We start from the raw sequence: 72,089 nt of genomic DNA, 5'->3' as shown, positions 1-72,089 counted from the left end.
GAGAACGGAGAAATGTTTTATTTCAGATTTAAACTAAATCATACTATTTAAAAATAAATAAATAAATAAACTTAGCTACTACTTTTATGTAAAACTTAAATTGAGCAAATTTCAAATTAAAAAAAAAAAAAGTATGTCCTAGCAGGGTTTGAACCTTCGACCTTGTCCGTGGGAAAAAGAAATCGGTTGGTGGTAGTGGTTTGCATAGGTGGAGTCAAGTTATCCCTGCCTTTCATGTTTAATTAATAAATTAACAGTGCGGGGCTTGGGGGGGCAGGGATGTCATGCAGCACCTCATGACACTCCGGACGCTATGCGCACCAAATCGCCCCCAGGGAACCTGAGGAGATCCTACCATACCCGATTCCCGGCCTCCACGCACGCTGGATTACAGGTGTTCGCCACAACACCCAGCCACCAAACAACTTTGAAATTCTTCTACTTACGGAGATTGGATTTAGTGTAAGAAGTGATGATTGGTAGGCTTGCATATCGCTATAAATGAAAGACTGGTCGCATAATGGGCAGATAAAAATGCTAGAAACTTTGGTGATCAAAGCTGTAAGGTAGATAATTGTGTACAATATTTATATATATACAATGAAAGTCCAATTTTATTGCTGCGACAAATGTGCGCAGATTAACAATATGTCGGCCAACATATGACTACAAATTCATTATTTTCTTGAAAGATAAACTTGGAGATGAAGATCTAAGTCCAACATAATAATTATAAGTGCACTTTTAACAAGTGTAGTTAAGTTCTAAAAAAGATTAGAAATCTCAAAGCTTAGTGTTCTTTTATTAAATATTATGGCATATTTTTGGATTTGGAGGGCCAGAATAGTTTCCTTATATTTCGTGGTTTCTTGCTATATTTTCCGTATTTTTCATGGTTTAGGTTAGGTTAGGTCAGTTTAAGTTAGGTTAGGTTAGGTAAGAATTTTTGAGTTTCTTGGGGCAGAATGCATTGCTTAAAATTCGTACTTTCTTCTTATATTTTCTGTTCTTGATGATTTAGGCTAGGTTAGGTTAGTACTCAGTAATTATCCTTACGTAATATCAACTCATTGCTCCTGTAAACATGATGATTTTACCTGATTTTGGCCTCGCAGTTCCTAAAACTATCCCAATATGTTTCGTTCCCTTTACGAAAGAAAATATAATGGCATTTTTGGTTTAATGTCTCACAATTACGCCCTGTAGGCTAAGGGAAGGGAGACGATATTTAATGCAAGTGAATGGTGATGGAAACATTGTTGGAATAAGAATGTGGGAGGAAACTGTAGTACCCGAAGAAAACCCACGGACACGGTGTTCTCCACTATGAACTTACTTTGCCGGGGATCGAACTAGGGACCCTCCCATTGCAGAAGATATGCACAGTTTAATATGCCTAAACATTATAGGTGGGTGCGATGTTTAACTGCTACTACAGTTGTGCATATTTTTAGACAAAATGTATACCAATGCATTGTAATCTGGTACCCAACTGTCGTGTTTTATTTAAAGCGGTAGGGTTCAAAATGGCTATATATGATAAATGTAGAAATAAAACCTTTGTAAAAATAGTTACTTAACATCTTAAAAGCTCGTGTTCTACGAGAAACTTTACATTTATACTAGATATGCTTGCACCAGAGGATTTGTTTCATGACCCATCCTGATGTGTAGTAGTCCGACGTAGCGAAGGCAAGCGAGTAACTCAAGCAGTTAGGGCGCCGAAGGCAGTTGGTGAAGCATTATTAGAAGTCTTGCTTGTTGCTCCCTAAAATAAAGTTGCACATCTTTAAATTGGTGCAGGTTGACAATGGATCATCCTAAAATTGGTTATTTTACAGTTAAAATTAGTGGATACAAATGAAAGAGGACTATCTAGGATATATAATTCCACTGGCGAAGCACTCTGCAAAGGTGAGAGTGTTTCTACACAATGTATGGAACGTGTAATTTATGGTCACAAGTATACAGTTACCATGACAAGTGCTATAACCCATACCAGGATTCCTACTGGTCAGGGAAAACTCAGGAAAAATAGTGCAGGTCAGGCAAACTCAGGGAAAAAGGCCGGAAATCAGAGAAAGCCAAGGAGAGTTTATAAAATATATTTTTCTAACATTAATTATACTTCAATTTCAGCTTAGCCAACCACTAGTGATCACAGTATGGAACGTTGCTCGGATTTTTATGGATGGTAAGTGGAATGTACCTATTAGCAATTGATTACTATTTGTCTCTATAGTATAAATGTCCTCATATGTAAATATTCACCGTTATTTATTCCTTATTTATATACGAACGTCATCCGACACCTGTCATGAAATTCAGGGGAATAGATTTCTCCAGATCAGTAGGAACCCTGTATACAAGTGCGCTGTAGGTATAAAGTGTTTTTTACAGTATCCTCATTTATGCTCCCACCATTCGTCGCTGATGCGCTTGCTCCCTACGGATCTCCCCCTCCCGCGGGCTTCCTTGTGGTTCTATCGCTAAAATTTCCTATGTTGGCGGCAGTGAAACCACACCAATGATGTTACTCTTTGACCGCTTCAGTGGTTCGTAAGTTCTGTTCCATTAACCTCCAAGCTAATGCTAGGAGCTTTGTGTTCCGTGTTTTTTTTTTTTTTTTTTCGTTTAAGTTCATTGCAATTTTTATTCATGAATAAATGCACCTCTTTCTCCAATATTGTGCTTAATAAATTGTTCCTTTTACAGAATTGGGCCTCAAGAACCGGAGATCTGCACATGTTCAACAGGTGTATCTGCTTTAAGCTTATCAAAAGGTAGCAACCCTAGATCTGAACCATTGTAGTGCGTTTAGTACTTTCCCATCAGGAATCGAACCGGGGTTCTTGTGCTCTTAGAGCACGCGTCTAGGCCATAAGACGAGGAAGGGATTTTTTTTTTCAAATATAGATATGAAATGTGTGAGAACCTAATTTGTAAAACATTAGGTTTCCTCCTGTTTTCACGTAGTCGTAAAAGAAGAAAGGACTGTCATTGCTGTTCTTCAGCTTCTAGAACACGAAAAATATGTTATGGAAAAAATCTAGGTAGCAGCTTTAGCAGCAATCTTGGCAGGACAACTACACGAAATGAAGAGCAAAAGGTATTGTTGGTATTGTGGTTTATGAATTATCATCGCTAAAAAAAAATATGTCTCTATAAATGTTGAAAAACAAAAAATAAATTTAATTAATAGATTGTGTAAAAATAGAAAGAGGCATATCACGATAGTAGTTGATACGCGAATCTAGTATTTTCATACAGACTACCTTTTTGTATTCGCAGCCACTAAGTCGGAAGCCGACTCGACGAACAAAGGAACAGGGAATATTCCTAGCGTACAGGCTGGTGCGGAAGTGGGCGTACCTTCCCCCCTTTAGTTTCAACAGTATAGTGTTAGTTATGGTAGAATGTTTGTACACAATTACCTTGAAGTCATAAACATCGGTATGATCCCCATCCATGTCGTAACACAGCTGAATTCTGCGCCAAGTAATTCCTGTGTTGTGAGATATCGAGTGTTTTTTTTACTTGTTTTATGAAACCCCAGAGAGCATTGTCTGGTGTCGTCAGATCGGGACTTGTTGGAGACCAGGCAAAGGGAGCTGCTGAAGTTGCGCAGTCTCTTCCAATCCATCGGCAGGAAACGTCTGATTCAGGTAATTGCATACGTGAATCTCGAAGTGAGCTGGTGCTGGATCCTGCTGTATCAAAACAGTGTCTTTGATACCATTTACCGGCAATGTTACCAGACAATGCCAAGCAATGTTTCCAAACAAATGTGGGTAAAACCTAAAACCATCAGAAAACACCAATTAGGAGTTCCACTTCCGGACCACCCTGTAGAACTAGATTCATCATAGTTGAAAATGGATTTTCAATATACCTATGAATACCTGATATTGGACTTACTAATGCACAGAAGATGGAATAGACAAAAAAAAAAAAAAAAAAAAACTTTTTCTAGATTTACTGATTAGGCATAGATCTGATAATACGAAATTAGTTAGAATCTCGTAACTAATCAATTTCTAAATTAAAGTAGTTAAAGACTTCGAAATATGATGCGCAAAGTATGGAAAGTCTTTCAGAACCAACTTTTCTATTGATCTGTCTATCGACAGGTATAGCAGTAAAACCTATCAGAGACAATGATTTACAAAAAGTAGATATAATGTGTCAAGAGCAAGTTCCATCTCAGTTTTTATTCCTGTATGCAGTCGCATTAGTTTAAGTGATAAATTTAACCACTTCCGGTTTCAATGTTGGATCCCTATAGAACAAAAACGGTATGAGATAATAAGCCAATGCATTTTGAACTGCAAGAATAGCTTCCATCAAGGCCGGTTCTCCCATATGTGCAAAGGAAAAAAATCTGTCATAACTATATTATTTAAAATAAATATTTCTTGTTGGAAACAGACCTCATGATGGTGGTTGTTAAATTTACTAAGCTGACCTTCTATTTGAATACTACATTCATAAATTATGTTTAGGTCGCATTAGTTTAAGGTTACACGGGCAGTGCTAAAGTAATGTTGCTAAGAAACAAATACCAGCATGAATTCCTTTATTGTTGTTAAATACAAGAACTCAATTCTCAATCTGTAACAAACACCTGTTCCATTTAGTTATCACAGTTTTGATTTGAAAACTAGTCTTATCTTTGTCACAAACAAGTTTCTTATCATTGAAGGTAGAAAGAAGTAATTTTTAATAAATTTTTAACAGATGTAGAAGCAAACTCAAGAAATAGACATTAAAAAAGCTAGTTGCACTGGTATTGCAAACTGATATATTAAGATTGAAGCTCGATATTCTATAAAAAAGATTATCGTCTTTCCTCCGCTGGTGTGTTTGCTTTATCTTTCACTAACGTAATTGATTTTTATTCAAAGAAAAAAAAACAGACACAGCGACATTGTATTTGTAGTGTTTAGGCCTTTCTGAGTGCGATTTTCTTTCGCTCCCTTCGTTGTTCATAAGAGGGTAGGATACTTAAAATCGTGTTATTTAGATTTGTTCTTTCTGGAGGAGACGGCAGAAATGAAAATGAAATGAAATCTTAGGGTTTTATCCCACGATTATGCCGGATAAGCTAAAGTAGAAGGTGTTGATGAGTAATGAATGAAATGGTGGAATGAAGAAAGTGGGAGGAAACGGAAGAACCCCGAGAAAACCCACGCACACGGTGTTTATCCACCACAAAGTTCACTTGGCGGAGGCTGGGATCGAACCCGGGACCCCAAGCACCAGAGGAAAACGCTCTACCACTGAGCCACCGCGGCCCCGAGGAGACGGTAGAGTGTAGGGGGGAAGAATGATGGCATTGCACGGGGCGGTAAATTGTCTAGGTTCGGCCCTAGCTTGCACTTCCCCGTTTATTCCTGTATTGAAACAATTAAGATCGTATCTTTGTGATTCTGGTGAAACTGATTTATCTTCTCTATTATCAAAAACCATTATACTGATTCTGCAATACTTCTATAAAAATTTGAAAAATCCATAGTGGTCGACTTAAAGTTCACCCTTCAGATCACGGATATTAAGATGACAATAGCGTCATTTTAAAGCCATCTAGTGAGGGATTTTGGGAACCCGACTAATGTTTCCTCAGACACACACACATACACAAAAAAGGAAAAAAGGCTGGTAGATCTACAACTTCCGTTATTCTCATAGTTTGGAATTTCATCGTAATTTTACAATGTGAAGCAAAATTCATTTCTTTAAGCAAATATTTGTGGTAATATTAATACTTCAGGAAATATAAATTGACGTACTTAATTCCTATCTTTCTTGTGAAGATAGATTATCTACAAAGCGCATCTCACCCGATTGTTCACACATTTTGTTGGTTTCCTTTCAGCTTTTCACGTTTCCGTTCCTCTTCTTTTATTATCTTCCATGTGTGTCTTGGTCTACTTGCACTTCAATTTTCCTGATTACTCCAGTCCAATATTTGCTCCACTAAGTGTGTTTTTTTTCTTAGTGAGTTAATTATGTTTACTCCTCGTACACCTCTCTGGACCTTTATGCTACTTCAACACTATTTGGTACTACACAGGAAACTTGTTACTACAGCACTACTGCATGATAAGAATTGTGTTTCTCATGAAAATTTGCGATTTTGAAGAATAAATAAATAATGTACTATTATTTAACAAAACTGTAAATCAATTAAATAATGTTCTTGTCAGACTAGGGTTCTAATATATCTGTCCGGTGGGAAAATCGACATCACGATTCTCGGACGATGCCTTGAAAGCAGGTTGGCTGCTGATGGAAGATTGCAGGGCTCAGAGCGAGTCACTTGTTTAAACTAAAAGTTATTTTTTCTCAAGTCGGTCACTAAAAGTTACTTTTTTTCAAGTTTGTCACAAAAGTTACTTTTTTCGGAGGTAAAGTCATTTTTTCGTGTGATTTATGTTTTGAATTGGCAGTTTTCTAAGAAAAATATAAAAATAATTGGAAAAAGACAGAAACTTGTTACTTATTATTATTATTATTATTATTATTATTATTATTATTATTATTATTATTATTATTATTATTATTATTATTATTATTTAAGGGGTGGAGAAGTTGCAGCATCGAAGTGCCAAGTGTGTTGACCTTCGAAGGGACTATGTTGAATAGCCTCACGCTTTCATGCCTGCAGCTCAAATCCGCCTGGGTCGGGTCGAGAACTTCTCAGCCCACCCTCGTATTTATCTTCTGCTTTCAGCTTCGTAACACTATCAATCGAATCTGCATTGCAACATGATACCAGCCTCTACGCATCATAGCTATTTCTTTGTTTTTAATTATTTCTCTTGCTACTTTTTCTCTTTCTATCTGATGATTCTTTTAGCGAAAGCACTAGTAGTGTACAGTGTACTATTCAGTGTATCACAATGTATTGGCTAATTTCTGGTAGGTACTTGATATGTATTGTATGCACAATGGTCGAAGAAATGCATACACTTTAGTGTATGAAATGCAATTTAACTAATCCCCTCTTCCTTTCTCTCTACAAAGAGAGATGGTGAGAAAGAGAGAGTATAGATGTGATCCAGCCTAATATGGCTTTGTTTATGTAAGAGAGGTTGAAAAAATGAAAATTTACTGTTCGGTGAAAGGTAAGTTCGGGAGAAGAAATTAAGAATTATTATTTCCTCTGCTATTAGTGTAAACTTGATTCAATTGGTATTGAGTTTAGCGTTCTGTTCAGCCGCGAGGCTATATGAGACCGTATAGCTGGCTCATATTCCTATGGACCTACAGCTTAATGTAGGATTTTAACATCAGCTCCCGCCGCGAATCGAATCCGGGGATGGACAAAAATATGGAAACACCTGAAAAATTGCACATTACCGTTATTTATAGCGGGTAGCATCACCTTTGGAACGCACTACGGCCTACGGTCGAAGGGCATGGAGAAATATAGGTCGCTTATGGTTGTCAAAGGAATGTTGTACCATTCTTCCACCAAAGAAGCTGCAACTTATTGTAAAGACGACGATGGCGGGAAGCGGGCTCGCAACTTGGTCTCCAAAATTGATTACAAGGGCTCAATAATATTGAGATCTGGCGATTGTGGAGGCCGTGGCAGATGTGACACTTCATCTTGGTCTCATCACAGCATTACCATCTGGAAACAAAGTTTTTTACTATGTGATACAGTTGGCACTCAGAATGGTTACGTAGTCCTTTTCAGTGATATGTCCATGCAGGGTAAAGATGAGTCCGGCAAAATACCAGGTTATATCTGCACAAATCATCACTGAACCACCGCCATGCATCACTCTTGGAACAGACAGTATGTATCGTACTCTTGTGCTGGCGTTTTCCACACGTAAACTCGGCTAGCAGTTAGAAACAACTTAAAGAAGATTCATCCGACCAGATGAGAGTCTTCCGCTCCTCCATTGTCCAGTTTTTATGGGCTTTGCACCACTGTCTCCGTATAGCAGCATAGTCAACAGTCAGGAGTGGTTTGGGAATTGTAGATCTGCCATAAATACCCTGCTTGTGAGATCTCTTCTGACTGTTTTGACGCTAACAGGGTTTGTAAGCACTCTATTCAACACAGCTGTGACTTTTGGCGCTGTGGTGATCTTCTACTTGTCACAATCCTATTCAATTTGTGACTGTCTCTGTCACGCAACATACCCTTGCGTCCACATTGGTGCTTTGCTGATGCTTGCTTTTAAGGAGCACATACAGGCAGTCATGATCCTCTAGACTGTGCCTCTTGATACACCAAATATTCCCGCTACTTTCGTTACGGATGCTTCCAGCATACACACACCCACAATTTGCCCATTTTGAAACCCTTTCAGATCAGACATGATTCACGATAACCTACACGAAATGATCACTGAACTGTAACTAGCCCTCCTGTTTGATTGACCAGGTTGTATACCTCAAAGGATGTGCTGTGACCACAGCAATATCTATCATTCAGACGCAAATCGTGTTTGAAGTGGCTACCTTTTTTATACCAATTGTTTCATTTTTTTTTTTTTTTTTTTTTTTTTTTTTTTTTTTTTTTTTTTGTCTATCCCCTGTAAGTTTGTATTGGCTAATGTTTACAGTTAACCACAATTACGAAGGAACACAGTACTCTGCTTTTAACCAAGTAATATAAAATCTGATAATATAGATACCCCTACACTGTAAATTTGTAGAATAATACAGTTAATTTATCATAAAAATAGGATTTTGAAACTGATCGGCTGCCCCAGGTTTTCCAACATCATTTTAAGAGACGTACGTAAAATGAGGGATAAATGTAATTGATTTCTGACATTTAAAGCTATTTTTTCCACGTGAAGCATTGTAAAAATAACATTAAAATACAAATAAACACAAGATGCAACTACGATCGAGGTAAGGTAAATGACCACAATAAAGTCCACCTAAAGATTTTTGTCTATATCTCGAACAATAAAGTAGACAACAATCCAATTTTAACTTAATGTGAAACATTGTCATGTTGTGTACATACTATTAAAATTTGAAGAGTCTGGCTCAATGCTATGCTGATCAGATCATATGAATAAAAAAGATGTCAAAGGGCCTTATTAAATTGCGGTGAGCACAATAAAGCCCAACATCTGTCTGAGAATATTACTCTATTAAAGTCGCATATGAAATTGATATGTATTCAAATCAATGACATTACCGTTTGTGAGGCATTAATTTAACCATAGTGTTACGTAATACAGAGTGTGATGAAAAAAAGCACGGCAAAACTTCTGGAGCGGATTCCTTATGGGTAGACAAGTAAGAAAGTTCATATGACCACATGTCGGAAAATGCATCGTTACAGAGTTGCGACCATTGAGCTGTGTGACGGTGTGAATTAGTCACATTCAAGATGCTCCTCAATGCGACTCAATTTAAACCTCAATAGCTCAGTTCCTAATTAAGCTAGGAAGATAAATTTTAGTATTAATGTCTTTTTGAAGGATGAACTACGTGTAAACCACGTACAGATATATCATATATCTCGTCGAGTGAGCCTGTACCCATATCACTTGCAGCGACTGCAGTCTTTCTCAATAGCCGACTATCTGTCCCGAGTACGCTTTCGCCAGTGATACCTCAAGCAGTGTCCCGTTAATATCATTTTCCCGTCTGCAGTAGTGTTTACAGCTGAGGTTCAGTTCACAAGAGAAGGCATCTTCAATTATCATAATGTACATATTTGAGCAGACGATAATTCTCATGTGATCAGTCCTAGCAGACATCAACAACAATTACTCTACGTGTGTAGTGTAATATTGTCGGTGACACTTTATTAGGCTCACACATACTCCCTCAGAGGCTGATGGGTAACACCTATCGAGATTTCCTGGAAACCCACATTCCGGATGCATTGGATAACTTGTCCTTGGCTCTGTATCCACCGGTGAAAATGCATATCAGTGGATCGTTTCGTCTTTTAGGAAGACATTGATACCAAAATTATCTTCCTAGCTTAATTCGGTGCTGAGCTATTGAGGTTTAAATTAAGTCACGTTGAGGGGCGTCCAGAATGTGACTATTTCACACGGTCAGGCGGCTCAATGTTCGTAACTCTGTAAATGGATTTCCCGATATATATCAACATATGAACCTTTTCACTTGTGTACCCATAAGGAATCCACCCCTGAAATTTTACCGTACCTTTTTGTTACACCCTGTATATGTTAATTTCATTTTTGTTACTTGTTTTATTGTTCAGAGTTATTCTCTTCCCCATATGTATTGCAATGGAATTGAATGATCAGTTAATTGGTCTACTTTTATAAAAGAATGTAAGACAATGAAAGCATATTGTTCTCGAGAAATTCACACTGGACATTATTGTGGTCACTTACCTTACAAGAACGTTACATTTCGAACCACAGTGGTGTTGCACAGTTCACGCATTTTTTCTTAGGACTGTGACGAAGTTGAACATCACTGGGTATAGTGAGCAAGAAAGTGTTTTGTAGGCTAATTAAGACAGTGTATGCTTGCTTGCACCCGTGCGAATGAGATCAATCGAACAATGAAAACCAAATTCAAAAAATTCTAACTCATAGAGATATAAGGAAACGCTTTTTTTTTTTTTTTTTTTAATTATGGTGCAATATTGAAAGATTTGAAAGCCGACGTGGATTCCTCAGGAGAAGAAAGTAAAAAAAAAAAAAAAAAAATGGATCATCAGTAAGAATACTTAAAGCAGAAAGTTGCAAAAGCGAGTAAACCTTGAAGTGTGAGTGTTCTGACTGACTTTTTTTTTTTTTTTTTCGCGCAGAGGAAGTTTGCTAAATAGCGAATACTATGCTTGTGAAGTGGACGTAGGTGCATGTATACTACAATGACTACGCGAGTAACTACAATAACAAACACATGCCCCACCACCTGGTGAAATAGTAAGACTACAACACATGGGTAGTGTGGTGACAACAGCTGTTAAACAAATGCATTAAGAAGGTAGGTATTGTTTACAAACTACTATATTTGACATTTCAGTGCATTAACTACATAATTACCGAGAACGTGGTCTTGACTAAAAAATGCTAAACATGTTTATTTCTTGGAAGTTCTAGAGACAAATGGAGAGCGATTTCCGGCTTCTGTTTAAAGAAATTTCATCAAATCTGGAGGTGATGGACCATTCTAAGAACATGATTTTAAACAGGGCTCAAATATTCTGGCAGCAATTACCAAAATGGCATTTCTTTACTGACTGATGCCGTAGATGATAGGCAACCAAAATTGTTCATACGTTAATTTGGTTGCATATACATTGCATAAGGGAAGATTTTATGTATTGTAACAACAGGTAAGTACGAATTATTGGATAAACGGAATCGAAATTTCAGTGTTTAACTGAGACAAGCATTCATTTCGCCCATTAGTGCTTATTCAAAACACACAAATTTGACCTGAACCTGAATAATCTATTCTTGTAATTCATTTCTGTACTTATAGTTGAGTTGCTCTGGGAACACAATCATATGCCACATATTCCAGCTTTGGAGTCACTGGAAAAGGAAGTTAAACATTCTCAGACAATGAAACGAAAAGATACATACCAAACAATTTTCCCCATCTGCAGGTATATTTCCGAAATTGAATTACTTTCATGTTGTTAACAAGCACGAACCCAATGCATTCCACTTAATAAATGAATTTCATCGGAAGTGGCTCTTATCATTATGTTCACTCGTGCCTCTCATTTTGACCATTTTAGTTTAGAAATCATGAGGACTATTTTGTTTTAGAAATCACTTAATCCACTGGAGTTGACGATACAGGGACAAGATAAAACTATTTATTGAACGTCGCCACCATTCCAACATCGATACATAGACTCTCTTGTTGAATCATTTTGGAATAGCTAGCTTTGAAACATACCGAATTTAATCGAAGTGCTTGCAAAATGGAACTAAATTTTTCCAGGATCTGATCTTGAAATTTCAGGGAACTTAGCAGACAGTTGAGAAATCGTGAAGCCATACTTTTCCACCCCTGACCGCTGTTGCCGTGTCTATGTAAGTTAGTAAGTCTCTCTCTTTAAAATATCTGCGATAGTCGCTTCATCACTTAAAAAGTTTCCACTATACTGCTTATTAACTCAAAAATGAATCACTACTACACTATGCCTTCCACCTGAAGCATTCAAATTACTTAATGTAGTTCACACTTGGCGAGCGCTTCGATAGCATTCGATATGTTTTCCATACTGATTGAATGGAAGGTTCTGTCTATAGGATGAGGAAGGGGTGGTATATATAAACCAGCATTGTCTTATTTCCATTACGGCACTTCACGTGGCTCTCCGCCAGTGGCTTAAAGGAGGTTTAAAAATATATCCCCTTTTTTAAACATAATAAGAGAATAGGGAGTTATTACTATTTGTATTGTAAATTATATACTTTAGAGCAGAGGTCCCCAATCTTGTTTACTTGGCGCTCATTTGTAAACGCGGAATGCTTCACGCCTCCAATAATAATAATAATAATAATAATAATAATAATAATAATAATAATAATAATAACCATATACTCATCAACTTAGCATTATTCACTTCAAGATTTTGTATACCACTGCAGAGCAATATGATTACTTTGTAACTGACCATTACAAAAATGAAAAGGTAAATTTCAAATGGCATTTACAACTGGTGCTTTCATAATTTCACAGTTTATTTCTGTCAGTATCTCCTTTATTTCTGTCCCTGCTCTTCACGGCCCCATTTCGCCATTAATGTCTCCCACCAGGATAGGAACCATTGTTTTAGATTTACATATACGTAATAAAATATAATATAAAGAAATATTTAGAATTATTTGGGACGTGGGCTTAAATTGCCCATTTACGCCTGTGCAAAATGAAAGAAATACATCCGTTCGAAAATTACGAAAATTCATTCATTTCACCTAATTTTCAGTGGAACTCAGTTCTATTTCCAAGTTGGTTGTAGCAAATGTGCATTGAGAACTTTGCCTTAAGTATCTAGTATGATCTATCATCAATTAACATTGCTTAAACCATGCCTTATACTAGCAAAACAATAATTGAGGCGTTCTCCGGAAAAAGGGCCTATAGGCAAAAAGATGGTTTGAAGAAAAACGCAAGTGAAAGTTTGTATTACTTCTCCGGAATATATTTTTGAAGTGAAACATGAATTGCAAAAGGTACTGATATACTTAGCACCCGCAGAAATTATGTAACAAATATGTTTTCAGATACATATATTATTTCAACAGATAAGGAGATAATTAATACCCCTTTCCAATAGGGCCTTTTTCCAAATAACACAAGATGCCGTGCATAAAAATCAAATAAACTGAAAAAGGATAGTACAAGGCAAAATACGATGTATTCAAATGTATTATGATTGCAAGAAAATATATCTGTGCGGGTCAATAGTCCCTTAAGGGCGTATAGTGAAAATGATGGGTCTGAGAGAAACGCAATTAAATGTTGTGCCAGTTGTATTTAACAGTACTTTGGAGCAAGACAAAACTTCAACATCTTTTCATGTAGTGAATATTGTAACAGAATACAAAGTCTTGTGGTAGTGACAAAGTGCCCTGTTTCCATAGAACACAAAAAAATATATTGAAAAATATTAATACTACGCAATATGCGATGTGGAAAAAACTAAAAGAATATAATGAAAAATAAAGCACTGGTTACAAAACACATTGACGTGTAGTTTGCCTGAATTCCCTGAATAATACATTCAAGCAGTCCCTCTCTGTTGGTAACAGGAAAACGAGAAGGTATACAATATCTGATTTGAAAATCTTTCTATCCATAGCTATATCTCTTTGCGACTATACAGTTTTCCACTTTGACGTTTTTGTTTCTGTACCTCACGTTTGATACTTTCTTTTTGGAATTCATTTCGCGTCTATTTATTTCTTCACCACTATCCACTACCAGTAGCATAAAACTCGTATAGCAACACAGATACAGTTCCAGCAATGCTTCCAACACGCTCAGGGTCCAAATATTAATGCAGTAATGATGATACAGATACAGGCATAACTTTGCACTGTGCTACCAGATCAAAACGATCTTTTAAGCACTTGTTGAGCAGACAGTAATTGTTCATTTAAGCTGATCTCTAGAAAAAGAGCCTATGAGCCCATAGACCCTTTTTCTGGAGAATGCCTCAATTATCCCATTTCCTTCAGAAATATTGCAATAAGCTAATATTATTTATAAATGACAGCCTACTGATTTTAAAATACAGAATTTCTTATATTCAGTGATATTTCTGAAAAGCGTTTATTTCCAACGTGTGACGCGTCAATACGCGGAGAGTAAGTGAAACAAATGAAGAACATTTCCAAAAATCTCGCAGTAGATCAATCTATTGCTTTTCCGTTATGTCTAGAAATATCTAAAGCACTAAATAACAGTTGCCAGTGGCATATGCAGAATTTCATCATTGGGATATATAGAAGTACTCAATGTCACATCTTTAGACGACAAGCGTGATTTTTTTTTTTACATACTTGTATATCTCAATATAGTACTTTTTGTCATAATATCTTGGTCAGGGATCGTTTAAAACCTGTAACCTCTGCGTACACCACAGCAAGTTACTGATATTTGCTCTGGGAATTTCTTACCTGGTAATTGTTTTGTTATAGAGCAGTGGTTGCCGAACTTCTGAAGCTTCTGAGCGGTTATTGGTACAGCGTTCACCTCTGGTGCTTGGGGTCCCGGGTTCAAACCCTGCTCCTGCCAAGTTAACTTTGTGGTGGACAAACACCGTGTGCGTGGGTTTTCTTGGGTTTCCCCCGTTTTCTCCCACTTTCTTCATTCCACCATTTCATTCATCTCTCATCATCACCGTCTCCTTTAGCCTAACCAGCATAACCCTGGGACGGAAAACTCAAAAATTTAATTTAATTTTTTTTAATATGTAGCACATATTTTACTTATGTTTATAACTATTTTGTCTTCTTCCAAATGTGTGGACCGAAGGTTACGCCTAGCATAAAAAAATATTTCTGTGGACTATGGATCAATGGTACAGCGCTAACATCTGGTTCGATAACACATCATGTGATTTTGTGGTAGATGTGTTTACATTTTTTGCGTTCCACAAAAGAAGAGCCAATTGAAACAGTAGTCAAGATTAAAGACTATATTTCACCTTCTTAATGAATAAACAAACATCTTTGAATACAGTACAACAGAATGCTTGAAACTTGATTCGCAAGTTAACTGTCATTACTAATTGAAGTGAACACTCAAAACAGTAACAGTTTCAATCATATTTTCCATTGTACAAGATTTGCGTTTTGGATCAAAAGATAAAATATATTTCAATCAAAGCTTTCTTGTAGGCCTTATATCTGGAGAACTAAATATAGTGTACCCAAGGCCAAACTATCAGGTAACTCAGTATGATGTGCTAATTCCGTATAAAATACGAAAACACGATTTAGGTGCCGTCTAAAAATTTTGTGGCCCCTGATCCAATTAGCCGAAAAGATCCAATATTTTTCAATCAAAAAACATTCTTGTAGGCCTCATATCTGGAGAACTAAATACAGCGTACCCAAGCCCAAACTATCAGGTAACTCAGTATGATGTGCTAATTCCGTATAAAATACGTAAACACATTTAAAGGCCGTCCAAAAATTTTGTGGCCCCTGATCCAATTACCCCAAAAGATCCAATATTTCTCAACCAAAAAGTTTTCTTGTGGGCCTTATATCTGGAGAACTACATATAGTGCAGCCAAACGCGAACTATCACTAAACTCAGTATGATGTGCTTATTTCGTAGAAAAAAAGCTCGATTTAGGGGCTGGTCAAATATTTTGTAGCCTCTGATCCAAAAACTAATTATTGGCCAAAATCGCAATCTTTTGATCCATTTTGATTTTTCTAATTTCTTGTTACAGAGTTAAAGTTGATTTAAACTACTCGCTGATCAAAATAATACGTTTATTGTAAAATTATTAACGTGTAATAATTTCGCAAACTATCCACTTGGCTTCATCAGACACTATAAATACACAGGTAGTGAAAGATTTGATATAAGAAACAGTGAAAAAAATGTCTGATTCTTGATTGATTACCATCCTTTACAAACCGAAAATATAAAACAGAATCAAAATCGATAATTACTTTTTCCAACCTGTTGACACCATATACATTCATAGCTTATAACTAAGCCTAATCTAGTTGACAAAATAACCTTTAGAACTAACTGAAACTATTACTATTATTATTATTATTATTATTATTAAGTATTCTGCTTTTCGGCAGGTCCTGAGACTAAAGAATTTTCATTTTATTTTTCAATTTTAGATTTACACTTGGAAATGTTTCTTTCACGTTTTTTGATCTTCCGCTTCCTCCTTTAACTCCCAATATTTTCTTGTGTTTCTCAAATCATCGATCAGTTGTGTTCTTCTTCTTCCTATTCCTCCCATTCCTTCCATCTTTCCTTCTATGGAAGTATGAAGAAGACAATTTCTTCGCAAGATGTGTCCAATCCAATTGACCTTCCAACGAGGGATGCTGGCTAGATGTGTCCTCTTCTCTCCTATCTGTTTGAAAACATCTTCGTTTATTGGTCTGTCTGTCCATTTTATCTTCTCCACCTTCCTCCAACACCACATTTCGAAGGTCTCTAAATATTTCTTCTCCATCTTCCGCAATGTCCAAGTCTCTGAAGAATACAGTCCAATGGTCCAGATATAGCACTTGACCAACTTTTTCCTAAGTACAATATTAAGCCTGCTAGTTAAGAGTAGCTGAAATATGAATACTAATAAATAACTAATCCTATATTTTCAAAACTAAATCTGTACAATCAAGTTATTTAATCTTTAAGACGCCTTAATAACTTATACCATTGTGTGTGTGTGTGTGTGTGTGTGTCTATTAGAGTAACGTGTAATCGCAATTTCTCTTAGTTCTGGGTGGTGGTAGCGCTCGGCCAAGTCCTTGGTAAGTACAAAAAATAATCTTGGAAATAACAGTGTTTCCACCAAGTAACACTATCACTTGACTTTCCATCCGGCCTGTTGCATCTTCAGCCACCCTGGAATAGCTTTCAGTTCGTCGTTTGATAAATATGTTCAAAAAACAAGTAATCAATTAATTCTTACAGCCTATATTGGTGCAAGCAGAAAAAAAATCTCAGCCTAGTGTTCCTTTTACAAAAGGGCTATTTATATTTATTCTGCTCCATTGTTATCGTTGAGGGCCGCGGTAGCTCAGTAATAGAGCGTTTACTTGTGGTGCGTAGAGTCTGTTTTTCAATCACATCTCGCGAAAAGCGGATTTTGTGGTGGACAAACACCGTATGCGTGAGTTTCCTCATTGTTGTCCCGTTTCCCCTCGCTTTATTTAGTCCACTGTGGTATTCATTTCTCATCATCATCGTCTCCTTTAGCCTAGCCGACATAACCATGAGACGTAAAACTGAAAGATTTCATTTCATTTCATTTTCTACTGTTATTGTGAAGGTTTCTTCATTACTCACAAGACAATGAGCTATTGCGTGCTGAAAGAGGAATGGATTTAGCCATCAATCAGCTTTCCAATGGAAGTAACTTTTCATTCGTTGTACTTATGTGGTTGCTCCGGTATCTTCTCTCCCATTCCCGAATGTTTCATATAGTTTTGGTGTCTGGAGGCAGGCATACCTTATATTCACTTCATTGAATTACTTGTTCATTTTGTAATTCATTTTAAAATTTCTGAAGCTGCGAAAAGCACATTAAACTGTCAATTGTTCAATGCATTTCAAACGTTTTTATTTCTAGATAGTTGCTTACGGAAAATAGTATAGGTTTCATAATAATAGCATTATGTACTAAAAGCGATGAACGTATATTGAAGTAAAGTTAGTTTCCCCCTACAAAAATGTCTTGCCCTAATGTTCTCCTTATAAACCTACCCTACATTCCAACAGGATATCCAACTGGACGCTTCATAACTATTTTCTCTAATTCTACCCCCCCCCCCCCATCGGATGAAATATTTGGCGAAAGAGCTTGCAATGTGTTCTTTTTTACTATGTAGTTATGTTTTTATTCTTTTCTGAACTTCCGGATTCCATTGTTTCAACCAATACTTATAAACCTCTTCACTTGGCAACATTGAAACAACGCTATTTTTATGCTGTTAATTCTCAACCGATTACTGCATGTTTTACAATTAATTAATTACTCTACAGAATATGATCTTAATTTCTTGGAAACCCATTCACAATATTTTTTTTTACTATTATTATGTTTCGGAAGATCTACAAACCAAAAAGAAGAAAGACCAAAAATTTCAACAATAAAGGGGGTGGGGCACAGTGACTCAGTAGTACAATGCTTTCTCTGCTGCGTGGGGTCCCTGATTCAATCCCCGTTCAAGTAAGTTTATAGTTGACAACATTGTGTCTGCAGCTTTTCCCGGATATTCCTGTTTCCTCCCACATTTTTATTCCACTAATTCCCTCTTCCATCATCACTCACTTGCCTTAATCATCCTCTTCCTTAGCCTAAAGGATATAATCGTGGGACGTTAAATAAAAATATTTCATTTTTATCTTCAAAAGTACAGGAGGGGGGCAACGTTCTTCTTTTGTCTATTGTCGCCGAGTGTATGAATAGATAGACGTCATTAAGCATTCCTATTCATACCCACATTACAAGGTATTTGGTAGTACAACCCAGACAGACTTATTCACATAGTGACGAGTAGAAAACGATGATCACAATCATGTTGCAAAATACAATAAATAAATAAACAGACAACAAACTAACAAATAAATAATTATAAAAATAACATAACAACATAAGAACTTATTTCATTACGCTCTTGGATTTCAAAACCTATTAGGAGGGGGAATGTAACTCTGTAAATCTACAAGTAAGGGCGACTTTTAGTGCTTTGCTGTATAGATAGGTGAGATAGTTCTTGAATGTTGAGAGTATTTCCTTGAACTAATAGTCTTTGGCATCTGTGACATAGGTGAAAGAAGGAAAGGAATAAAGTATATAAGAAGGGGGGACCCAAAAAAACCGGAATGAAGCAGCGCTGCCGTTCCTAATCGTTTTCGCCTACTCATACAGGATCAAATCGTTCGTCTGAATTTGAGCTAGGACTTAAAAAATCAGATTGAAACGATCCAAACGTTTTAACCAACATGATGACATTTTCCGAGAATTAAACAAAATCTAAAAGGAAAATGTTTTGATGGTGTAGCTGCTATAAAAAGAACTTTGCAGAGCGCACTGGACAATATAAAAGTTGAACATTCCAGAGGTGCTTCAAACAGTGGGAAAGAAGATGGGAGAAATGAATCGCATTTAATGGAGAGTGCTTTAAAGGAGACTGAAAGAATTTTGTAAAAAAAAAAAAAAAAATGATAAAAAAAAGGTCCGGTTTCCTTTCGGTCCCCCTTGTTTGCAATTTAAACCTAACTAAAATTTGTTGAAATTACAACAATTATATTATGTCTATGAGAAATTAAGATGGACATTCACTACATGAAATGTTTTTGTCCTACATGAAAAAAAAAATCCACTACCTATTATTTGAAAAGTACAAACTAATACATAACTAAATGTTATGCCAATTAAAATTAACATTTAACACACTTCTTTCCTTCCTTGAATAACTATCGTTTTCTGATGTTCTTCGAATTTTAGGTTACAAGCCGAACAGAAACTATATTCGTCGGATTGTAACTTAGGTACACTCATGTCCAAAATGATTGTCGCATATCTATAACTGTCTTCTTGTAAGAATATAATTTGATAATGACTTTCAGAGTATTTTTAATACTGATACTATGTGTATAATCGAGAAATGTATATTTGTGGTAACTTTCATAGGAAAAAATTATAAATACGAAAATTAGAATGAGTAAAACAAAATGTTCATAAATGTACTAGAAAGTTTTAGTTTCGTTTTATTTTTCTAATTTACTGTTCTTTTGACATGAAATTTGGCACATACATGTCTTTGCCAATTATATACATACTAACGTTATAAGAAATTCCGGACGAATTCGTTATAAAAGTGTATTACCACAACAACATATTTATAGACATGCGCCAACAATTTTGGACATGAGTGTACATGCCAGCAATAACTTAACTTTGTTCTCGTGAATTCTTACACACATTATCAGTCTGATCAACGTTCATACCCCAAGCTATCTGCACAAAATATGTACAAAAGAATCACATTCGTATTACTAATACGAGTATCACAAAAGTTCTAAGCCTACTTATGAAGGGAGTTGTAGAGAGTTTATTTATGGTGGTGTTTTCACCATAGTCCCCTGTCAACACATTTTGCTGCACATCGATGTTCAAGTACCTTAATACCGCTCGTAAGAAATGGTTTGTCGAATGCGTGTAAAATTTCATTTACGGCATGCATGATATCACCATCAGTGTCAAAATGAGTATCTTCGAACTTCTTTTTGAGCTTAGGAAAGATATGAAAGTCATAAGGTGCCAAATAAGGTGAACAAAGTGGGTGGGGAAAGAATGGGTAGCCACAATCGTGAATTGCTGCCATTGCGAAGACTGGCTTATGGGTGGGAACATTGTCTTGATGGAGAACCGTATCTGCTGCTAGTTTCCCAGATCGCTTCTGCAGAATATTATGCAGCTGTCCTAGAAAACCTACATAGTACTCCCCAGTCAGTGTTTGCCTCCTTGGAAAATAATCAACCATCACTATCCCTTCTGAATCCCAGAAAACTGTAGCTAACACTTTTCCTCCTGAGGCACTGACTTGGCTTTTTTCGGAGGGGAGGGGATGAAGGGTGTTTCCACTTCTTGAAACTTTTTTGGAATCTAGTAATGGTGGGCCCAGGTTTCATCTACTGTTATGAATCGAGTGCGAAACACATCTGGATTTGTCCGGACGAGATGAAAATTGTCCCTTGAAATATTTTATCTACTAAGCTTTTGATCAGGTGTCAGCGGTTTTGGCACCCATCTCGCATAAACCTTGCTGATTCCCAGATGCTGGGTGATAATTCGTCAACTCTTGCAGTAAATAAATCTACTGTTTCAGAAATCTCTCTGATGGTCATTCTCGACCATTCATTATGATTTCATGTACTTTGTCAATGTTCTCTGAGTTCGTACTTTCACCGGCTTCCTGATCGAGTGTCACCTTCAATGGAGGTCTTCTTTTCTCTTAAATTCGGCTGCCTACTTCTTCACTGTGACATATGAAAGGGCACTATCATCTAAAGAAACAACCCTGTTGGCATGGATCTCCTGCAGATTTATACCTTTCTGTGAGATATCCAATCACGTTTTTCGCCTTCAATTTCTCCATTTAAAGCTACACTTTGCTCATTCTTCTGTCTTTCTAGACCTGTAACAACAAAATAAAAGTCAATAATTATACCAAATTTGGTATAACATCATAATAAGGTTCAATAAATACGGCCTAAAAATATTAGACGTTTAGTTCGAATTTTTCTTGGTTAGGCTTAGCATTTATGTAACAGCCCTCGTATTCTAGAATAGAATGAAACACTGCTTAACATGTAAATTTGATTTAAAATATATTAGTATTTTAGAATCTGTGTTATAAACATAAAATCGCTTATAAGTTAGACTATCCTTTCGAGGTTTAAGATATAACAGCTAGTGTTCATGCACTTTTTTTAATCTTCGACTGTGCCTTGCCTAGGAAGGTACATAGGCGGCAGCACTTGTTTACCTAAATGCATAAACTGCTCTTCAAGTCTCGCTAAGCAAGAGGTAACTAGGATGGGCGTAGGTAACACACTCCACAGATAGTACATGGGAAGGGGGTTAAAGAGTTATCCTGAAGCTTCTTAAAACTTCCCTAAACAATTTAAGTTGACTAATTTAACATGTACCCATTGGAACATCAAACTTAATGGCTCCTTTTTACTTCCCTGCCACAACTTTGCTTCGACCCACCACGACGAACTATGTCTATACATCATACTGTTACTCACCTCAAGTTAACTACAATAGTCGTTCATCAGGGGTCATAATAACCATTCTTCCCTTAAGAAGGGCGTGGGAAAGGGACGAGTGAAAATAATAATAAAAAAACTACAATGTAAATGTCGAGTTCATAATTCTCGGTGTCGCTGGGATGGATAGTGACACTCCAGATGCCATAGAAGCCCAAGGTCAGTTCTCGTTAGCACCTCTAGGGGGTAGTGGAAAGGCGGCGGCAGGTAAAAAATAATCGGAAACAAATTATATATTGTGTCGCTGAGATAAATAATGATACTTCCGATGCCATTTGAGTCTAAGCTTAGCTTCAGTAAGGTAAGACTTCATAGCGCCCCTAGGAAGGGCGTGGGAAGGGAAAAAAGGCGTCAAAATAATTTTAAAAATGACTGATATTATTATCGAATACATAGTTTTCGCGGCTGCTGAGATGAATAGTGACTACCCGTTTCTGTTTAAATTCAAGTTCAGTCCCATCTACATAACAGCATTACCATGAGATCATAACTTCAAGGTTTGACAAAGGATGAAAAATAAAATGTTTAAAATGACTAGAGTGGGGTCCTATTCATACTTTTCAGGGTCACTATGCTGATTGGTCATACTTCCCATGACATTTAAGCCCAATTTAAGTCACAATGGGCATTTCAACTGGCCCGGGAATTGACAGGGCGCAAAGCCAAAGGCGCATATCAGATTTAGACTACAAGTATATCAGATAATGTAAAAGTATTATGCCTATTGTGCATTAGTGAAAATGAAAAAATGAAATCTTTGAGTATTACATCCCACTCTTATGCCAGCTAGGCTAAAGGGGACGGTGATGATGAGAAATGAATGAAATAGTGGAATGAAGAAAGTGGGAGGAAACGGGAGAACCCTGAAGAAAAATACGCACACAGTATTTGTCCATTAAAAAGCCCACTTGGCACGAGCTGGGATCGACCCAAGGATCCCATGTACCAGAGATTAACGCTCTACTACCTTTTAAATTCCTGTCTTATTTTCTACTTCAACCATTTTTCAGAACTACTAGTCACGAGAGGGACACGAACACAAGAACATCGAGGACAGTTAAAATTCAACCCTTGCTACTACAGAGGGATTCGAACTCCGAATGGACTTCACCTCACGATCATCAGCCTAACACCTCAGACAGCTCAGCTACACCCACCGGCCTTTTGAAAAGTGACTTTCATCACAAATTCACTCAGTAGCACGCTCGGCTACGAGGGCCGACAATGAAATGAAATCTTTTGGTTTAACTTCCCACGATTATGCCCTTTAGGGTAAGAGAGATGGATGATTCAGCCAAGTGAAAGGTGACGGAACAAGAATGTGGAAGGTAACGGGAGTACCCTGAGGAAACCCACAGAGATGATGATGTCTGCAATATTACCACTGAGCCATCGCGGCCCATTATTTTACATTCGTGTGCAAAGTCCACAGCGAGTGAGGCCTAACTTCGTCTGACAACTGACAACTGAAGTTTAGAGCTGTGTAAAAACTCGTGCCATTTCTGAAGCAATGGTCAGCAGGGCTAAAAAGTAGATAACCTACTACAACCATGTGTAAAAGGAATCGTGGTCAACAAAGAAGAAGATCCACAGTCTGTGGCAAAGCTCACGTTGATACTCTGGGATATTTTGGTGTGTTTGGTGGAACTGGAAGAGTATTGTGCATCACGAGCTTCTCCCGACGGACAGAAAAATAGACTCGGGCCTGTACTGTCTACAGTTAGCGCGAGTGTACCCAGCAATTCGAAAGTAATGGCTGGAACTGATCAACAGAATGGGCGTCGTATACCAATCTGACAACACACATATTTGACCTGTTGGGAATTGCGGGAACTTGTCTGAGTTATTTTTATGCATCCACCGTATAGCATGAACATAGCACAATCAGACTATCATTTATTTCGGTTTCTGTAGAACTTTCTGAATGGTGTTAAGCAGCATGTCAAAAGCACTTGTATACATTCTTTTTAAAATAAAAAAAAACAGAAGCTGCATAGCGACGGGATTATGGCGTTATTTGATAAATGGAAGACCATCGAGTAAAATGGAACATATGTGTCTTTATAATGATATTTTAAAATCATAATAAATGTATTCCCAACACTCATTTCCAAAGGCTCAATACTTTTAGACAACCTGATAAATGGATACGTGTGTCTCTGCATGTCCCAACATCACTGGAATACCAGGATCAATTTCAACCAAATTTGGCACATATATGAGTTGTTCACATACAATCGTATAATTTACAATCTAAAAAATAATACTGTGGGAGTAAGCACTCGAATGAGTAGGAGATGGGAAGAGGGTGACATGTAAAAATAATCGAGAACAGCCAGTGTTAGTGTGGGATTCATTTTTTTATGTTGCAAAGATGAACAGTGACACCTCCGATACCGTTTAAATCGAAGTTCAGCCCCGTTGACATGGATCTGAAAAGAGATAAGAAGTGAAATGTCCGAAATGACCGAGATTAGTAGTCGGGAAAATGGCTGACCCATGAGAAATTACTTCGGAACTTGGTTACTACCTGCCTCAGCCTTTTTTTTTTTTTTATGTCACTTTGATTAAAGAGATTATTCCAAGGGGTAGAATGTTTCAAAATTTATGCCAAAATCATATTCTAAGGATGCAGGACTTGGGGATTTTTATCATTACACGTTCATTGGGCGCACGGGGGCTCAGTGGTAGAGAGGTTACCTTTGTTGTTGCGGTGCATCGTTCAATCCTCGGCCAAGTAACTCTGTGGTGGACAACATCGTGTCGGTAGGTTTATCGAGATACTCCTCTTTCTTCCTACATTCTCATTCCATTAATTCTTAAATCATCATTCACTTGTCTTAAACATCCGTCTTCCTTAGCCTAAATGACATAATCATTGGACGCTAAAACGAAATACTTCATTTCATTTTTTACACGTTCATTGAAAAGCATATCTTAAGCAAAAAAGGATTAAAATATTTTCTATAAATATATTCCCAACGTGCGAAGAACGAGTGTTTCAGTTCATATACAGGGTGTTTCAAAACATCACCGACAACGTTTGGGAGGTGATTCCTGACACCAAGGTAAGACAAAAAGTATTGATCAACTTGGATGCACAAATGCTTCGCTTCAGAGTTATGGGCTGCCGAAATCATGAAAAATTGAACTTTAAAGGTCCATAGGTCTAAAACTATGGGACCTACCGTAGTCGGATCAAGACTTCATTTAGAAACTAGTATGTGTCCTATCCAAAAATCCATGTTTCAAAACCCCACGGTACTTCCACAACAGTTTTTATAGAGTGAGTTTGGCTAAGGGTAAATAATTTGAAGTACTCACCAACTACCTCTATAAAAATGTTGAGGAAGTACCACAGGATTCTGAAACATGGATATTTGGATAGGGCACATAGTAGTTCCTAAGTGGAGTCTTGACCCGGCTCCGGTAGGTCCCCTGGTTTCGAAGCTATGGATATTTAAAGTTCAATTTTTCATGATTTCGGCAACCTATAATTCTGAAAAGAATCATTTGTGCACCCAAGTTGTTCGATACTTTTTGTCTTATCTTTGTGTCAGTAATTATCTCCCAAACATTGTCGGTGTTACTTTGAAACACCCTGTATATTGTGTTTTCGTAAAATCGTCTTCTAGTGCCATAAATTATTTTAGCATTTTTTCATTTATATTAGGTATACATAGATATTTCACATATATTAGGCGATTTCTTTCATACATCAGTGGGAATATTGGGAGCCCGAGGGTGTGGGGGCAGGAGGAAACCAACAGTCAGGGCGCTACAAGTACAGTCGATAATTTTACTTGTTCTGGCTTAGAATATCACTCTGGAGTATATGTAACTTATTGAAGTCTCTATACAGGGCTTCTTTTAAGGAGAGTTGTAAAGCAGTAACCTTTACATGTTTATTTTTCTACCTTAATGCTTTAATTAGAGGTACCTGGCCAGCATATATGATCAATATGAATCAATATTTCACAATGATAGATGAAACTTTGGCTCCCTTATTGTTCAGCTGCACTACCTTAATATATATTTACAAAATAATCCCTCTTCACACCCTATACATTGTGCGCTTTCCAAGGTGTTTTAAAATATGTTCACTCTAAATAATGCTCTTTGCTGTACCATAAAGCTTTTGTTATATGCCTGCCTTCATTTCAACATACTACAAAATTCCTATTTTAAACTTGACCTCATTCATGGCTAAGCGGTTAGCGAACGCGCCTTTGGTGGGAGAGACCCGGGTTTGATTCCCGACGGGAGCTCATGTGGTTCGGATTCCACGTTAATCAGTAGGCCCCTTCTCATATGACCTCGCTACTGAAAGGGACATTAAACTCAAAATTAACTCAACTCCTACTTTAAACTTGCATTGGTGATTAATAGCGCCAGCAGCAGTGCCTTCGGCGCCTTAACTCTCAATGAAATTTAACGTTGCGTAAGCGCACCTAATAAAAATTGGAAAGTCATAATTAATTGTTACCTTTTAGGTTATGAGTAGCTGAATTTGTGGATGAAAAGATATTTGGAGTCTCATCACTTTTATGCTCCACCATTCTTAATCTGCACATAGGACACGCGAAATGACAAACAATTTTAGATGCGCTGATGGCATACACGCTCTGAAGCCGTTAGCAGAGAGAAAAACATAAAAGGGATAATTTTAAAGAGAATCCCCCTTGAGCAAAATAGTATGCAAAAATAAACAATATACACTTCGTTCACATCTACGAATTTAGTTATTACACTTGAAGGTGTATGAGAACTGCTAATACTCATTGTGGCAAGTACACGGGGAAGGGGAAGTATAATATCTTGAAGAACTGAATTTTGAAGAACGATTTTGAGGGTGTTATGAAATTCCAGTCAGTTTCATATCCTGCCAACAAATTTATTAAGTCAGAAGGAAAAATATATTTTGTAGGTTTCAAACATTTTCCAGAATTATGCCGCCTGTTACCAGTCAAGAAACGGAAATTCATAATATTACGTTTGCTACTACACTCTGTAAAGAAAAAATAGTGACACCTCAATTATCAAGCTAACTTACACAGAAAACCATAGTTGTAGCCCGTTAGAAGAGGAATAGGGGGAAATGAAGAGTGGGATAGTTCATTTGCGTTATCTATGACACCTGTGGTGTACGACATCACTTGCCAATTGTTTGTGTATCAGTAATATTTTTGCTAGATGGCACTGACTGCGTCTCGTAAATTATTGTAGTGAGAATTTTGCATTGCATTTGTGATGTATAGACTACGGTGAATAGCATTTTATGATTGTTCTTTGCTTTCTCTTTGTTTGAACAGTGTCAAGTGGCAAAATTGTTGTTGTGCAGCGTTGTTTGTGTGTGATATTGTTGCTACATGTGGGCTGTAAACAAATAAGATGAGTAAGAAATGTGACTTGTTGCCATGTGAACAAGACATAATTATTGCTTTTCGCAGCTAGGGTAAATCTCTAAGGGAATAGATTGAATACTGAAAATCCATGATTCTACGGCAGGAAGAGTAATCCACAAGTGTAAACAGCATAACAAATCGTCCCTTCATCAACAGGGTGCATGTAAAAAGAAAGCATCACCCAGAGCAGATTGCTAAATGAAATCAATATCACCGCAGATTAAAGGAGTGGTTTCCCCAAAAATCGCTTCTTTAGTTTGACATGATCTTGGAACTGCAGTTACTCGTACACCTGTATTGTCTTGACAGTATCAAGAGGATATTACAAAGAAGAAACCGCGTAGAAAGTCCAAACTGACAAAACACAGAGGACTTCAACATGTAGTTTTGTGAGTTGATATGCAATTTGGACTTATGACAACTGGAAGCACGTCGTTTTCTTCGTTGAAAAGAAGTTTAGAATAGAGGGAAACGATGGTGGTGTGAAGTTATGGATACGAACAAACAAGGAACTTAACAAGAGATGCAAATATTCAGTTACTGAGTCATGGTATGGGCTTGGTTTATCGCTAAAGACGTCAGAACAATGGATATATGTGAAGGATCGTTTCACGCACGAAAATATCTTCAAACTTCTTACAACAGCTAAAGACGACTTTTCTGAAGAAAATTTGGACTACTTCCTTTTCCAGAACGATAATGCTTCATGTCACAGAGCGAAAATCGTTAATACGTGGTTCAAGAATATGACTATTTAGAGACTCATGTGGCCTAAAAACTAACCTGACATGAATACAGTTCAAAATTTGTTGATCAATATGAGTAGAAGATTCAATAGACAACTATCTCAAACAGAATGGAATTCAAGGAACAGATAATCCGGGTGTTATTCCGTGAAATCGAGGTTGCATTTTGCAATAGCCTTGTTACGAAAGGGCTCCAATGTTACGCTGCACTGTAGAAAGCCCATGGTGCACATACAAAATACTAGTTTGGTGTATGGTACTTTCCCATGTTTGCACATAATATGTCTTGCCCTTAAGAAATTCCATTTCTTGTTTTCTGCTGTTGTTGTTGATCTTTTTCAGTTTTATGAATTACTCTTCCTACAAACGATTTTGCTCAAAACACACATAGCTACTTATATATGCATATAAAGTCATTAAATTCATGTCAAAAGCCTGAAACTCTGGCGCATGTATTAAGAATGAACTGCTCATTAAGAATATGCATTGTAATATTATCAGGAATTCATGTAAAAATCACATTGATTAAAGTATTTTGCGAAAACCATATCCGAGCAAGTGTCGCTATTTTTTCTTTACAGAGTGTATAACACTTAAGACAAGAAAAAAGTTATCTAATTGTGTAATATTAAGAAAATATATGCGTTACTGCCCAGGATTGGTATTATCAGAAATCCAAGTCCCCGTACCAAATTGTGCTATAAATAGCAATATCTGTAACTCAAGTGTGTTGACAATCAGAGAAACACAATGGCTGCATATTAACTCCAATGAATTTCAGTTCTGTGGTGGCCAAAATTATTACATTAGAAATACTCCACTTTACAAGTATCAAAACATATATTATGCATTTTGTTACTAAGCAATAATGTATGCAAAAAAATATAATTTCCAGAATAGCTCAGGCAAAAAAGCAATTGGAAGAAAAGCAGAAACTTCTAAACGGAAACATCGTCATACATTTTTCTAAAGTTTAACGTCCCATATTTATGCCCTTTTGGCTATTGTCCCTTTGAAATTATGGCTTTTTTTAGGTAAATGATAGACTTTCAGTCAAGCAGCTACAACATCATCCCTATTTATCCTAGGATCATTGTTTGTACCTCATTTTCTTCAGAATAGAACAGCCTTTTAAAGGTTATAATTCACGTTTCCCTTTTATGTTCCTGAGGCGGGAAATTTTAAAGGAAATCGAGATTTTTCATTATTATTATTTATTTATTTATTTATTTTTTTTTTTTTTTTGTCAAATTTTGTGCCCTCTGGACACCCTCCTTATTTTAACGCACAGATTTCAAAATCAACGGAAAAATACTAAGGGGTGTACTAAATGTATGTAAAAAAATTCAAGCTTCTTTCTTGAATAGTAATAGCGAGGAAAAATATTTACCAATGAGCTAAGAACATCCTCACAATGTGCCAAATGACCCTGATATAATAAAAAAATATCATGAGTCATCCCGATTTATCTTAGGATCATGGTTGGTATATAATTATCTTTAGAATAGAATAGAATTTCAAGTGGGTACCATCCACATGTCTCCATCTTGTATCTGGGGCGGTAAATCGCGAAAAAAATAGTGCTCCTGTTAAAAATATCTTTTTTTAAATATTTTTCTCCTCTGAACCTCCATGTTTTAACGCAGAGATATGAAACAAATCTGAAAAATACTAACGTGTTCACTGAATGTGTGTGCAAAATTTCAATCTTCCAAGTGAAAAAGTAAGCCCGCCAAAAATAATATCCCTACAATAGCCCAGATTCCCGTATAAACCAGATCTCAGGAAAACAATTTCTGAGATATCCCTATTTATCCTAGGATTATGGTTCGTACTTGGTTCTCTTCAGAATAGAACAAACTTTCAAACGGTATTACTCGTATGTCTCCATTATGGATCTGAGAGATTTTTGTTAAAATATCCTTTTCTTTAACTTTTTGCCCCTCTGAAACCCCCTGCTTTAACGCAGAGATCTGGAAAAATTCTGAAAAGTACTAAGGGGCTCACTGAATATGTGTGAAAAATATCAATCTTCTAGATGCAAAAGTAAGCCCGCCAAAAAATAATTGGCCTTATGGACAGTCGTTTTGACTTATGATTAGCATCATACTAAAGGACTGACTACTGTATGAAACATATGTTAGTCGAACTCTGTAGTATGACACCAATCACGCGTTACAACGACTCTGCACAATTCCCAATAGAAATAGGCATAACGAAATCATATTTTTTATGTTATGACGTCATCACACCTTATGTCGCGACATAGAAAGGCGTGAAAGTATATGTAATGTGTTACAAAATGCATCCAGGCTTGAAAAAAAAAAAAGAAAAAACGAAGTAAAAAGCTTCATTGGTATTTTTTTAATCGAATAATGAAAATTCTACCCTATCATCCTAAAATACAATTTAACAGACCTACACTGAGAAAAAATGTATGTGGAGTACATAAAATTGTATGTTACATTTGTAAATCCTGTAGTTTTTGGACAACGTACAACAAACGTATAACTGAAAACGCATGTTTTATAATACTTTCTGTATAAGTGTTCCATCTATACGTACTGTCCGTATGAAACAATATAGGCGGTCAGGATCTCACATGCAAATGGACGTATTTAAACATATAGATGACGAAGGTAACATAAGTATATGCATGTCATATACGGAAAACTGTTAGATGTCAGACATCCTGCAAGGGCATGATGTAACATCTAAGGGCAGTGCCTATGTAGCATACGGTTAACGTATGCTCCGTACTGATTTCTATAGTAAGCAAGAGGATTTCGTATATTTGTACAGTATACCGTTGTCCGGAGAACGGATTTTTCTCAGCATAGATTTACGGGGGCTAGGGGTCGGCCAACCCTTAATTTTAATGACCCCCTAAAATTTTCAAGGTAGGATTGCAAATGAACTATAATAAGATGATGAACTATAATGTGTTTGAATTGCCCCCCCCCCCTAACTTCTACCGCCGCCCCACATTTTTGGGCTGGCTACGGGCCTGCAATTTAGAAGGGCTAATGGAAAGGAATTATTATGAAATTAAAATTTTTGTGTTTTCTCAGCGGGAATTGAACTCGAGACCACATTCGATATAGATTTGAAGAAAATGCTGACGACAGCGTAAGTATGGAGTGTGGCGTTATATGAATGTGAGGCATAGACTCTAGGAGAAGAGGAAAAACGGAGAATGAAAATCCCTGAAATGTGGTACTAGAGAAGAATATTGAAAATTAAGATTGGTGGATAGGGCCTCAAATGAACAAGTATTGGAAATGGTAGGAGAAAAAAAAGGCCATATTGAAAAATATTTCCAAAACAAGAAAAAGTTTAATTGGACATATTATGAGACATTGAAGAGTAGCTATAGAAGGAGTAGCAAACCAAGTCGAAGGACACGGACTATATCTTACAAGATGTAGGAGAAGAAAGTACAGGGAAGTGAAAAGAGTGACTCATAATAAAGAAATGGGGCCGCGGTGGCTCAGTGGTAGAGCGTTTATCTCTGGTGCTTCGGGTCCCTGGTTCGATCCCAGCTCGCTCCAAGTGAACTTTGTGGTCAACAAACACCGTATGCGTGGATTTTCTCGGAGTTGCCCCGTTTCCTCCCACTTTTTTCATTCCACCGTTTAATTTATTTCTCATCATCACCGTCTCCTTTAGCCTATTCGGCATTAGCGTGGGACGTAAAACTAAAAGATTGCAGAGCTATGTGAAACCAATCGAAAGTTTGCAGCCACAGCCAAGGGAGTATAGGAAAGCCACGGCCTTCTAAAATTTTTGTTGCAATAGGATTGCGATTAGGGAAGCTAGGAGGCCAACCGTTGGGACTACTACAAGCACAGACATTTTCTGATAAGTTCTTTGTCTTCCCAGCGGTATGGCATGGAGCTAGATTTTGCTGCCACACATACGGTATTCCAGCAGCTACTCTATGCCCAAGATGTTCGCCAACTACACATATCTAGTCTTAGTCTATGAATTATCTGTTCTTGGGGATAGTTTTTTTTCAGACGGTTTTATCAGAAACTGTTCAAGCTATTTTGTTCACGTTTCATAAATACAAATTTCACTAATTGTCCTATAATGTGGCGTAAGCCGTTTCTTCCGAAGGTATCTACGACGGGTAGTTGATTATTGGTGTTAGTTTCTTGAGACGATTTTCTCGGAAATTGCTAAGGCGTTTGTTTCATATATTATAAATAACTACAATAACACACTGACGATAGAATACGGAGATTTCGGTTTTTACCTACGCAAGGAGTTGTCAACATTTTCCACTGCCGTACCACAAAAGCATAATACCACCATAAGTAATACGCACCACCAACTACGGGTTCCTTACTACAAGTACTAGGCGTGTCATAGTTTGAGAAACCCTTTTAACTGAGCATTTAAAGTACACTGTGGATAAAAACTGAAATCTTCGTGACCCGTTATCTACTGAAGTATGAAAATCTCCGTATTGAGTCGTCAATGTGATAATATGCACATGTTATTTCGAGTGAAAATCGACAAAGCGTAGTTTAGTTGTTCGAAGTTTTTGGAAAGCGGTTACTCTAGTATGTATCATGAGTTAATATACGTTTTTGATATATGCATTATTACTAGAGTAAGGAGCTATAGTGAAGTGATACAATGAGAATTATGGCTACTACGCATTCAAATTTTGAATAACTGTTGGTGTAAAGCGGTTTACAATTTTTAACGACTTGTGCTCCCCCTAAACATTCACGCTTCCCATTCCCCAAACTCTTTTGGCTGGTTGTAGACATGCTGAGAGGAGTTTGTTTCTGGCATTGGGCTATTCCATTCGTCTGGGAAAAAGTTTCAACAGGTAATTCGACTTGGTACATTCTCTACATTTAATTATTATTGCTTTTTATAGCTACAAGATTAGGTCTCTTTTCAACATTGAAGCTATACGAGAAGTAGACCTATAAAATAACATAAAATTCAGTTTCCCTATATTCTCTCCAGAAAGAGAACACAGATCTTCATAGATTGAACACGCGTCAAAGGCTATATAACCTTAATTAAGTTTGTAATGTTACTGTTGTTACAATTAAAACAATAGCTTTCGTATGTAGGCCTATCATATAAGAACGTCACATCAGTAGTTTTAACTTCATATTTAATAGCATAATTAAAATAAAATAAAGTGTATATAAAAATAATAAATTGGTATTACACATAAACATATCGTTGTGTAGGAGTATGTATTTTTCTTGTATAGGAAATTCATTATTCCTTTTCACATATAGAAACTAGCGCCGCCTAGTAGCAAATGTATAAAATAGTCACATTTAAACTAATAACGCAAAATGCAGACACAATACAGCGTTGTCATCTTTCGTATTCTTAATAGGTTCGTATTATCGATGACAGCGCTACGCTGTGAATACATTTTCCGTTATTAGTGTAAATGCGATTATTTTATACATTTGCTACTAGGCGGCGCTAATTTTGTGAACAATCCTTATTAGGCGGGAAGCGATTCTGATTCGATCTCTCGTGACGCAACGTGAAGATTGAGGTTTAAATTTGAATACGATTATTTTAAATCTAAACCTGATAGTCAAACGTTGTGGTTTAATTTCACCGATTGTCTGTACCTATAATTTAGTGAACTAGCTTATAGTTCTAACTGACAAAATTTTCGCTCCCAAAAATGTGTACTATGCACGTAGTATATATACAACAGTTAGGTTAGTTACTGACGCACAATTGAATTGTTTAGAGTATTGACCATTATGTAACAAACAATACTCTTACGCTTGTGCATTCGGTTGGAATGCTTTCGTCGTCGTTTTGAAGAAAGAATAGAAACTATAATCGTTAATTTGGGAAACATAGCTCACTGGTAGAATTGAGAGGTATCTGAGAAGACGACGAGCGTTTTTAGTTTGTAGGGCATGTGGATAGAAATAAATAAGAACAAATATTTAAAAAAAGAGAGAGTCGAGAGTCTGTTTAGGAAGAAAGAAAAGGAAGGTTGTTTGGGCGTTTAGGACCTTGGATGAGTATTCCGTACCTCAGTTCCTGGGCGTCGACTGGTCATCTCTATGTCTCGGTCTCTGTATTGAATTGGCGTGGGATTTGGTATAAATCTCTCCTGCCGTTGCTCACACTCGCTCCTCGTGTACTTCACCACTTCTCGTGTGCTACTCCCATCTTCCGGGTCCTGGGATGTTTTTATAGAAACCAAAGTAGGAAGATGGCCGTCGAAATTACATAAAACATCCAATGTACGCACGTGTAAGGATTCAGGAAAGTGCAAGGTAAATGGAATTCTCGACTTATTTGATAATTTGTCAACAGTTACAGAACACTTCGGTTACATCAGGTTACATAAGTTACATAAATTTACCAAGAATGAAGAATGAGGAATCGTCTGTTAAAGAGAATTTTCAAATGTTTGCTGACTGTCTTATTATTCCAAGTTATGACTCTTTCTCATCATCCACAGAAAATAAATAAAGAAAATTAAAAAAAAAATCGTTATTAAATCTTGATTTGTTTATGTACTGAATACTAGTAATATGAGGGAAATCCAATATCTCTACAATACCATTTGTTTCTGATGAGCCTTTAAATTGGTCTACCATAAAATAACACTGGCTTTTCCTGCCGGTGTGCATAGCAAGGAGGTGAAATATGTACTACCGATAGACAACTCCCATCCCGTGTTTCTTTCAGACATGTTTTTCTGGGTACTGTAGCTCTGAGAGTGCCCTTCCCCCTCGGAGGAGACCAAAATAATATGTCTATAAATATAATAAATAGAATAATGTAAGCAGTGCTCCCCGGAATACTAAGTGTGCCCTCCCGAAACATTGTTCCTAAAAGAGTCCCTACCATCTATGTATGCACTCGATTGTATATTTCAGATTCCCCGGAGATCTATAAATATTTAAATATACAGAGGGTTTAATATTGTAGAAACACTGTTACACCACATTGAGTACGATTGGAGATATGCCTCAGGGAAAAATTCTCCCGTGTCACTCTCTGAAATCATCACTGATTCTAACACTTCCAATTTATTCTCCAGATACCACAAAAAAGAAAATAAGTATGCTTATTTGGATAATTTTAGTATGGGTTAGTATTTCCTTTGAGTTTAGCCAAAACCTAACCATCGATTATACTCTCATGCCTCCCCTCTCTCCGCTTTGAATACTTCCTGGTAGATCACTTAAAACCCGTATTAAATAGCTAGTAGAATACGAGTTTTTAAGACATTATTACTAAGTGTTCTGGCTTTTTGCAGGTCCTGGGACTAATGAGGCGATTTCTTTTCTGTCTTTCTTCCTTTTTATTTTTTTTTATTTTTAGGTTTCTTCCAAATTTCTCGATCTTCAGTTTCCTCTTTTAACTTCCAATATTTTCTTCTATCTTTCAACTCATCGATTAGTTGTGTTCTTTGTACTCCTCACTTTCGTTGCAGCTTTCCTTCTATGGCGGTATATGAAGATGGTAATTTCTTCGCAAGATGTGTCCAATCCATTCGAAAGTAGCCGGCTAAAAGCGTTCTCTTCTCTCCTGTCTGTTTCAGAGTATATTCGTTCGTTATTTCCTCTGTCCATTTTAAATTGTCTATTCCTCTATAACAGGCGACATTTCCATACATATCGGGTTTCTAACCTTAGTTTATGATCTTTCCTCGTAGTAAATGTTTATTTTCCTCCTTCCTGAAGGAGAGTTAAACCACGACATCCCCTTGGGTGTGGCACTGGTTCCACCCACATGACAAATCGAATAAGGTTTAGGATTTAAGGATTTAGATTTCTGGACTTTCGGTATCTAAGGCCCTTCACGTTTTGAGGAATGACGTCCCTCGGCAAGCACACAATCCGGGGACAAGGAAGGAAGAAAGGATTTGGGAAGGAATAAAGCGGCCTGGGACTTATAAGTTAGGTAGCACCCCGGCATTCGCCTGGTGTGAATGAGGAAAACCCAGGAAAACATCATTCAGGGTGACTGGCCTGAAAAAGCGTTTTACACTTTTTCGACCGAGTGCCCCACCGGGAATCGAATCCGGGGCCCCTCGCACCAAAGGCGAGAGAATTAGCGACTACGTTACGCGGGACAAATCGAATTAAGGACACTTTGCTGTAGAGGTAAGACTTTTAGTTCTAAACTACACTGACTCCGTAAACTTGATTGTGTATTAACAAGGAAAAAATACGCAAGAAAAATACTAAGCAAAGTACACGTGTATGACTGAAGAACGTCATGAAAAGTTGTCGTGTGTAAGAAGAAATCGAGAGCAAAAATGTTAAAGTGATTATTCTATGTAAAATTAGTAAAGAGAGGCATTATTTAAATACAGTGTACAATAGGCAATCAATAAATAATTTTAAAAGAAATTACTAATCCCAAAATTTACCATTTAACAACTAAAATTTGTGTGAAGAAAACATAACTGTTACTTCTACTGGTTGTCTATGTGTCAACATATTTCAAGCAGTTAGAGTACGTTTGTTTCTTCTTGGCACACTTCTCGCCTAAAGGATGGATCTGTCTGCAACGTGTGCTTGCTACGTCACAGTTAAGTTGCGAGTTACAATACGCTAGAAAACAACAAAACGCCAGACTACTCACAAATCACTGTAACACACTTGTTCACGTATGACAACTAAGCACTTCAAATACCCGCCAAATAGCAATGTCCTCATTGATGGGCTAGATGACAACTAACGTCACCTACATGACAAAGCCAACAAGACGTCTTTGGATTAAAACCTTCACGTGAGTACTAGCAGAAACTACTTTAAAGGCCAACCAACTAACCAAGTGTACTGGCCAAAAGTACGAAGATAAAACAAATGTACTATAGCTGCGGTCATCAGTAAGACAAAGACAAGAAAGTCCAAGAATGCATAAGGGGATATCACAACAACAGTAGGGATCTCATTCTGTAGTGGTTTGTCTCAACACAACACAAAATTTGCATTTTAGTCCGCGATAATCCTTTTAGTAGCTATAATTATTTGTCGAAGTTTTTGCGTTGCGATCCGCAAATTATGCGAAGGCCTATACAGAGAGTGACCCCAAAAATGTAAGCGATTTTAAACTGTTTCTTTTATAATGGAATCCTACGTTTTGAGTGTTGTTTCCATTATTATTATTATTATTTAGTAGTAGTAGTAGTAGTAGTAGTAGTAGTCTTCTTTAAGAGTACAAAACACTGAAAATTTGAATTTGTGAAAATGCTGCAAGAGATATAATCTTGTGCTTAATGATCAGTTATATACCAAGTTTCATTCCCAAGCTTGAGAGCTTCCAGGGATAGCCTATTTCCTGTAAAAATGTTGACTTCCCACCCCCTAAGGAGAGGGAATTTAATGAAGATGGCATGATAAAATCCCAGCTCTAGATAGGTACTATGTTAAGAAATTTGTACCGTACGGTTTGGCTGTTTTTCCGTTATGACGAAACGTGTAACGTCTTTCTAATTATTGCAATAAGTATAGACTGGGAAAATAGATCGATGAAGACTATTGGAACCGTTTCTCTATCCTTAGAATACGCATTTTAATGTAAGTGCAATGATAAAAACCCTTAGTGTTCCCCCTACCACTAACACTTCTCACCTCAAATGGAAGGGATTATCCCTATTCATCACAGCAACCCCAGAAACTGTAGACTGGATACTAATATAAGTTTAAGATCTTTTCAATTATTTTAAACTAGTTGAATATACAAATGCTTCGCACGGGGGCTGTATTTGGAAGTTAACGCCTATGGAAGTATCACCATTGATCTCAGCGACCGCGAAAACTGTGAATTTGATACTGATATCGGTCATTTTGGGCTATTTTTTATATGTCTCGGTATCCCTCACCCCGTTGACTCCCCGCCCGCATGCAATTGTAACTAAATTTGCAAGTTATTGCTAATGGAAGCGTCACCATTGATTTCAGCGACCACGAAAACTATGGATTTGACACTAATATCGGTCATTTTCTATTACTTTTACATGTCCTGGTAAACGCCCCCTGAAACTCCTCGTTCGAATTTTGACAAAAACGTTTAACTCTGGTCTGGAGCCTGGACTAATGTTTTCTTGACTAAAATTTGGTAACTCCCGGTCAATTTGTCTGGTTCCCAAGCCGATTCCGGTAAACGCCCCCCTGAGACCATCTGGTTCGAAATTAAAAAAAAAAGTGCTTCGTCTTTATCGGGGGCCTGGGCCAAGGTACCCCTGGCCAAAATTTGATAACTCTCGGTCCACTCGTCTGGTCCCCAGGCAGCACACAGACAGACAGACAGACAGACAGACAAACACACAAACAAACTCTTTATTTTGTTTATATTAGATTTCACGTCCTTCCTTCATTACCCATGCCGATGCGGGACGAAAGAATGGTGGCTCGAGGTGACCCCTATCGTTGGGAAAATCTGATAAAACACAAGCTATTTTATATAATCTGAAATACTCGTTCTTCGCATGGCAGGGTAATGTTTATGGGGAATCTTGGTGAGTGAAGAAACTAAGTAAGGATGAGCAACAACCTATGCGTTGCCTCTGTTAATAAGAGTGAAATAAACAAATAAATAAGGAAGAAAGATCAACAACTTCGGGGTAGGGGCCGCGGTGGCTCCGTGGTAGAGCGTTCACCTCTGGTGCTTGGGGTCTCGGGTTCAAACCCTGCTCCCGCAAAGTGGGACATTGTGGTGGACAAACACCGTGTGCATGGGTTTTCTCGTTGTTCTCCCGTTTCCTCCCACTTTCTTCATTCCACCATTTCATTCATTTCTCATCATCACCGTCTCCTTTAGCCTAACCGGCATAACCGTGGACGTAAAACTTAAAGATTTCATTTCATTTTTTTCAAAAACTTCAGCGTTGTCCTTTTCAATGAGTGACGTTTTTATAAATAACAAAAAGTAAACCTTTCGTTGTTGCACCTGCCAACATCAGTGAAATAAATAACGAAGAGGAATGCCTTTGAAGTTGCCGGCTATTTGAGCGAAATAAACAACGAACACAATGACTTTGGCGTTGTACCCGTCAATATGGGTAAAATAAATAAATAACAAACAGCAAATTCTTTGGCATTGATCCTCTCCGTTCCCTGTCCAGTTGATGTCCCTTCTTTTCTGAACTTGACCTTAAATGTCATATTCCCTGTTGCCAAACACCTTAGCGTTTCTGAAAGCTACGGATTACCTACTAATATAGGCCAATTTGAACATATTCTTCACCCACCCCTTATGATGACGGCGACTAAACTCAGACTTCAACGACGTTGAGGAGTCATTATTTATCTCCGCCACCCAAAAAACTATGAATTTGACATTATCATCTATCATTTTTGATTATTTTACATTTCACCCCCTCTAACCTAAGCCTTTTCCCCCTTAAAACGGATTTTGAGGAAATGCTATGATTTTTTTTTTTTTTTTTTTTTTTGTAATAAACATTTGACATTCCAAGTTTCATCTTCTGAAATTTACTGCCTCAGTGTTTTATTGCGTAAGATGTTCAATACTAAATTTTGACTTTCCCTCAATCCAATCTCGAGTGAGGAATCGAAAAGACAGCATCGTACTCGATTAGTTCTGGTGAAGGTTTATCCATATGCAAATTTGGTTGCTCTAACCGTCCCCTTTCTATGCGGAAATCTCATGATGAACACACACAAAGGTATATAGAATTTCATTATTATCAAAGACTAGTTGTAAACAGATGCTGTTACCGGATGTTAATTCAGAAACTGGATAAAGAATAAGCACCCGTCCTTATAAGTCTTAATTCAGTAAGAGAGGAAGAAAAATGTCCCTAATGATTCTCCTCAGAGCGAAGGTCCTCTGCAATAAGAGATTGCCATTCAAAATAAATACACATTTGTTCCATTATTCCTTTCAATTTCCTCTTGATATTAAAACAAAAGATGGAAGAAAATCTTCCTCCCCTAGCCTGTCAAATTTCAAAATATCCTTTTTTAGTGAAATTTTGTGTCACAAATTGTGTGCACTGTCGAAATTTCAAGTTTCTAGCTTAAACGGTTTGTGCCGGACGTTGATCACTCAGTCACTCACTGAGAACTTCTTTTATATACAAAATTTATACACTTCCAGCATAAGTGGGATTCCAGCATAACTCTGAGCTCCTTCGTGGCTAAGTGGTTCGCGTATTCGCCTTTGGCGTGGGAGACCCTGGTTCGACTCCCGGCGGGAGCTCATATGGTTTGGAATCCATGTTAATCAGTAGGTTCTGTCTCGTATATCCACGCTGCTGAAACGGACTGTAAACTCAAAATCAACTCAACTCCAGTATAACCCAATAAATAATTTCAATGAGAGTCTGTACCCATTTAGCATACAGTGTGAAAAAATACGGTTAAAATAATACCTCCCAAGCACCATCTTCGGGGGTGGAAAGAATGTTACGATTATTTAAAGCAAACTATTTGTTTTTTACTTTGAACACACACACAATGAAAAACTAAAACGAAACTAACAATCGTTCGAACTAAACTATTTAATGCTATAAACATCAAGAAGCTTAAAACTTTCTTAGAAACTCACTAGGTGTCTGTGTGAAAACAGAAATAATTAGAATTTGTTTTTCTACTTATTTCAATGCCAATAGTTAGTTATTAAATAAGAAATAACGGTTAACGAATGTGTTGTTCGTGTCTTTATATTTTCTAGTCTTGTATTGCATTTAATTTCTAACATTCATTGATATAGTTGCAACATGTCACAGGTATATGATTATTTATTTGGATACTACTTCCAGGTTGAGGTAGAAGCGCTAGGTAAGTAATAACAAGGGTCACTACCTATTCTTTTTGCAAGAGAGGTAAAGCTTTCCCTGATTATATAATTAAATAATAGTAATCAAATGCCACTCTCTGGTCCAGCACTCGGAGAAATAAGTAAGAAATAATATCGAAAATACAAAATAAAATAAAAGGTAAAGTCACTTAAGTAATTTTTCTCGTCCCGATTTTTAAATTTATTTCATACTAGCTGAAATAAACACGAATCGATTCCAAAACAGCTGAAATCAGCACTGCACCAGAGGAACGTCCTCTTGTGTCTTTAGTGGGCTACTCGAGGCATCGTGCATCCGAAACTGCTACCAGCTCTTCAGAGCATCAATGCAACTGTGTACTGTCAAATTTGAGCCATGTTCAAGAAAAACTCAGAACTCTGGAGTCAGAACTTCTAAATCGCAAAAAGGTCCTCCTGTTCAACGACAACGCTAAGCCCACGTAGCTAGAATGACCTGAGGCACCATTCTACTCCTTGGATGGGAAACCCTATTACATCCGCAATACTCCGCGGATATTGCACCGTCTCATTATCGCTTGTTGCATTTCTTGGACAATCTCCTTAAAGGAAGCCAGTTCAAATCCCTAGTAGATATGTAAAATGCACTTGATACCTTCTTCGCTTCACGGTCCACCAAGTTCTACCGCCATGGAATCCATGGCATTCCAGAACATATGCAGAAGGTCGTCGATGCTGATGGGGACTATTTTAGGTCTTCGAGGTACGTCTTAAGTGACATATCGATGTTTGAAGATGGTGAGTAAAAAAGCGACAGAACTTTCTTGCTTACATTTATATATCATTAAGTCAGTGTTCCCCAACCGGTGTGTAGCGACATACCGATATGATGCGCAGTCCTACTGCATGGAATGTATCACAAAAGATGGAATGTATCAGAATTTACAAATTAATATGATACTCTCATCCATAGTGTCTCTAGAATTCATACAACACGTTTTATTTTTCCGAGCCATGAAGCCCTTATTAATAAGTTGAAATTTCAACGGAAGCAAGAATGTTAATTCCACTAAAATGTTTCTAGTTTTACCGCCGGGACACTTCTGTTCTAAGTCTGGTGGTGGCCTCAAAACACACCATGCCCACCAGCAACGTTCCTAAGGCTCGTTAAAGTCATTTTACTTTACACTGCGCGCCAAGTTGGTGTTCGTCTCAGATGCAGTGACCAAGGATCTTGGCTCATCCATTCTTCATCTCAACACTTTTTGAGGCTGACGAACTTGGATGCACTCTTTGTATCTTTGGTGTTTTTGCTCAGATTTCACTGCTGTAGTTCACCTTATCAATACCGTTGGAATTCTCAATTGTAGAATATTATAAATTTTCCTTGTCTGAGTTTCGAACCACCAACTTTACTGCAGTGTACACACGCCTTAGACCAGTCGGCCATTCGGTCGATTGGAATCGTCATTATTATTCCGTTATCGATATTTCGTTTCGGCCTCCACCCGCCTTTTGACGTATGATTAGCGTCATACTAAAGAACTGACTACTGCAGGAAACATATGTTAATCGAACTCTTTTGTATAGCAGTTATCACGCTTTGGGAGAAGAATGAGGAAACACAACTTTGTGAAAAGTAATAGCAATGAGAAATTTCTGTCAGAATGGTTGGAGGGGAAGAGAACATTACTAATGGAAATAACTCAATCAGATTCATGAGCTTCTAAGTGGTTAAGCGATTACCGAACGCACCTTTGGAAGCGGAGATCTGGGTCCGATTCCCGGTGCGAGCTCACGTTATTCGGATCCTACGTTAAGCGGTAGGTCCACATCTCACACAGCCACGCTGCTGAAACGGACCCTAAGCTCAAAATTAAATCAAATCAAAGGTAAGAGATTCATCTAAACTGGGATGAATATAGCCTACGAAATTGTTTCCTGAGGGAAGGGAATACGAAGATTGTTAGAAATTATTTAAATTTGATTACATAGTGTAATTCTAACGTCTAAACAAATAGGTTTACTAAGGACCATAGTCAATGGAAACCTCTTAATTAGTAAACGAAAATTAGGTGCCAATGAAGTCAACAGGTTATTATTATTATTATTATTATTATTATTATTATTATTATTATTATTAGTAGTAGTAGTAGTAGTAGTAGTAGTAGTATTAGTAGTAGGACAGCTCCTCACACTCTGATACTTTTATATTGAAGTGCCTCTACTTTTCTCTCCGCGATAGTAAAACGATGTCTAAAATTCCTATGACTTCCCCGGGAATCGAATGTGGAAATTTCCGGATGAAAAACAAGCCTGGCACCCAGTTGCCTAAATGTAAACTCCTTGTTATATTTACAAATAAAATCAACACATTTAACTTACGGTTTTTAATATCTTTTCTGATATATCGAATATACGTAGTCATAGCTGTTTCCAAAAATTCTAATTTTCAAAATATTTATAAGAAATTTAGAATATTCAAAGCAAAATATTGTACTCTCTTCAACATTGTTTTAGTGTTGGCTTGCATTTTTCAATTACGATAAAATGAAAGATTAAGACGAAGTTAAATAAACATTTGAACTAGGCATTTAGAGAAATAGTCAACATAAAGCAATAGACATAATGATTTTCTGCAGACCCGCTAGGAGTCTCTTTAAAACAGAAATAATTAGCGTTTGTTTTACTTTCTACTGAAATGTCAGTAGTTAATTATTAAATGAGAAACAACGTTTATCAAATGTGTTGTTCATGTGTTAATACATTTTAGACTTGCAAAAGATCCAATTTTTCATATTCGTTGATATATTTGCAACCTTTCACAGGGATATCATCACTACTTTGAATACTAGTTGCAGGTTGTGGCACAAACGTTAGTTTGGTAAGTAGACTGTAGTCGTAGTTTGGTCTATTTACATTTCAGGACTCCTTGAAACGATGACTACTTTTTGCAAGGAGGCTTAAGCTTTCACTGATTATACAATGTAATGATGGTTTAATAAAATACCACTGGCTAATTCAGCACTTGGAGAAATAAGTAAGAAACGTATTGCAAGTACAAAATGAAACGGAAAGTATAAGCCTCTAAAATAATCTTTCTCGTTCCCATTTTCTTATTTATGACATACTGGAATTATTACTGAAGCTGCGAGGGTTCAGTGGTAGAGTGTTCACCTCTGGTGCATGGGGTCTCTGGTTCGATCCCGTCTCGCGCCAAGTGAACTTTGTGGTGAACAAATACCGAGTGTGTGGGTTTCCTCGAGGTTCTCCCATTTCCTCCTACTTTCTTCATTTCATTCATTTCTCACCACCACCATCTGCTTTAGCTTAGGCAGAATAATCGTGGGACGTAAAACTATTCTTTTATTGGACTTATTACTAGAACAGTTAGTCATGAATAAAATTATGGTAGGCATTTCCTGAAATCTTTGCCCAAAGAAAATTCAACATTTCATTTATCATATCTCCTGAACGCTTTAAGATATCGAAGTGCTGAAAACGGAAAAATAATTTAAACATCCATTGCAAACCACACAAGGAACCAGATACGATAATTATGTAAGCATTTGTTTTTCTAAATAAAGCCTTTCGAAAAAAATCAAATTTCCAAGCCCTTGTAACTTTGTTGCTGTTCTTTCAAAACAATTTATACCATGACTATAGTATCCAGCGTTAAGGTACTTCCGATGTGCATTGTCTTGTCCATCTCCATTGTGCTGCATGTGTGATAGACGCTTCCAAACTTTGGATGTTTGTGATATTATAACATCCTTAGTTTGCGACACTGAATACTAAGTGTGGTATTTTAAGTTTTCGTTTAACATGTTAATTTGAAATATGTAATAATCAGACTTAGGGCCGTTTGATTTTTTTTTTTTTTGAATTTCTTCGATATTTTTTTTCCTTTTTCCGTGCTGTGCATCAGTGTCATCCCCAACTTGTTGTATTTATTTAACGAGTATTTTAGAGATTATTCTGAGCTACAACTGATGGCACAGCACCGGAACACTATAGTATTTTTCGAGATACATTTGGATTGTGCGCTTGTATTCGGAGACGCTCCACAGGGAACCAAATTTGAAGTAAGGGATTTCTGGAGGGAATTTTCCAGACATTCTACCAATTTTCCCTGTTCAAGTACGTTATGGGCCCCAATACATAGCACCTCTGGAAAGTTTGTTTCTTGCTGAAGAGAATGAACTATAAATCATGATTTTCCAATGAACAGTGTTGATGCAAAGCTATTTCATTGCAAGTGTACTTTATACTAACAGGGTTAATGGGTCCCAGGGACCTACTCCGTTGTCCATGTCACCTTAATGTTTGGTCCATGAACATATATTTATTATGTCTATCGAATGGACTAGGTTTGATTCGGATGTCCGGGTGACACGTTCATGTCCGTTCCTTGTGAGTTAAAGTCCCGCTAACAGTTAGTGATAACTCTTTTTCGTTATTTGATAAGCAGTCGCAAATTTGTACGTAATGTTTATTTGTGATCAAAACTAGAGAGTAACTTGACATTAGGTGCGCAATAAATAAATAAATAAATAAATAAATAAATAAGCAGCTTAATTTTTTATAAACGTGTTTTAGGATTTTAAATTATTTTGTTAGTTTTCCAAAACTGGAACAAAATATTGGGAAACTATAGTGTACTAATGGAGAGAGGTACTGAAGGTCATACCTACAGAATATTTTTTTTTTTGTGATAGCATTAGGTATTTTTCTTTTAGTTTAACATATGACGTATATTTTCCGATGGTAAGAGAGACGCTGATGATGAGATGGCTCATAATGGTAGAATGAAGAAAGAGGGAGAACCCCGAGGTTGTTAGGATTTATTTCATTCGTTATATTTGTTTACAGTTAACTGACTCTTAACTTACAAATAGGAGAATTAGCTCCCAGGAGTGAATTCTTATTCTGTGTTCGAAAGTTTTTATAATGGAACAGAAATATACTACAACTATTATTCTAATATTAAAACTAATAACCGTTTGGTAAGAAACCTTCCCAGTCATCTCCTGCATCTCTAATAATTTTCCCCAAATCCAAGTGAGTAGCACTGCCATCTCTTGAACCAGAAATTGTTAGGATTTATTTATTCCATAATATTTGATTCTAGATAAATTACTCTATTAGTTCTCAATTTTTACTTTTTTTAAAAAAAATAAAAGAAATAGCTTACAGAAATAATGTTGTAGAGAGTCGCAATAAAAGCGGTATGTTGAGAAAAATATTGAAACAAACAAAAAATGCTCGTTTTATTTTATTTTTTTTTTTATTTTGTTAGCTTTTTTTAGAGTTGTTGCAAAATTAGATTTGAGTAGTAAGTTCTATACAATATCCTGTTCTTGTTGCATAAAGCTATGTATCTACACATATGGCTGCCAGAGGAGGAATTCACTCTGAGTTCCCGTCTCCCTACGAAGATAAAACAAACCTATTGAAGCAAAGGCCATGTGAATTTGGCCCAGCCCACGGTCAAAATTCAAATTTAAATACCTTTGATAGTTAGGTCACTATTTGTTCTGATTTGTTCACTATGTCCCATAGATTGTTCACGCTTATTTAAGGAGAGAGAGACGAATGTATGGTTTGGGGTTTGGGAAGCAAATTCACACGTACGAACTCAATGTCACAGAATCAATCAAAATTTTGTCCTTGTCCCAAATTTTCGCTCTGTCCCTATATAAAGCTTAACAAATTTTGCCCCAACCATATTTTCGTCTCTCTTCTTAAATAAGCGTGAACAAATTATGGGACATACTGAACAAATTGCAACAGATTGTGACCTAATTCTTGGCAGTTGTTTGGATTGGCTCTCTAACATGGAGTACGTAAGTATGAAGTTGCCCCTCTCTCACTCTTTCGGTTTCTTTCTCCATAAATAAACGTAATCAAATTATGGAACATAGTGAACAAATTGGAACAAATCCGAACTGTGCAATGTTTCGTTTATTTATTATGAACTGAAAGGCGATTTTGTTTTTTACCGTTTACCTACAAATCGCAAAAGCAAACATATTTAGTTACGTCAAATCATGAGTTCTGAAAAAGTGGCTGGGAAAGCCTGTACTTCCAACCTCCTCCCCAATCCTGGCATTGAGAAATAAATCTAAGAACATTAAATTTACAACTTTGTTGTTTAGAAATATCTCGTTTTCATGTTTCGCTTAAGCAATACATATGTGCACTTTCAGGAGTCATGTAAAATATCAAATAATGAAAATGAGCAAAGAAATTTTAGTATTAACTTAATAATTCACAATGTTATGAAAACTACAAAAATTTTGGAGCGACTGATGATCATCAAAGCATCAAACATTCACAAGGAATAAAATATTTCTTGACGTCAAAGTCGAACAATTGGAAAGCCAGAAAAATTATTCCTCATCAACTATTTATTGCTTTGTCCAAGTATCTGTTACTCATTGTCACAAATTGTGACATTCGAGACAAGTCTAAATATAATTTGTCGAGTTGAGATAGAAATGTTTCCTAGTCGAGAGAGCCATTTCTCGAGGCAGAACGAGACAGTCTTAAATCTCGACTCGACTCGTCTCGTGTGCATATCTATCAGTCAATCACTTCTAATCTTTACACACACACACACATGCAGGGGCCGCTGTGGCTCAGTGGTAGAGCGTTCACCTCCGGTGCTTGGGGTCCCGGGTTCGATCCCAGCCCCCGCCAAGTGAACTTTGTGCTGGACAAACACCGTGTGCGTGGGTTTTCTCGGGGTTCTCCCGTTTTCTCCCACTTTCTTCATTCCACCATTTCATTCATTACTCATCATCACCGTCTCCTTTAGCCTAACCGGCATATCCGTGGGACGTAAAACTCAAAGATTTCATTTCATTTACACACACAGACACACAGACACACACACACACACACACACATATATATATATATATATATATATATATATATATATATATATATATATATATATAATATATGGTGGTCCCATATCAAAACGGACTAACTATATTTGTGATGAAATGGAGGTAGAGTGACATTTTGTAAACCGAGAGTTTTTTCATATCAGTGAACTAAGTTTGTAGCTTCTTTAGTTTGCCAAGAGATGGAGTAAGTTGTTGTGATAAGTGGATTCTGGGCAAGTGAAGAACTTTTCATTTCTCAACACAAATGTCACTCGATTTCAATTTTATTAAAAATGTAGTTAGTCCGTTTTGGCATGAGACCACCCAATAATAGTATAGATTTTATCAGCAAACCTATAATTCGGCATATTTTTACTTCTCACATAATTTCTAAAATAATTTACTGGTGTTGATATTTGGTTTTGTTTAAAGCCTAGAAAATGACTTTAACAGTTGTTTTATAGTTTGCAATAAATATTTCACTTTTGAATTCAGATTATGTCTTAATTCATTTATTTCTAAAGAGCTTGTGAGGGATCTTTCACTGAAATGATAAAACGACTATTATAATTTGGCTTATAAGTAAATATTGTAGTAATTTTTGCAACATAAAATAAATCAAGAAATTGGAACGAGAAAGATTAGTTCAGTGGCTTATACCTTTTATTTTATTTTGTACTAGATGAAATACCCATTCTTCGCATGGGTCAGATAAAATATTTATGTAAAAAAACTGAACAAGGAAAGGAAAAAATATCCGTCATTTCCTACTACTTTTACATATCCCTATAACCACTCCCTGAGACCCCCTGGTTCGAAATTAAAAAACGCTTAATCTTGGTCTAGGTCCTGTACCAAGTTACCCGTGACCAAATTTGGTATCTCTCGGTCCACTCGTCTGGTTCTTAGGCCGAACACAGACACATAAACTAACTCTTTATTTTGTTTGTATTTGATTTTTGATACGGTTTCTTCATTATTTTTCCGAGTGCTGCATCAATGAGTGGCACCTCATTATTATTATTATTGTATTACATAATCAGGGAAGGCTTCAGCTCCCTTGCAAAAAGAATGGAATTGCGGCTCCCTTGTTACTACTTACCTAGCGTTTATCTCTGAACGTGGAACTAGTGTCCAAAGAAGTGATCATATCCCTGTGAAACGTTTCAAATAGGTCAACAAATGTAAGAAAATGAATGGTTTCCAACACTACAAACTATAGAGACACGAGCAAAACATTCGTTAACTGTTATTTCTTATTTAATAACTAAATATTGACATTGGAATAAATAGAAAAACAAACGCAATATATTTCTAATTTTAAACATCCACCTAGTGGGTTTCTACGAAAGCTTTATGCTTGTTGCTCCTCATTGTATTGGATCGCCCAGTTCAAACGATTGTTTTGTCGCGTCTTGGTCTTTCATTTTTTGCTGTTCAAAATAGAAACACACAGTGTGTTTAAATGATCATAACATTCTCCTTTCACCCCTTAAGGTGGTGCTAGGGAGGTTTTACTCCTGCAGCATTTTTGACACGGTATATTATATTTTGTACCACGTTTGGTTGAAATAGATTCAGAGTTTCAGTGTTATGTTATAGTATATGTGTATATGAGGAAGTCCTGAATGAGTGACTGGCTGATCAACGCCAGAACCAAATGCCGTATTCTAGAACCTTGAAATTTCGACTGCGCATAGGTCTTGTGACGCCAAGTTCCACTAATGAAATATATTTGAAAGTTCGGCGTTGAACGGGGAATGTTATTTTTCCTGTCTCTTTCCTTTCTGTCTAAAAGAAATGTGAAGAAATGGTGAAACACGTGTTTATTTTCAAGAAGAAGTCCATATACCAGAGGGTAAATACGTATACGGACAATGGAATGGTTATGGGGGAATTCTTTGACATTCTTCTTTCTAGACGTTTTAAATTAAGTCTTTGAGTGACAGGTGCTTACCTTTTATTCAGTTTCTGAATTAGCAGCCGGCAACAACTGTCTATAGCTGACTTTTGATAATAATGAAATATTGAGTATGGGTCTCTGTCATCAGATTTCCCCATAGTGAGCAGCCAGTGGGAGGAAACAAATTTGTGCACGGATACATGTTCACCAGATCTAATGGACTACAAAGCTGTATTTTCGATTTATTTTTCACTCGAGAAGGGGTTGGGGCAGATTCGAAATTTACTATTGAGTATTTCACGCAAAAAAAAGTGAGGCCATAAATTTAGGAAGATGAAACTTGCTATATGTATTTTTATTACAAAAAGAGAAAGGACATGTGTCCCAGTTGTTTTTAAAATCCGTTTTAAGGAGAAACGGGGAAGAGTAGAGGGATTTAGTGTAAAAATGTTGTAAAACGACGGATATTATTGTCAAATGCAAAGGTTTCTGGGGCACTTTCATAAATAGAACACTTCCGACACAGTTAAAGTCCAACTTAAGCCACCATCGTCGTGTTGGATGGGTGAAGAATATGCCCAAATTGATTAATATTAGTGTCTAATCCATAGTTCTCAGAATCCCTAACATGTTTGGAGACAGTCACGATGACTTCTAAGCCCAAGTTTTTAAACAAAAAGAGACATCAGCTGGATAGAAAATGGCCAGGAGCAACGCCAAAGAATTTGCTCTTCGCTATTTATTTCATTTAGATCAACAGGGTCAATGCTGAAAGTTTCGCTCTGTGTTATTTATTTAGTTCACTCATATAGACAGAGACAAAGCAAAAGTCTTTGCTCTTGTTTTTCTTTATTTATTTTACTAATTCAAAGATTTTTTTTATAAACCTTATCCATCCCGTGTAAGGAACGGGTATTTTAGTTAGTATAAAGTAGTGTGTGTGTGTGTGTGTGTGTGTGTGTGTCCTCTGTTGTTTGTGTAAAAAGCAGTCACCTAGCGCCACCAAATTTTGTACATAGATAGAGCTTCACCAGATCTAATTCCTTTAAGAAGCCGTTTGTTTGTTTCATTTTGTTTCGTCTGTGGGGAAAACTTATGTGCGATTTTTAGTTCTTTCTAAAAACGTCTGGTCTGTATGTAACCAAAAGTACATTTGTGTTAAGAAGGGCTACGTAACAGGAGAGAATAAATACCAATGCAAAGAGAAAAAACATTTAAGGACATTCCTCTATCTCTCTTTTTTGTTTGGGTTCTGAATTAAAACTCTGTTTACAGATTGCAATACCTATTTATCGTTATTTGAAAGACAATTGCGAAATAAAATATCACACACAAGACAAGGCAAGCCTGTCTCTGATCGAGCCCAACCATCAAATATGGCGATCTTTATTTCCTAAACGATTGGCTATTGGTCCGCTGATTTTTGTTCAGATCCGGCCAGCAATTGGTGAGAATGAAAGTACTACATACGAGATGGGTGCTGATAAAGATTTAGCCTTCCCAAGAAACAATTGAACTAGGAAGCCGAAATTAGCAGGATATCTATAGACTATGTTACAAAATGCAATGTCCTGTGATATTAACATCCTTTTCTTTCTCATTTCAGAAATGAACATGGCTGCACCTCCAGCAAGCTTCTGTCCAGAGAAGCATAGGACCGTCATGAAGTTTCTTTTCCTCCAATGGAAAGGTGCAATGCAGATCTGCGATGGAATGAAAAAAATTTTAGGGGACCGTGGGCCATCATATGCAACTGTCAAATGCTGGATGGCAAACTTCAGAACAGGCCATTTTGATGTTATATGTGCGAAACTCACTGGAAGCCCTGTTTCTGTGTCTGTTTTCGAAAATGTGCAAGCCATCCCGTACGTGATAACGGAAGATCGTCGTATATCAGCCAAAATGATTACTACAAGTTTGGGCATATCACGCGAAAGAGTGGGAACCATTATTCATAATGATCTGGATATGAGGAAGGTTGCAGCAAAGTGGATCTCCAAACTTCTAACGAAGGAACAAAAGCAGAAAAGAGTAAAAACTTTCCCAGACAGTTTTGAAACATTTTTTCAAAAGGTGAGGTTGTTGTTTTGGAAAAGCTCGTAACTGATGATGAGACGCAGATCTATTGTTATGATTCCGATAAAAAAAACAGTCTAAGGAATGGAGGCACAGTTATTCTCCACGGCCAAAGAAGTGCCGTGTAAAGAGGTCTGCACAAAAAAAAATTAATGCAAAAATCTTTTGGAATATGGAATGAGTTCTGCTGGTGGACTAGCTTCCAGTGAGTGCAGCGATTAATGCAGTATATTACTGTGGTCTCTTGAGTAAGTTGCGCGAAAACATCAAGGACAAACATCGTGATAAGATCTCCAAAGGTGTTCTGCTTTTGCTTGATAATGCCTCCTCACACACATCTGAAATCAGGATACGCTGGCTACCCTAGGCTTTCCAGTGTTGCCTCATCACCCTTATTCGCAGGACCCAGCTCCATCCGATTATGATCTGTTCCCGAATCTCAAAAACAATCAAAGGTCACCGTTTCCAGAGTGTTCAAGTTGCAACTGATGCTTCAGATAAGTGGTTACAGCAGCAGGCAAAAGACTTGTATTTACAAGCATTTACAAAGTTGCAGGACAGATATCCCAAATGCATTGATTTATTAGGAAACTATGTGGAATACTGTAGGAGTTTCAGCTTCCTAGCTCAATTTTTTCTTGGTAAGGTTCAATCTTTATCAGCACCCATAAGGCGAGGCAAGACAAACCAAACCTGTCACTGGTGGAACCCGGCCACCAAATTAAGCTTTTTTCGTTTACTTGGACATGGCTTATTTACCTATCTAATTTGGTTTTAATCCGGCTAGTAGTGAGCGAGAAATAAATCACACATACACACACACACACATCTGGGGTAAAGGTATAAGTTACCACATACTTACGTCGGAAGCTAAAAATACAATCCATTAGAATTTTAAGTCAATTACACTTAAATAAAATGCATTAACATCCGTGTAGGCGTAAATAACGAATTTGATGGAATAAATATTTCTCTCGATATTATAGCTCTCGAGATGATGAATAATAGTTTCCTGTTCTCGTCTCGTTTTCTTTGAGAACTCTCGTCTCACCTTGTTTATGAAAAAATATCTTTCGTCCCTCGATTCTCAGAAAAGATTTCTCTACTTGTCTCATTTTTTCTCGTTTTGTTTTATGTATAAAATTAATGAACTGACTTTTCTTTCAATGTCATCTAGAAGTTTTCAGAATACTAAAATGCTGTGAATGATAGAATAAACAATGCCACTGAAATAATACGTCCAGTGAATTTAGATGTTACCGTCCATATGAAGACAGTTTGGAATGAATTGAATTCAAGTTTAGTTTCTAAGTTGCAGGCAGTTTAGGTAGAAATGAATGCAGCAAGTTAGAACGCTGGCTTGAGTGTGGCTCAGGAAGGATTATGTACGGTACTAAGATTGATACACAGTTGCAATCGGTGCGTACCAAAAGGCGCGCGATTCAGACAAGCCATAGTTCTCAGTCATGTAGTCAAAAGCTAACTTAGAAGAGAAGTTTCCAGTTGTGAACACAAACATTAGTGGACTTACTCCACAATTGTTAATGCTTAGGCATAACAATAATTAATAACTTTACAATAATTAATAACAACAATAACTTTACCGAGCGAAGTAGCTGAAGGGGAGCCGGTGGGTGTAGCCGAGCGGTCTGAGACGTTAGGCTGATGATTGTGAGGTGAAGCCCGTTGGGGGTTCGAGTCCCTCTGTAGTAGCAAGGAATTTTAACTGTCCTCGATGTTTCTGTGTTCGTGTCCCTGTCGTGTCTAGTAGTCCTGAAAAGTGGTTGTAGTAGAAAATAAGTCGGGAAGTTCTTTTTTAAAAAAAAAGTGGTAGAGCTGTAACGCCCCTTCCACCTAGCATACACAGAAAGCTCCCAGTCCAACAACTATTATTATTCAAAGATATAATAATAATAATAATAATAATAATAATAATCGTCAAACCGAATGCAAACCGATTAACGCCTAGTCGATGGGACTTTGAACCAGAAGATTTAGTTCTCCATCGTACATCTAGTCAGTGTGAAAGAGAATTATCATTCCAATATTTCCACACAAAATTAAATTGAAAAATAATTAGGAAACAAATTATTATATATTAAATAAATGACGACAACAACAATTCAATTTTCAATAACAATTTTATTAACAATATTGGGTTGTATATTTGCACTATTGCGTTAGAATAGTGTAAATATACTATTGAAAAAAATACAATCAAAAAAAATTATATTAAAAAAATATACTATCAAAAAAACCTGAGTGAATCTATAGGCAAAAAGTTTCTTTAATAAACTTGAAAACTAAATAGTAATTATCCAAAAAGTTCTTAAATGTATCTTCTATTATGCAAGAAACTACAAATGCAATACGTTAAGTTCCTCTAAATATCAATGATTCTCAATTATTCTATAAACGTTACTTATTATCTGAATTCATAAAGATAATCAAACCAACAATTTACAAGCGCGCATCTAAATTTCTCTTTCTTTAAAAATTCTAATAATATTTTATTACTGAAATATTCAATTTCAAGCAAATAAGTCTATACAATATGGCTATATGAGATATTAAACAATGCATCAATTATATGAACTCTCAGTCTTGATTTTTAGAAAAAGTGGAATGAAAATGTTGAATCTCAATTCTTCTTGACGTAAACATATATTATTCAACATTTCAAACAATTCTCAATCAATACCTTTTTAATTTCTTTCATTACTCTTTTCAATCAAGTGGAATGAGAATGTTAGAGGAAAAGATATTTGCATTTTAGTTTTCTAACGGCAAAATACTCGGAACTTCTCATATAAAATGAATCTTAACCAAATACTGTAAAAGAAACCAAATTAAACTGGAAATATTGGAATTCTTAAGGATTTTTAATAATTGGTCACTTTTGTCGCCCGTACTACTTAACTCCGAAAAGATGGAAAATTCCATAAAATTCTAGAAATTTTCGTAAGGGTAAAAAATGATGGAATTGCCTTAGCAATACAACCTGAAGTGGATTTCAAAGCGTACAACCTCACAAAACACAGAATAAGACAAGTCACAGTCACTACTTGTAATAATTCAAAAATTACACTCACCTTGACTTGTTTATAGTATGGATTACCTTCTATGTGTAATGCTCGCTCTCTTTCGATAGTCAGGCTTCCGTCTGAGCTTTCTGATGTTCGATTGAAATCAGATTGGTGGTAAAGACATCTTTTTTCGAAAGTAAAGTAATTCCTTTCAATAAACTTTCTATGCCTTAGTTTCCGAACGAAAAATAAAAGCAAGAAAGAAATATTTCTGATGTTTAAGCTACCCACACCAGCTAGTGCCCGATAGGAATTACTAATAATGTGATCTAAGCGGGCTTTCACTCGGCACAGTATGCCCCACAAGCACTGCCCTTTAAACTTCACTATTACTCTGCACAGAAGTAACAAAAAAAGCAAGAATAAGCTTATAAAGCAAATAACACTCTGTGCTACTATTTCACAAGCAAATAAATCACTATGAAAGAAAACTTTCACTCTACTATTCACTTTCATTACTTAGCGACCACAAAACGAGGAAACAAAAAGAGCCCTTTTGACTTGCCACTAAGTTTGCTTGCGAGAATAGAATAGACGAGGAATAAAACATTCCTTTTTTTACTGATCACTTCGTTATTTAACTGACTTAACACCAATGTGATTTCATCGACAGTCGACGATAATACTCTCATCACACAAACAGGAATAAAAACGGTGAACAAATTCTCAAAAGAGAAATCCTGCCGAAACGAAACAAAACTCCATTGACTGCACAAATCCTCTCGTTATAACAATACTCCGTTTTGACACTATTCCAGCTATACAAAACGAACAGAGTAATCATCCGGCTATACCACTACGAAACAGAAGAATTTAACCTTCCGGTTAAATAAATACGACAGAGGAACCTTCCGGCTAAGTAATTACGAACACAAGTGAAGTAGGCACGGGACCCACTTTAGCTTGTAGATTCGGATTTTTAAGACCACGCCCACTATTCGCGACTGCAATCTTTCCTCTAACAGTCTTACCAACTCTCCTTACACTTTTAACAGTTTCAATATTTTTTCTTCCTTCCTTCCAACATTTTTTACTTTTTCTTTTTTTTAAAAAAGAAAACATAATATGTCAATACCAATTAATCTAACAACCAATAGTGACTCTTACAATAACTATTGATTAACTCAATCTAATTTTACATTGTTTTTATCCTTCTTTGGATTGATTCTTCTTGTGTCGTGTCCACACTCGTCAGCCTCATTCCACAGTCGGCCTCATTCCGAAGACGACACGGCACATTCACCAGGCCTTTACAAAAAAATTCTGCTCCAGAATTTTTGTTAATAATGATATCTATAAATATAGAAAATTTTTCATTAACATACAGAATATAATTTCATAAATATTTCATAAATTTTACACAAAAATATATGTCTAACTAGTACATTATATACTATACACAGGATAAAATTTAATTATTGTATACAATCTCTACAAAAATTTCGATAATCACGGCCGTGATTAAAATATATAAAATAATTATTTACAATTTATTAGTAGTTTTTGACATTTTATTATATACACATTTTTTCTAATTATCTATACCATTCTCCAATTTTTCGTTTCCAATTTTCGCTTCCAGCTTTTCATTTAACCTTTCAATGTCTCTGGACCCGATAAATCTTAATCTCGGAGACGTGACTCCGCTTATACGATTCAGGATTATCGTTCTCGTCCGAAATTAGAACAGTATTTGGTGTCAAAAATCTCCTGACTATAAATGGTCCATTCCATTTATCACTGAGTGATTTAGCAACTTTATCTTTTAAGGAAGATTTCACATGCGCTCGAATTAGTACTTTGTCGCCTACCTGGAACGCTACTTCTCTTCTTCTTTGCAGCATAAGTCTTTTCCTTCTAATCCAGCTTTTTTCCATATTCTTTATGGCATCCATCCATAAAGCTTTAGCTGACTTTCCGGCTATATCTGCTTCTGAGATGTCCCATCGATTTTCTAGTGGGGTGTAAGTAGGACGTCCTAAAAGTATTTCGATAGGCACATCTTAAGACCGGAATGCTCGCTAATATTTAGCGTATATTGTAAATCTGGTATTAGAGTCGACCAAAGATGTTGCTTATCTGCAAAATAAGCACGAATAGATGACTTAAGCGTTTTTATGAAACGCTCCGCTGCGTTCGCTTCAGGGTGGTATGGACTTAATGTAATATGTTTTATCCCCAGTCCGAACAAGAATTTCTTAAAGAACTCAGAAATAAACACAGAAGCGTTATCTGTGGAAATAGCTTCTGGATAACCCAAACGACTGAAGATATTAGACATCTTGTCCATTATTGAGGCTGACGATAACGATCTCAATTTCTCTAGCACTACAAATCTGCTAGCGTTATCAACCCCAATTAATATATACCTATACCCTTTAGAGTTAGGCAATACACCAATAATATCAAAGTACCAATGGGATCCAATCATCTTACTGTATTCTGATATCAGTAACCCCATCTTTCTTTTATTCTCTTCCTTTGAAAACTGACACCTATGACAACATCTAACATATTCAGCCACTTCCTCTTTCATATTTCCCCACGTAAATCTTTTCATTAGCTTTTTCAGAGTCCGATAGGTACCAGAATGACCTCCTACAAGCTTGTCATCATGATAGTACTCTATCAGAACCCTACGAAGAGCCTTAGGGATAAAAATCTTAAAAGGGTTGTGAACTGAATTGGTTTTCTTCATAAGTATATTTTTGTTTAAAACAAAACCAGAAATAATTTCGCCATTTTCTAATCTCTCAATAATCGCTTTCAATTCTGGGTCTTCTCTTTGAAGATCTTCTATTGGTTCCTGAATCAGAGGCAACTTCCATCTATGAGCTAACCTTAAGTTGCTATCAAAGGCCGCTAACCCCAAAGGTCCGTCTACTAAACTAAACTCAAATGGATCGTAAACTCTTGTGAGAATGTCAGCTATCACGTTATCTGCAGACCTAACGTGTTTGATCTTAAATGAAAACTGACATAATGTCTCAACAAGAGGGCCATACTTTAATAGACGCTTTGAGTTGCTTAATATCCAAGTCAAGGCCTTGTTATCTGTAAGGACGTCAAATTCTTTCACCAAATAATGTTTAAATCGGGACATAGCTTTTACTAGGCTTATAAACTCTATCTCGTATATGCTTCTATGTTTGTCTGCTTCTGATAATTTTTTGCTGAAGAAACAAAAAGGTTGAAGTTCCCCGTTACTGTTCTCCTGAGACAAACAAGCAGCTATGCTCTTTCCTGATCCGTCTACATTTAATACAAATCTCTTATTTAGATCTGGGGTCTTTAACACAATATTATCCACCATTATATCTTTTAATTTGTCTAGAATCCTTTGGTGTTCAGGACTCCAGACAAATTTGTTCTTAAGAGATTTTAGTTCACTGAGAGGTCCCATCAGTTCCTGGAACTCAGGAGCGAATTTCGCGTAATAACTGAAAAGCCCCAAGATCTTCATAAGACCTCTCCTATTCCGTGGAGGTGGTATATTTCTAATTGCTGAAACCCTAGCCGGATCGATTTCCATCTGATCTCCGGTAATAATATAACCTAGATAATTTATCGTAGTCTGAAAGAACAAACATTTATCCGGAGATATAGTAACGTTATATTCTCGAAATCTTTCTAATACCTTAATTATAGTCGTCTTATGTTGTTCTATCGTATCTGAAAATATGAGAACATCATCAAAATAAGATCGTACTCCTTCCCCTTCCAAATCTCCAAGTATTTTATGCATCACTCTATTTAGAATGTTACTACCAGTTTTAATACCTACTGGGACTCTCGTAAATTGATAAAGACCCTTTGGCGTAACAATTGTAGTGATGTCACGTGAGCTAGGATCAAGTACCACTTGAAAATATGCTTTCTTAAGATCAATCTTTGAATAGAATTGCTTGCCTGATAGGCCAGCTAAACATTCTTCTATGTTCGGAGACGGGAAAGGATCATTCACTATAAGCTCATTTGCTTTAACAAAGTTACCTACAATACGATAACTGTTGTCCTTATTTTTCACCAAGAAACAACTACTAGCGTAGTTCGAATGGTCTACTTCAATTAATATACCCTGCCTAACTAATTCTGAAAGTTGAGCATCAAATTCTTTTTCTTTATTTTTAGGCACAGGGAATGGATTTTGCTTAAAAGGTTTGTTGTCGGACAGATATAATTTGCCTATACAACCCTTTATACATCCGATTCTATTCGTAATAACGTCAGAGTACTCAGCTCTTATCGAACCCATGAAAGAATCTATATCAGGATTCCGAAAACTCCACGATTCTCGATTAGAGTTTTTCATCTGTATGTTTTCTGGGTTTTTCACCTGCGGGAATCGATCAGAACTATTAACTAGAACATGATTAATTTCCTCCCCAATATATTTCCTATTCTTCTTCAACAAGTCGTGGAATTTCTCTGACTGCTCGACGTCCACGTCAGAAGCTTCCGAAGAACTAGATGGTTCATTGTGTTTAACATTCGAAGTCGCTGCAGGAACTACAACAACGTTCTTCTTTTCCTTTTCACACGTAACACTATGATCGTGCTTAATCTGTTGATCTTTTGCACAATCCATAATGTTTGTCGTCTTCTTTTTCTTTGGCTTCTTCTTCTTCTTCGATGGTTTCTGTTTCTTAACCTTGGGATCCTTCTCTGAATGGTTTAAATCCGGAACAGTCTGATAACCGGTGTCACAATTCATATCTTCTTTCGAATTATTCTTATCTTCAATGTCACCAACATTCGTCGAAATCATCGCTAAGTCCACTGAAGTTCTACGATGTAAACCATCTTGATCACTATCCAATGACTTATGCGTGATGGAAGAGGTTTCTGGACATCCCTTATCAGTATCCAACCTCTGAATCTGCTGGTCCACACTAATGCTGTCTCTCGATAGCTCTCCTTCAATTAAATTTCGTAGCCCAAGAAGCTGCGAAGCATCAGGAGCATTTATAGTTAATAAATGTTTTTCTAGATGTTGAAGATCGAGGTCGCACTGCACACCCTTTTCGTTTGGACGGATTGAATATGAATCTGCCCTAATAAACATAGAAGATAATCCAGAAGATTTGTTAGATAAGTTCTTCTGAAACTTTACACCAGTCCCTTCTCGTTGACTATTCTGTTTACCAGATCTAACTCCCTTCCGGAAAGATTCCACAAAATCCCTGCGATAATTAAGTCGCACACGTTTCTTTCCATTACACAGAACTAACAAATGTTTCTCGTAATCCACTAACGCCGACGTTGAACGCAGATATGGAATTCCCAATAAACAGTCACAAGGAAGATTATCAGTTATTCTGAATACCACAGATTGAAAAAATCCGGATAAGTTAATCACCAAAGTCACCTCTTCGTCCGTAACAAAGTTAAGACCAGAAGGCGCATTTATGGTTCGTTCTTCCACTTTACGAACATGTTCTTCCACATTGCATCTTTTCACTAGATCTCGATTCACTAAATTAAAACTAGAGCCCCCATCAACACAAATATTTGTTAAAATATTATTAATTTTTCCAATGACGAACGTTGCCACAAATCCGTTCATCTCTGATGCGACACTATTCTTCTTATTAACTGGAGGAACAAATCGATTCCTATTAAGGTTCCCAGAAAATCTTGAAGAATCCGAAATCCTAAAACTATTCTTCATGGGATTCGATTTTACATTAGGTAATGTAGAATTCGGATTATTATTAACATATTCTTTCTTATTTACTGAAGAACCTAAATTCGAACAAGACATTTTCTCTTTGCCTTTGTTACTCCTCAATAATTTAACGTACTCTATTTGTTCCCTATTTTGCGAAACATATTGTTCGGATATTTATAACAATTCTTGTCTATTTGCTGGACAATAATAATTTAGCATCCGAAATCGTTGATTTGGATTCATACCATTTAAGATTATCCCAACTAGTTGACCTTCATTCAACCCGAGTTGTAAAATATCCATAGATATCATCACTGATTTAACATAATCGTTAATTAATTCTGTCAACCCATGTTTTCTATAAACCTTTTCACCTACTAGTGAATGCACAACTGTGGGTGTAATATATCGATGCATAATATTATCCCTAAAATGAACCCAATCAATATTATTATTCAAAGCTGAAGTAACTTCCTTCAATAAACTACCATCACATCTAGAGAGAAGTACTGAAAGAATCATATTAAATGAATAACTAGTATCCATTAATATTTCTTGGATCTTAAATAACATTTCAAAAGTCTGAATGCTATTATTTCCACTAATGTTCTTAATTTCTGACAGTTTATTCTCTAAATATGTTAAAGATTTACGAAAGGTAAATTTAGTCATCAGCTTATGTTCTAGATTAATGTCTGAATATACATGATCTTGTCTATTCGTATGAAAGTTAATATCCCTATTACCTTCAGAACTATTCTGAATTCTATAATTCGAGTTATGACCATGCATTCTGAGATTAGGATTATTTAAACCCACTTTAGGAGTCGAACTCAAAACATTAGAAACTCTCCTATAATAGTTTCCAAGATTTAGATATCTATTCTGCATTGCAACTCGTTCTCCTGAGTTACTACTATCAGAATTCTTTGGAATATTTCTATTTAAAGGCGGTTCCGAAAAAGTTACTCTAAGATCATTTCTAACAATTTGACTATTAAATGGATTAGCCATACGACTGGCTCTATCTAGATCAACTGAGTTCATAATCGATTGGTTATTAGCAATAGGAACACTAAACGATCTTACATTAAAGCTATTAGCTAATGGAGGAGTAAGTTCCATGCTCAAATGACCAAAAGTTGAGTTTTGATCTAAACTAGGATAACCAGTAGCGTCTACTGTTAAAAAATCCGCATTCGACATATCGATGCTAACATAGTCTTGTCGAGACTCCATTATATGATCAGAATTTAAATGAACAATGTTATAAAGAACAACAGTACAATATAAGAATAATATACTATAACTAAACATATACTACTATTATCTACTCTACAATAATACTGAGATGGAAATCTACACGACCAAAGCAACAACGCTGGAAGGAAAATCGAAAATTTTCAAAGATTCCAATAACATTAATATATACAAAAATTTGTAAAGGCTGGCTGAAATATTTTTATCAAAAATTCAAAAATTCAATGAAAAATACTATTCAATAGAATTAAATTAATTGAGTCACTAATTTTCAAAAATTAATTCTACAATTAATTCTGTAATCAGAATTTCAAAAAAAATTTCGTGGAATTATAATGTTGGAGGAGAAACATTTTTCACTCTCAATTTCAAAATAATTAAATTTTTACAAAATTATTTTCAAAGTATAATTCAATATTCAATGAACTTATTAGAGACTGAGAATCTATTTTAAATATTAACAATAACAATAATATACTAAACTAAATATAACAAAAACAAAAGCCTACTTCACTTGTGTTCGTAACTTGTAACGCCCCTTCCACCTAGCATACACAGAAAGCTCCCAGTCCAACAAATATTATTATTCAAAGATATAATAATAATAATAATAATAATAATAATAATAATAATAATAATAATAATAATAATAATAATAATAATAATCGTCAAACCGAATGCAAACCGATTAACGCCTAGTCGATGGGACTTTGAACCAGAAGATTTAGTTCTCCATCGTACATCTAGTCAGTGTGAAAGAATTATCATTCCAATATTTCCACACAAAATTAAATTGAAAAATAATTAGGAAACAAATTATTATATATTAAATAAATGACGACAACAACAATTCAATTTTCAATAACAATTTTATTAACAATATTGGGTTGTATATTTGCACTATTGCGTTAGAATAGTGTAAATATACTATTGAAAAAAAATACAATCAAAAAAAAATTATATTAAAAAAATATACTATCAAAAAAACCTGAGTGAATCTATAGGCAAAAAGTTTCTTTAATAAACTTGAAAACTAAATAGTAATTATCCAAAAAGTTCTTAAATGTATCTTCTATTATGCAAGAAACTACAAATGCAATACGTTAAGTTCCTCTAAATATCAATGATTCTCAATTATTCTATAAACGTTACTTATTATCTGAATTCATAAAGATAATCAAACCAACAATTTACAAGCGCGCATCTAAATTTCTCTTTCTTTAAAAATTCTAATAATATTTTATTACTGAAATATTCAATTTCAAGCAAATAAGTCTATACAATATGGCTATATGAGATATTAAACAATGCATCAATTATATGAACTCTCAGTCTTGATTTTTAGAAAAAGTGGAATGAAAATGTTGAATCTCAATTCTTCTTGACGTAAACATATATTATTCAACATTTCAAACAATTCTCAATCAATACCTTTTTAATTTCTTTCATTACTCTTTTCAATCAAGTGGAATGAGAATGTTAGAGGAAAAGATATTTGCATTTTAGTTTTCTAACGGCAAAATACTCGGAACTTCTCATATAAAATGAATCTTAACCAAATACTGTAAAAGAAACCAAATTAAACTGGAAATATTGGAATTCTTAAGGATTTTTAATAATTGGTCACTTTTGTCGCCCGTACTACTTAACTCCGAAAAGATGGAAAATTCCATAAAATTCTAGAAATTTTCGTAAGGGTAAAAAAATGATGGAATTGCCTTAGCAATACAACCTGAAGTGGATTTCAAAGCGTACAACCTCACAAAACACAGAATAAGACAAGTCACAGTCACTACTTGTAATAATTCAAAAATTACACTCACCTTGACTTGTTTATAGTATGGATTACCTTCTATGTGTAATGCTCGCTCTCTTTCGATAGTCAGGCTTCCGTCTGAGCTTTCTGATGTTCGATTGAAATCAGATTGGTGGTAAAGACATCTTTTTTCGAAAGTAAAGTAATTCCTTTCAATAAACTTTCTATGCCTTAGTTTCCGAACGAAAAATAAAAGCAAGAAAGAAATATTTCTGATGTTTAAGCTACCCACACCAGCTAGTGCCCGATAGGAATTACTAATAATGTGATCTAAGCGGGCTTTCACTCGGCACAGTATGCCCCACAAGCACTGCCCTTTAAACTTCACTATTACTCTGCACAGAAGTAACAAAAAAAGCAAGAATAAGCTTATAAAGCAAATAACACTCTGTGCTACTATTTCACAAGCAAATAAATCACTATGAAAGAAAACTTTCACTCTACTATTCACTTTCATTACTTAGCGACCACAAAACGAGGAAACAAAAAGAGCCCTTTTGACTTGCCACTAAGTTTGCTTGCGAGAATAGAATAGACGAGGAATAAAACATTCCTTTTTTTACTGATCACTTCGTTATTTAACTGACTTAACACCAATGTGATTTCATCGACAGTCGACGATAATACTCTCATCACACAAACAGGAATAAAAACGGTGAACAAATTCTCAAAAGAGAAATCCTGCCGAAACGAAACAAAACTCCATTGACTGCACAAATCCTCTCGTTATAACAATACTCCGTTTTGACACTATTCCAGCTATACAAAACGAACAGAGTAATCATCCGGCTATACCACTACGAAACAGAAGAATTTAACCTTCCGGTTAAATAAATACGACAGAGGAACCTTCCGGCTAAGTAATTACGAACACAAGTGAAGTAGGCACGGGACCCACTTTAGCTTGTAGATTCGGATTTTTAAGACCACGCCCACTATTCGCGACTGCAATCTTTCCTCTAACAGTCTTACCAACTCTCCTTACACTTTTAACAGTTTCAATATTTTTTCTTCCTTCCTTCCAACATTTTTTACTTTTTCTTTTTTTTAAAAAAGAAAACATAATATGTCAATACCAATTAATCTAACAACCAATAGTGACTCTTACAATAACTATTGATTAACTCAATCTAATTTTACATTGTTTTTATCCTTCTTTGGATTGATTCTTCTTGTGTCGTGTCCACACTCGTCAGCCTCATTCCACAGTCGGCCTCATTCCGAAGACGACACGGCACAGAGCGTTGGCTTCGCATTCGGGAGGTCGTGGGTTCGATTCCCGCTGCCGACCATCCTGACTAGGGTTTTCCAGGGTTCCCCTCAGTTCTACCAGGCAAATGCCGGGATGGTACCTACTAAAAAGGCCCTGGCCGATGCTTTCCCAAATCCTTTCCATTGTTGTTGTTGTTGCTGCTGTTGTTAGATATCCAGTGTAAAATGGCCTCTGAGCTGTATCTGGTGGTTGTTAAATAAATAAATATGGTTAACAAAAGTCGACACTGTAAAATGAATTTGGAACACGGTTAGACAGGTTTCAAATGCAATTTTAAAATTTAGGTGAACAAGTTAGATTAATAGAGGAAGAATATGGTGAGTTTCGATATTATGTATTGATAAAAATAAGTGAAGTAAAAGTGGAGATTAGCGAGATCAACGTAATAGTGAAATGGGTACTATGGTTCACTGGTACCACTGGTTTCTCCTCCTTTGAGGGTCCATGTGGGTCGTATTATATGTCGCAGTTACCTTCAAACGTAGGTCAACTACCGAATAGAAGAAATCCCTCAAATTCTTCCGTTGTTAATGAGAAAATGAGGATTATAAAAAACAGTACAAACGTTTGAGGTTAGATATACTGCTCTTTAGCTTTAGATGTGGAAAGTCACCACGCTACCAACAGAAAAGAGATCAGTGATCGTTTAGTTTAGTGCTCGTTTGGAAATGCATACTGCATAGGACGTATATTTTAATCTTTTAACTTGAGGCTCAAGTGGAAAACGATAATTTGAATTTTATTTGTTGTTTTTGTTTTCTCGTAAAGGCATGCAATCGAGTTAGAAAAAGTGATGTCTAAAGTACCAAAAACAGAAAGTAACCATAGTCAAATGAGAATCCTGGCTTTAATTCTCTGACAATTGGACGATAAGATGTTTCCGTTTCTGTAATTTATATATACCCTCTGTAGATTTAGGCGAACCTGTAACTCACATTTGATCCTATAAGGACACTCAACTATCTCTCATTATCCTTTCTTTATGTGTTAATTCTTGTTTACTAAAACATTGAGGTAAAGAATGAACTTTTATCGTTTGAGTTCTACAGAAAACTAATGTATTTTATGCTGATTCATCTTTCCCTGTTTCATGTAATTATATGTGATACAATGTAATAATCATGAATAAACTGAAAGATCAATCATAGCTCCACCTCCCTCGCCAACTTTACGCTCATGTCGTGGCCATTTTTCGACGAAACGAGCTGTCCATCGAGCCTAGATGGATCCTTGAAATAGCCTCGTCTACTTCCGCACTGCGAGTCTTGCAAAGGTCTTGGGGTAGCCTTTCGGAAATCTTTCTGAAGTCACTTAGAAGTCATCTAGCAGAAACGCCTTTTAGCTGGTTCTTGGAATCACCGACACTTGGATACGTCCAGAACTCGGCCGAGCCGAAGCAGACATGGCCAAGGTAATTTCCCACAGAGCCTTAATTCATTATTTTTCCCTTAACCAACAACCTGTCTTCCTCAAATAATACTGCGTACCATTCTCTTTATATTTCTATAAAATCCTGCTACTCGCAGCACGGAAATACGAAGAGAATATGTTCTCCGATTTCACTACACGTCCGTCTGAGTTAAACCTCCTGGTAAAGATGGGAGAATTATATTCTCCTGCTCGAAACAACGCTTTAACTGCTCCAACTTTCGCCATACTCTTTTGTGGTGCAGATGTTCCTTTTCTAACCATGTCTAGAAACCCTTCTAGCTATTCTTACTTATTTCTCCTCATTTTCTATAGCTTGTTGTTTTTCTTTACTCCCACTTCCTTTTCCTTTCTCAGCCGACGGAATGCTTTCCCACTGAGGTACTTTTACCAAGAATATGCTGTTCTATTTCATTCGTGTCGAACTCACGGTAATCCCAACACAAGCTATTAGGCAAAATATTGCATTCAGATTGAAGGTACCATCTGATGGAAGGTGGCTGTACAAAAATGACTGGAAGCATTCTACAAATTGCAAATATCATAAGGCCAGACGGATTCGAGCAGTTGGAATCGAATGGCATTCAAGAGTTGTTTGAATCGTAAGATGAAGACAACTGCAATGGAATTGAAAGAATTTTATAAAATCTGTTTAAGTGAAGAAGAACCTTCAACAACCACGTAAAATATAACATTAAAATTAAAATATTTGAGTAAAGTGCTACGAATGTCTATTGATACTGTATGTGTGAATTTTTCATAGAAATAACCCATTAATGGACATAAGCTTTCTTTCCGAAAATAAAATTGATCATGATATTGAAGAATACCACTCTGAACTACAAGATCTTTTAAAAAGCTGACGAGACAAGAAAAGAAAAATCTTGAAGCCATTGCCTAAGACTGATATAATTATAATGATAATTTTGTTGTTAAGACACTTTCATTAATATCAATTTTATTATTATTCATTTGTAATTTCGTAAATTTGGAATATATTTCTTTTTTTTTTTAATCCAATACATTTTCTCATTTCCTACTCACGTTCCGTAAATACACCGTGAATAAGGAAACTTCAATCCCCGCGAATAAGATGTGTTGACATTATTATTATTATTATTATTATTATTATTATTATTATTATTATTATTATTATTATATGATTAATCTGTTTTAGCTGGGATGTAATGAACAGTATTAGCGCATCGTTATGAAACCCTTCATACTTTGATGTATTGTTGGTTGCATAACAAATGCCGTTTGAAAACATAACTCGTCTCGCTGTTAATGCGAATTACAACTGTAACCAACGAAAGATTTTGAAAACAGTCTTTGCAAATAACGTTTTGCGAAACGTTTCAACAGATAAACGTTATCTTAGTAAACATTTCCATATTCATTTATTAAAGCGTCTCTACACAGAAATTGGACATCTTTAAAGAATTCATTAAAAACGTTTCGAACACAAGCCAATTTAAGATTTCGCCGTTTCAAACTATTTGATTTAAAACGCACGTTAATAACGAAGTAATAAAGTAGCTGAAACCAGGAGCGTCATTTCAGATTTTGCTTGAGGGGTGCGAAACCCCTCGATATAAGTAAAATTTCGCGTTTTTCACTCATTTACTACTACTCTATTGATAAAATCTATATAAATCTCAAACTCGGGGGGGGGGCAAATGCCCCTTCCTTCCCCCCTGAATGACGCCTCTGGCTAAAACATATTCAAACATCTAGTAAAAATCTTTTCAGTTCATCATAAATATGTGGAAATATAATCTTCACTATTAAAAGGCAGAACAAACATTTTCAGACACAATCTTGAGTGAGTTGATTTTGATTTTCACGTCCCTTTCAACAGTGAGGCTATATGAGACGGTACCTACTGATTAACGTGTAATCCGAACCACATTAGCTCCCTCCGAGAATCGAACCCGGTCTCCTACGCCAAAGGAGCATACTCTAACCACGAAGGAACTCCAGGAAATATCCTATTTAAAACGCACTTAATCCTTTGTTGTGTGTGGTATCAATGTAGTCCCTCATAGGCGACACTAGCAAGCTGGATCTAATGTTGTATTAACGTATATATGTTTCATATACTCAGCCTTGTGTCATAAAGTTGTATAAGCAAGTTACGTTCCACGAGGCATTTCACAAGGCGGTAGTCATATTTTGATAGTACTCAGAATTTTCTCCAACTATACTTTTAATAGAAGTCTCTTAGATTTTTTGAAAGCTAGTGAATTTTACACAATCCAAGACGGAGGTCCGTAGGAAAAAAATTGTGTAATTTGTTTTGATGAAAACAAGCGAATTCTATGTCCTTTTTCTAAAAAAGTAATATGAAGTTGTCAATAAAATAAAGGTTGATTTTATTATTTTAGTTGTATACTGAGTTGAGTTCCTGCAAAAGAAAGAAAGTTGAGAAGGAACTAACGTCCAGGGTCATTAGCAACCAGAAAATTAAAATGCAGCGTAAAAATTTAAGAGCTTAGAAATCTTAGACAATAACCCGAGCATTAATATGATTTCGAGAAAAGATTAACACTTGAAAGTATACTAATTCGTACCAGACTCTCCATTAGGCACGCATTGGATAAAAAGGTTTTCAACTAACCCATGACTGTCAAATAACATTAGCAAGTTGAAAGTTGGTATTGCACTTCCAGAACAATCGGAAATAGTCTATCCAGACCGAAAGAAAAAAAAATTGTAAAATGAAAAACGGTAATTTTCAATTTAAATTTGGAATGTGATGAAGAAAATAAAGAAGTCCCATTTCAAGCATTAAAAAAGTTTTATTTTCTTTGTCCTAAAAGTGACATTAAAATTGTAACATTAGTAAGATTATCCATACATAGAATGTCCATAGCTCATCTCTTCCCAAGTTAAAAAAGGTAAATTTTGTTAGATACTAAATACTCTGATAATTTGTACATTATGTATGTTGTGTTAGATATAATCTTGAACTATCACAGTAAACTGAAAGACTATTTTTCAACAAAATGTGCTAAGCTATTTGCTTTTCTTACAACTATTTAGTTTATTCAGGCAAAAAATGTACCCGAAACAAAAATAAAAAGATTTGAAAATAAGTTGAATTGCAATTTTATTCTGTGTTAAGGGTCTCTAAGGAGAAGTTCTAAACCTTCCATCCCCTTCAGTATGACCTCGGAAAACTGTAAATTTAATTTTCTTTTTTCCATTAGTTTAATTTTATATTAAGAAATTTGGACAAAAAAGAAATGTAAGGTAAGTGATTGGGAGAATAAGTTATACACTACTAGCTTTATATTCTTCTATTCTCAAAAGAGCTCCTTCGTGGCTAAGCGGTTAGTGTACGCACCTTTGGAGTGGGAGACCCGGGTTCGATTCCCGGAGAGAGCTCATGTGGTTCGGATTCCACGTTAATCAGTAGGTCCTGTCTCATATAGCCTCGCTGCTGAAAGATATGTTAAATTCAAATTCAACTCAACCCAAATTCTATTCTCAAATGCAATAATTTATTCTTTGACTGTTTAAAGCGTCACATTACTGAAAATTAGTCAATGACAGCTATCAACACTGCACGCTAAAATCTTTTTTGAACGTCGGGAGATTGCAGTTCTTCTGTCCTACACACAGAGAAGTATATCACGCTCGCAGCCTTGTTGTGAACGTGGTGTGATGATGGAATTTATACGCAAGTGGAAAAGCAAACGGAGAGTCTACAGTATTTTTAGAGAAAACTTCTGGGACTAACGTTACAGAAAATAAAACAAAATAAAGAAACAACAAGATAATATAATACCCTGAATATTATTAAATAAAGAACGCACAATATTAGATGATTCACGTGTTCTTGTGGACTGCATCTTTGATTTAATTTCAACCGTAGGTAATGATGCAGTGCTTTTTAATGAGAGGTTTTTCTTGAACAAGAATGTACAAAGAAGTTATGGATGTCAAATTAGCCCCCACGATAAATTTTCGACCCACTCGGTCATAATGTTCTGGCTCCGGGCCTCAATCAGCCTCTTTCAAGTAGCAATGAAGGTAAGGTCGGTTGCACATTGATCATAGGCGAGCAGGAGAGGCTGCAGAGAGAGGATGTGAATAGTGCATGGACCATGTGTCTACACTAAAACGTTGCAGAGACCTTCGTTTAGTAAGTTTCCTGCATGTAGTGTCCCTCGGCTTGGATAGGCTGCCCTGCTGTCAATTAGCGGCCGGACTAGCACGTGCTTGAGTGAATATGCGGTACGAGGCTTTGCTGCATTGCACACAGTACTGAACCTCTGCTAGACTGTCCTGTGTTCTGGTCAAATTGCGACCACCTAAATGCTCACCAAATCACATCTCCTAAGTGTCAGGGTCGCGAAAACTGACACTATTACACTTCTTGTAGTCCATATTGGCATGTCTCGAAAGAGGAGATTTTTATACCTTTACTTGAGTGGAGCAGGCAGAATTTTATCAAGGAAATATGGCACTCAATTTCACATTATTTCCAGAATAGTCTGATTTTAACACAGAGTAGAAAATTTTCGTTTTCTTAAAATATTATCTCGCTCAAGGAAGGTTTAAATCCCGAAACCCCCTTTTGAATGCCACTACTTTATATGTATACTGTCCCTAACGCTTACGTGACAAGCATAGCAGATTAGGTACAGTATGTATTAATTGCGTTATTTTTAAGGCTAATTTAAAATATTAAATGTTAAAAAAATGCTGTTCTGGTTTTCTAGGCTGTTTCCAAATAAACATTATAAAAAGTTAAGACACATCAGTACATAAATGATTTATCTATTTTGTTCAATGAAAGCATTAAAAAAAGTTCGTTTATAACTCAACGTTTCATAGGGCGACTGAGACTAGGGACGTTGTTCCGGTTATGGGTCTAGCGATTCGGAAACTTTCCTCCCCCGAAATGCCGACTTTTCTTCAAATTTAGTCTAATTTTATAAATTTTCATGTAATTTATTCTGATATTAAATTTGGAGCCTCAAAAGCTTTGGACATATCGTTAAATAAATTCCTGACTACACACTTGCGTGAGGCTATATGAGAGTTTAACATAGAATATCAGAGACGGATCTAGGAGGTAAAAAGTGGGAGGAGGGAACCAGAACCCAGACTATGATAGGTATATCATGAGTTTACTATAAACTTTCAAAAATATATAAATAAGCTGAAATTACTTTTGCCAATCAAAAAACTATGGGGGCCTAGCCCCCCCGGTTTCGAGCTAGATCCGCCACTGTAGAAGGTATAGCTACCTTACATAACTAATAGAATTGATTAGATTAAATTTTGAGTTTAGCGTCCCTTTAATCAGTGAGACTATATAACACGTGGACCTCAGCTTAACGTAGAATCCAAACCACATGAGTCTCCGTCGGGAATCGAACTTGGGTTTCCAACGACAAAGGCGCATAAGCTGACCGCTTAGTCACGAGAGAGCTCCCTAACAGAATTGAATGTTGAAACACGGATACTAAATATTCTTTTAAGTACGGTTGCTCGTTTTTCTTTTCTTTTCTTGTTTTTCTTCTTTTTTTCTATATAAAAAAATCATTAATGACATCCTGACTCAGAACTTGACAATGGATAGTAAAAAAAAAGTTGAAAAACTTGGATTGGATTCGAACCGACGACAAAAACATTTATCGCTTCAGAACGAGTGTGCATATTAATAAGCTATAAAAAGTAAATTTGGTGGTGGATTATGTGGGAATAAGTTTAAAACGAAAGTAAAACAATTAGCGGGTGTGGTGGCAAAAGGTGAACGACTTTCGAATTCA

Source organism: Thermobia domestica, chromosome 6, assembly GCF_964235325.1.
Source record: "Thermobia domestica chromosome 6, izTheDome1.hap1.1, whole genome shotgun sequence".
Taxonomy (NCBI): domain Eukaryota; kingdom Metazoa; phylum Arthropoda; class Insecta; order Zygentoma; family Lepismatidae; genus Thermobia; species Thermobia domestica.
This window is presented reverse-complemented; position numbering follows the sequence as displayed.